Source organism: Muntiacus reevesi, chromosome 15 (genome assembly GCF_963930625.1).
Source record: "Muntiacus reevesi chromosome 15, mMunRee1.1, whole genome shotgun sequence".
NCBI classification, from domain to species: domain Eukaryota; kingdom Metazoa; phylum Chordata; class Mammalia; order Artiodactyla; family Cervidae; genus Muntiacus; species Muntiacus reevesi.
In genome coordinates, this window is record NC_089263.1 from 55,731,266 (window position 1) to 55,801,720 (window position 70,455).

The 70,455-nt window shown below is 47.0% G+C and overlaps 3 protein-coding genes across 3 annotated transcripts; all 3 read left to right on the forward strand.

The window, feature by feature from the left end:
* Positions 1–2,608: 2,608 nt before the first annotated feature.
* On the forward strand, positions 2,609–8,627 carry LOC136146990 (serpin A3-1). Its single transcript, XM_065906076.1, has 4 exons — positions 2,609–3,233; positions 5,827–6,097; positions 7,231–7,378; positions 8,436–8,627. Exons 1-4 carry the CDS (start codon positions 2,609–2,611, stop codon positions 8,625–8,627), a joined length of 1,236 nt encoding a protein of 411 aa, XP_065762148.1.
* A 20,755-nt stretch (positions 8,628–29,382) lies between these two features.
* On the forward strand, positions 29,383–35,719 carry LOC136147230 (serpin A3-7-like). Its single transcript, XM_065906531.1, has 4 exons — positions 29,383–30,007; positions 31,809–32,079; positions 34,334–34,484; positions 35,519–35,719. The coding sequence occupies exons 1-4, from the start codon at positions 29,383–29,385 to the stop codon at positions 35,717–35,719; spliced, it is 1,248 nt and encodes a 415-aa protein (XP_065762603.1).
* A 25,993-nt stretch (positions 35,720–61,712) lies between these two features.
* On the forward strand, positions 61,713–67,546 carry LOC136147222 (serpin A3-5-like). The gene is made up of 4 exons (XM_065906520.1): positions 61,713–62,328; positions 64,172–64,442; positions 66,165–66,312; positions 67,352–67,546. The coding sequence occupies exons 1-4, from the start codon at positions 61,719–61,721 to the stop codon at positions 67,544–67,546; spliced, it is 1,224 nt and encodes a 407-aa protein (XP_065762592.1). The 5' UTR covers positions 61,713–61,718.
* The last annotated feature ends 2,909 nt before the right edge of the window (positions 67,547–70,455 follow it).

Here is a 70,455-nt window from a genome sequence, read left to right on the forward strand (position 1 = left end):
TCAACTAGCTATTGGGGTGAACCAGTAACGAAGGGGTAAGGACAAAGGCTGAGACACAGCAGAACCCCAAAGACAGACGGTGCCAGAGAGCAGAGATCCCAGGCCCTTGTGCTGTAAACCCTCTCAGGGCCCTCACACCCCCTCTCTGGGAAAGTCAGTCTTGCTGTAGAGAAAGCGCATTACCTGTTAAAACATATCTGAGATTGCGTTTGGTGATTCCTACCACATACACACAGGTACACACATATACACAAAGAAAGGTGGCTTATGAATGAAACACAGCACAATGCTAGTGGGGTTGCCCCAGAATGACACAATTCCAGGGAATGTTTTCCAACGTCCTTCTCTACAATCTTTGGATTCTTACATGGTCCTCAATGAGGTTATCATAAACATGGGGGGAACTAACAAGGCCAACATTGTTTTAAAAAGTCACAATAATCAGGGATATTTTTCAATCTCCTTTTTTACATTTTCTGAATTTTCACATACTCTGCAAAGAGTTTTCTTAAACAGGAGAAAACACTCTCAAGGGAAATTTTTAAAATGTATTTTCAGTTTTAACAGACAAAAAGTTAGTGCTTTCTATAATTAGGTTGTTCAAATAGATTTAATGAAACCTGTTACCAGGAATGGTCATCTGCCCATTTCCAGTCAGAGGACAGAGTCCTGTGTTGTCCCCGCCTATGTTTCACAAGCCTGGGAGGAGGTCTTTGCAGGATAAATAGGCAACAGCACCCGGGAAACTCCAGCATCCGGGCAGGCGGCGGCTCTGGATCCACTGCCCACATCCCACTCTCTGAGGCAGGTAATCCGTGATGCTCCCACACTGGGAGCCAAGGGACTCCTTTCCCAGGGTGGTTCTGACCTCAGTCAGGGGTCTGTGGAACGAGGCAGGAGGGAGGCGGGAGGACGTGTGTCCGATGCTGGGAGGGTTCTGAGTTTTCTGAAGAAGACTCTCTGGGTCTCAGTTTTCATCCTGCAAAGGGAGAGACAAGCCACCAGGGTTTCTGGGGGCATTTCTGCTTTTGCGTCTTTGGGGTTGTGATTCGAGGCAGCTGTGTTCCATCCATCTGTGCATCCACCATCAGGTCAGAGCTTCCCCGAGGGCCCTGAGGTGCGTCTCCTTGTCTGGCATAGGGCGCTGCTCTCAGAGAGCCCAGGGGACAGAATTAGTGCACCGGGTCCCTCTGGGCAGAGGCTGCAGGGTCTCCAGGGGGGTTTTCTGGGCTCCACTGTCCAAGGTGCCCAGTCAAGTGGATAGGAACTGAGTCTGTCCAGAGCCAGACAGGAACTGAACAGAGCCAGCCCTCCAATATGGCCAAATATACAGGAGCTACTCCAGATCTAATTTTGGAGGAATGTTTAACACTTTTCTAAAGAAATGAAATGGTTGCATCAGCCCCAAGTTGGGGCAATTGCTTACCTCTGTGCCCAGGCTTGTTTGGGACCTTACCCTGGCCTCTGGACAAGACTCAGCTCAGACTCCTCCCTTCGCATTCCTCCTTCTCCTCCCCTCCCCACCACACTACCTCGGCAGCCCTCTTTCCTCTAAACTCTGAGATGAGAGGCAAAGGCTGAAGGGAAACAGCCCTCTTTGCTAAGGTCACCAATTTGACCTCATTTCTCTTGAGGCTTCTGGGCTGTATCTCTGTCCTGTCCCAAGGGATCACAGTCTGGCTTGTAGAGTCCTAGAGAGGGTGGCTACTGGAGAGGGTGACACGTCTGGAACTCCTCTTAGGAGCCCAGCACCTTCATCCCGTATGTCACCTGAGCCGTTCCACATGTTGGACGGAGGTGGGAACTGAGGATCAGAGAGGTTCAGTCACTGCTCATCACTCACAAGTGGTCCAAACGAAATCCTCGACCAGGTCCCTGAGACTCTGAGTTCACCTGCTTCTCCCCACTAGGAGGCCTTTCCAGGTTCTTGATGGAAACACCCTCCACGTGTCCACGTGGCAGGGCTGAGCAGAACGCTCTGCCCTCCTTGTTCTTTGCACCAGCCCTGCTCAGGGCAGCCAGGCTCCAGCACGGCGCCCGCTGACTGTGGCGGCCTCTCTCCTGAACCCTCTCTGTGATCAGACACCTCAAAGGGAGAGCCTCCCTGAGGTCACACCCTGTCCTCAGAGGTGGGGAGAGGTGCACTGTCCTCTGATGAGTGCAGGGCTCCTTCCTAGGTGGACAGAGAGGGGCACGGTGGGAAAGGAGCCCGGCTTCCCAGGCCCCTCTGATGGGGTCAGCTCCCGGGAGGGAGATGGGTTCTCGCTGGCCAGCACCTCACACCCATCACCAGCTTCCCCACCCTGGAGCCAGGCACCCCAGGCTTCTCCCCCTCACTCCTCCACGGCTTGCCGTGAGACCTTGGAAAAGCCCCTTCCCCTCTGTGCCCAGTCTCTCCACCGGGGAAATTGTTAACAATCACAGCACTTGGTCAAAGGGTGAGCGGGAGCCCAGAGCCTCCTCGTGTGTGTTGGGAGCCCAGGAGGGTGCCTGCCCCTGGGAGGTCAGAGAGCAGCAGGTCCGAGAGAGCAGAGACCACGGGGGACAGTGGGTGGGGGTTGGGGCATCATCTGACATGTGGAGACTTAAAGGAGCTTTGTTTTCAGACATGAGGGCAGAGAGAACTTCTTTCCTCCTGGTTCTGGGACTCCTGCTGACTGGGATGTGCATTGTCCACTGCCTCCCAGAGAATGTGATGGTGAAGGACCAACGCAGAAGGGTGGATGGCCATACATTAGCCTCCAGCAACACTGACTTCGCCTTCAGCCTCTACAAGCAGTTGGCTTTGGAGAACCCCAATAAGAATGTCATCTTCTCCCCATTGAGTGTCTCCATAGCCTTGGCCTTCCTGTCTCTGGGGGCCCGTGGCTCCACCCTGACAGAGATCCTGGAAGGTCTCAAGTTCAACCTCACGGAGATCCAGGAGAAAGAAATCCACCAGGGCTTCCAGCACCTCCTGCAGACGCTCAATAAACCCAGCAACGAACTGCAGCTGAGCGTGGGCAACGCCATGTTTGTGCAGGAGGAGCTGGAGCTGCTGGACAAGTTCATAGAAGATGCCCGGGTGCTGTATGCCTCTGGGGCCTTCTTGACCAACTTCAGGAATCCTGAAGCTGCCAAGAGTCTAATAAACGAGTATGTGAAGAATAAAACCCACGGGAAAATTGAGGAGCTGTTCAAGTACCTTTCTCCAAACACAGTGTTGGTCCTAGTGAATTACATCTACTTTAAAGGTGGGTGCACTTTTGATTCAGAAGGAAATGTACCTTTAGTTTTTGTTCTCAGCTCAGTCAACTGTGTTTTTAGGTATCATGGAGGGAGCTGTCATCGGTGAGGGGGTCTTGGGCACTAAGACCCTGTCCTGACTGTCTGCTCAGTTGCTCAGTCATTTCCGACTGTTTCCGACCCCATGGACTGCAGCACGCCAGGCTTGCCTGTTCTCATCAACTCCCAGAGGTTACTCAAACTCATGTCCATTGAGTCAGTGATGCCATCCAACCACCTCATCCTCTGTCATCCCCTTCTCCTCCTGCCTTCAATCTTTCCCAGCATCAGAGTATTTTTCAATGAATTAGTTCTTCGCATCAGGTGGCCAAAGTATTGGAGTTTCAGCTTCAGCATCAGTCCTTCCAATGAATGTTCAGGACTGATTTCCTTTAGGATTGACTGGTTGGATCTCTTTGCAGTCCAAGGGACTCCTAGGAGTCTTCTCCAACATGTCAGTTCAAAACCATCAGTTCTTCAGTGCTCAGCCTTCTTTATAGACCAACTCTCACATCCATACATGACTACTGGAAAAACCATAGCTTTGACTAGATGTACCTTTGTCAGCAATGTCTCTGCTTTTTAATATGCTGTCTCGATTGGTCATAGCTTTTTTCCCAAGGAGCAAGCACCGTTTAATTTCATGGCTGCAGTCACCACCTGCAGTGATTTTGGAGCCCAAGAAAAGAAAATCTGTCAGTGTTTCCATTATTACCCCATTTATTTGCCATGAAGTGATGGGACTGGATGCCATGATCTTAGTTTTTTGAAAGTTTAGTTTTAAGCGAGAATTTTCACCCTCCTCTTAACTTTCATCAAGTAGCTCTTTAGTTTTCTTCGCTTTCTGCCATAAGGGTGGTGTCATCTGTATATCTGAGGTTACTGATATTTCTCCCAGCCATCTTGATTCCAGCCTGTGCTTCATCCAGCTTGGCATTTCCCATGACATACTCTGCATAGAAGTTAAATAAGCAGGGTGAACAATATACAGCCTTAATGTACTCCTTTTGCAATTTGGAACCAGTCTGTTGTTCTATGTCTGGTTCTAGCTGTTGCTTCTTAACGGGTCTTGGTCTATCTGGGGGTTCTCTAAATCAGAGCTGTCATTGCCTCACACAAGGGCAAGGGAGCCATTAACCCTTTATCTGAGCCATGGGGAGTCTTTTTATTCTAAAACCTGCCTGGCTGCCTGGAGGAAGGATCTCTCCTCTAAGGTCACTCTGGAGAGGCCGGGAACCCCAGCTTCTTTAACACATGCGGGGAAGGCCACTGCTCCGCACTCTGCGGGCTGTGTCTGACCTGGGCTCCCTCCAAGGGGACTTGGTCTCAGTGGGTGGAGGTGGGGCTGGTGGACGACTTCATGCTATGATAGCCTCTGAGCAGCCTGGCCAACTCAAGGAGCTTCAGTTGTGCTCCATTATAGCTATGAGGGTAGCATTGGCAACGCCAACCCCAGAGGGAAGCCTCAGGGAAGGACAATACCCGGGACAGACTCTTTTCCAGATTCTAGCTGGTCCAGGGCCCAACCCATTGGTGGAAACCCAACACTGCAAACCTGATCTTGGAAACTCATAAAGGAAAGAGTGAAGGCAGAAAGATTTCACACATGGAACCAGCAGTGCAAGAGGGACATGGAATAAAGACACAAAGAATGATCACTGAGCCAGGGGGTGGGCAGGTGCCTAAGGGACACCAGCTGGAGGGGACATGCGTGCCCTGAACTGGGGACTCCTGGCAGAGCCCTGGGGAGCCCTCCTGGATCTGTGTTTTTCTCTGTAAATGAAGCCTAGATTCCCAGTTCTCTGGAAAGTTTTTAATAATCCAGGCCAGATCTACTATGATTGGTCCTTACTTTCTGTGCTCTCATTTCCTACCACCCTGACCTGTCCCAGGACTCTGTCCTCCCCAGGGGTACCCCCACCAGCCCAGCTTTCCCTCTCCTCCTGTCTCTAACCATGGGGACACAGACAGGGGTGGAAACAAAGCAGGCAGCAGGGGTGGATAAGTCCTACATGAAGCCCCAGGGCTCCAAACTCCCCAAGAAGTCGACCCTCCGGCACTAAGGTCTCCATCTTCCTTGGGGGACACCCAAGGCCCCTCCTTTGTTGACCCTGCCCTGCCCTCCAGGTCCACGTGTGGCTCCTGCTCCAGCCAGGCTCAGGAGGCTGTGGGGACGTGTGTCCTCCCTACAAAGCCAACGACCAACCCCTGGTCACAAACATGTCCCCATGAAGGACCAGGAGGTCACGTATCTCCCCAGGCCCAGCGTCATCCCCATCTCTCCCTTGCCCTCCACATTCCTGTTGACTTCGCCTTTAGCACAACTAACCCACTTTGTTACGTATCCTGCTTCCCAATCCTGACCTGCAGGGTCCACCCCCGTCCCCATGGACTTATCCACCTGCCCAGGGGTATGTGCACACCCAGAAGGCCCACATAGAGCTCCATGGTACGGGGTCTGCTGGCGTGGGGAGGGTCTTCCCCGCTCAGGGACCAGGGCCAAGGAGGGAGAGACTGCAGCTCTTGCACTCACAGACTCTTGACCTGTCCCCCCGCCTCCAGCCCAGTGGAAGACCCGCTTTGACCCCAAACACACTCAGCAGGCAGAGTTCCACGTGAGCAAGAACAAGACGGTGGAGGTGCCCATGATGACCCTTGGTCTGGAAACCCCTTACTTCCAGGACGAGGAGCTGGGCTGCACGCTGGTGGAGCTCACATACACCAGCAACGACAGCGCCCTCCTCATCCTCCCCGACGAGGGCAAAATGCAGGACCTGGAAGCCAAGCTGAACCCGGAGACGCTGACGAGGTGGCGAAAATCCCTGCAGCCCAGGTGACGCCCCAGGACCCGGAGCTGTGGGTTCACCTGCCTTCTCGGTCCTTCCCCCTCTTCATGGATTCCTGACCCCCCAGCAACAGGGCCTCAGGAATGGGGTGAAGGGGTGTGGGAAATGGTGGGAGAACCCACCAGGGATGACCTTGCCCTTTGCTGCCTGCCTGACTCTGGGCTTGAATCCTTCTGTAAGATGATGACCCCTGATAGGGCGGGAGCCGAAGGTTCATCTCACACTAAGAAGGGCTGAGTCATGAGGACTCGACATGACCCCCAGCACTCATGCTCTTCTCGCCATGACTCCTCCTCTTGAAGGCAGAAGGAGTGGTATTAGAATCAGGTGTGGGCGCAGGTGTGATGGCTTCTGAGGACCATATTTGCATTGTCTTTCCATTACAGTCACCCATTTATTCATTCACCCATTCAGCACTGGTTGTATAGATTAACTGAGGACTTACTATGCCTCAGGGACTAACTTAGACCCTGTGGGTAGTCAGCAAATAAAACGCTAAATTCTCTGTCCTCATGACACTCTATAATGGTGGGAGACAGACTGGAAAGAAATGTAAATTCCTCAGTACGTTGAGAGGGGAGAAATGGGGAGGCGGGGAGAGCAAAGCACAGTAAAATGATGAAGAAAACTGTATCCAGAGGTAGTTTGTGATCAGAAATAGGGTGGCCCTTAGGTGATGTTGCAGTCGGAGACCGAACCTTCTGGGTGTGTTGGGAAAAGCATTTCTGGCCAAGGGAATAAGCAGGGCAAAGCCTGAGGAGGAGCGAGCCTGGTGTGGCTGAGGATGAGTGAGGCCAGAGCGGGAGGGCAGAGGGGTGAGAGGGGATGCTGGCCGAGGGCAGGGTCCCCCGACGGTGGACTCAGGTCACGTGGGGCCTTGCAGACTCCTTAACCTCCCCCTGCCCTGGTGCCTGCTGGCCTGTTAGACTCCTGCAGATTGGAGTGGATAAGTAACAAAACAAGGGGATTTAGCCCGAGGGGTCTAGAAATTGAGAAAAAGAGTCCTTATTCCAGGGAGAAGGGGGATGGTAAGAGGGATCCTTGGAAGACCACGCTGTGAGGTGGAAATGTTGGGCATCTTTTCAAGCAGGTGTTCAAATGTATTTTCCTATTTTCCTAGACGAATACATGAACTCTACCTGCCAAAATTTTCCATCAAAAGTGACTATGTGCTGAATGACATCCTCTCCCAGCTGGGTATTAAGAAAATCTTCGCCAGCCCTGACCTGTCAGGAATCATAGAGACTGGGGACCTGGTAGTCTCCCAGGTGAGCCTGTAAAGTGTGGACAATTCATCCTCCTATCAGAGCACGAAACGTGGAGCCTAGGTAGATGGCAGCTCACCTGGAATTTGTAAAATAAATGCTTTCCCTGTGACCTAGTCTCCCTCCCTGACCTCCCCAAGCCCAGGAGAGCTGATTGCAATCACGGTGACATCAGGTCCCACCTTCCCTGAATTATAAAGTGACTCAGAAGCCCGTCATTGGGAAGGACCCAGAGTGGAAACAGCAGTGGAGCCCATGTCAGGCTCCATCTCTCACTGCCTATGGAGGGGAGTGATCACATTTCTGCATCCCCAACTTCTCATATTTAAAAGGATCATATAGTTCTTGGTTCCTGTTTGGTGCCTAGCAGAGCAGGTAAGAGGTTATAGGTACTAACAAAGTCTATGAAGAATCACAGTGAAAATGTACTAAGAGCCCGTGAGTGGAACACCCAGTGTCCTGGTTCTGTGGTTCTAGAGGCAGAGAAGTCAGAGTGAATGGTGGGATGGGGGGTGGCCAGGCACCCCCACAGTCTCCCTTGCACCCCACCTGTCAGAGGACCTGGTGAAGGAGACACAGCGGCTCTGGGGCTTTGTGGTCCAGGGACGGGAAGCCAATCCTGGGCAAGGTGGCTGAGGCCTCAGGGACAAGTCAGCTGGGGCGGAGAGGAGCAGAAAGCAGTGCTCACCCATCAGATGCTTCGACTTGGAGGGACTGTGGACAGTTGCCTGCAAGAAAAATGCCTTGACCTGGCCCTTCCCCCTGACTTGGGGGTCTTCGGAGGCAGCACAGTCTCTGGGTTAGGAGAATGAGTCCTGTTCTTTGCTTCTCTGATGTTGGGCACATAACTCACAGACCTTGCCTTCAGTTTGCATGTCTGCGTATCACAACTATGCGAACAGTGGGCTGTTTGTTGGGAGGACAAATAAATAGAACAGACAGACAGCAGAGCGACAGGCCAGCTGCAGGTGGGTGAATGTCAGCCCCCTTAGAGGTGCTAGGTGAGTGCTCACCTCCGCCCACCCCGTCTCTGGTGGGTACTGCTCTGGTGTCCCCACAGGTGGTCCACAGCGCTGCGCTGGACGTGGACGAGGAGGGCACTGAAGGAGCTGCTGCCACGGGAATCAGCATGGAAAGAACGTTCTTGAGAATCACTGTGCGTTTCGACAGGCCCTTCCTGATTGCCATAGTTCTCAAAGACACCCAGAGCATCATCTTTTTGGGGAAAGTCACCAACCCCAGTCAAGTCTAGAGTTCCCCTCTGAGTTGTGGGTCCCCTCCCTAAGGAGCAGGGTGCCCGGGTGCCTGGGTGCAGCCTGGACCCTGGGCACTGAAGATCCACCCTGCCTGTCCCCACCTGCTCACCTCTGGGGAGTGACAGTGACTCTGCTCGGGGCTCTACATGCACAGGGAGTCTGTGTCCAGGTCACAAGAAGGCTCTGAAACCTCTGACAGCAATAAAGCACCTTGCTTGGACTGGCTTCTTTCCTGTGTATCTCCACCCTGCTGCTGCCTGAGCCAACCCCCCGACCCCAACTTACCACATCTGTTCAGCCCACCGCAGACTCCGAGCCCCTCCCTCTGCCCCAGCCTCACCAGCTGGCCCAGGAGCAGGCTTTGCACCTGTGACCAAGCCTGCTGGACCACAGGTCCAGGGCTGAAATGGGTCCTGCTGCCCGATGTCCATGTTCAGGGGCTCTGATTCCAGGTCCAGGTTCACCCCTCCCTTCCCAGGGCCCACACTGTGCCCTTTTCTGGCACAGCCCCTGGACTCCTTGATCCTGCAGCTGAGCTGGGTCTTCCTCCCCCAGAACCTCCCCTCTGCCTCCCAGCAGCAAACCTGGGAGACTAACTGTTTCCAGGATCCCAGCTGAGCACCTCCATCTCCTGACCAGTTCCACCTCCTTCCCGAACAGTGAATCCCCATCAGCAGGCAGAAGAGGTGTCCTAGGAGGGAAAGAGCAGCAAATATACACCTGTGATAAGAGCAACACCCAGCCCTGCATCCTACTGATGTATGGACGGCTGTGTGATCTCCACGGAGGACAGCTCCAAGTGGTAATGATGGTGTCATCCATAACTGAAGGGTCGAATTCTCTCAGGTAGCCTGCTAAGACCTCTACCTGGAATAAGTCATTTTTAGTCCTCGTGATGATTATAGGAGATACATCCTATTACTCATCCTACTTTTCAGATAAGGAATCCGAGGAACAGAGAGCCTCTGTAATTTCCCTCAAGTTCACACAGCTACTAATTATGGCTGGCAGAATGTTATCCCAACCTCCTCCATCAGAATACTCTGAGCCACAGAGCCATTCTGCCCCATAAATGTCTCCACAGTGATGGTCCTCTAGGAACTTCAGATCTGATAGGCAGGGTGTATGAGGAAGCAAGGTCCTAGAAACTGAGAGCAGAAGGCCAAACTTAGTTCGAGAGGTCAGGAAAGGCTTCCTGGAGGAGGTGATTTCTGTGATGTCATCAGAGGAAGAATAAGAATGCCATGGAGTGAAGAGAGAGGAGAATGTCCTGAGCAGGAGTAAGAATGAGGGTGACATTTTCAAGAAACTGGAAAAACGTGGACAGATCTGGAGTAGGAATTGAAGGGCTTACACAGAGGGTGGGGCCATGATGGAGCCACTGGACCTCAAGTGGTCTGGCATTCAGTAGGGATACTCTAGGATTTCACAGAGTCCTAGGCAGCTTTAAAGGAATTTAAACAGAGCATTGATGTGAGCAGATGTGCATGGTAGAGAAGTGAATCTGGCTGCTATGTAGAGAAGTGATTCAGGATCTAGGTCAGGGATACAGGCTGGGTACTGTCAAAATAAAAAAATAGTCACAACCTAAAAGTTGAGAGTTTATGTTTTATTTGGTGGAAATTTTTAGGACTTCAAACCTGAGAGACAGCATCTCTAGTAACCCTGAGAAAACTGTTGCCAGAAGGTAGGTAGAGGAGTCAAGTTATATAGAAGTCTGCAACAAAGGGCATGTCCCCTGAATATCAAAATTTTTTTGTGAATTAAAGAAAACCAGATACCCCAAGTTGAGGAATCTAGAGCTTTTCTATATATGGGAAGATGCGGGGGTCTGGGCTCACTGCAATCACTCCTTTCTCATGCGTCTCAACTATCTGGGGCCAGTATCCTGTGTTTTTCACATCCAGAGTTCCTCAATGCTCACCATAGGGAGTGACTGCAGCCTGAATACTGCCAGAGGGAGCAGGTATTCTTCTTCCTGAGTACCCTTAGGGCTCAGGAATTCACTTTTGGGGGGCCAGAATTGCTGATGACTGGACGTGGAACAACAGACTGGTTCCAAATAGGAAAAGGAGTACGTCAAGGCTGTATATTGTCACTGTGCTTCTTTAACTTATATGCAGAGTACACCATGAGAAATGCTGGGCTGGAGGAAGCACAAGCTGGAATCAACATTGCCGGGAGAAATATCAATAACCTCAGATATGCAGATGACACCACCCTTATGGCGGAAAGTGAAGAAGAATTAAAGAGCCTCTTGATGAAAGTGAAAGGGGAGAGTGAGAAAGTTGGCTTAAAGCTCAACATTCAGAAAACTAAGATCATGGCATCAGGTTCCATCACTTCATGGCAAATAGATGGGGAAACAGTGGAAACAGTCGCTGATTTTATTTTCCTGGGCTCCAAAATCACTGCAGATGGTGATTGTAGCCATGAAATTAAAAGACGCTTACTCCTTGGAAAGAAAGTTATGACCAACCTAGACAGCATATTGAAAAGCAGAGACATTACTTTGTCAGCAAAGGTCTGTCTAGTCAAGGCTATGGTTTTTCCAGTGGCCATGTATAGATGTGAGAGTTGAACTGTAAAGAAAATTGAGCATCAAAGAATTGATGCTTTTGAACTGTGGTGTTGGAGAAGACTCTTGAGAGTCCCTTGGACTGCAAGGAGATCCAACCAGTCCATCCTGAAGGAGATCAGTCCTGGGTGTTCATTGGAAGGACTGATGCTAAAGCTGAAACTCCAATACTTTGGCCACCTCATGAGAAGAGCTGACTCATTTGAAAAGACCCTGATTCTGGGAAAGATTGAGGGCAGGAGGAGAAGGGGATGACAGAGGATGAGGTGGCTGGATGGCATCACTGACTCAACAGACATGGGTTTGGGTGAACTCCGGGAGTTGGTGATGGACAGGGAAGCCTGGCGTGCTGCAGTTCATGGGGTCGCAAAGAGTCGGACACAACTGAGCGACTGAATTGAACTGAACTGTGACATTCCTGTTTACTGATATGGCAGGAAATACTCCACTTCTTATTATTCAACAGGTTATGGCAGGAAGTGGCCAAAACGGGTCCAGGCTTGAGAAGGAGAATGGGAAGATTGGAAGCCTGTGAAGAGAGCATTATACGACTGTGGTTGGATGTGAGTAGAAGAAGGAAAAACAACCCACCATCAGTTTGGCTCCTAGGTGATGACAGAGCAACTCCCGAGGAAGGACCTCCAGCAGGAGCAGGTTGTGGGGGAGGGGACCCCTCTGCGTTTGAACCCCCGGTGTGTGATTCCCCGGAGGCAACCAAGGGGTCAGCTCAGGGGAGTTCAGGAGAGAATCAGGCTGGAGGGAAGCACGAGGATTCGTGCCCCCAGGACAAGCAGGTGAGCAGTGATGGGTGGAGGCCCCCTAAGCTGGGTACCATAGGATGTGAAGAGGAGAAATCCTGAAAGGGCAGAGCACCAAGGAGAGGGTGCATTGGAGAAAAGCTGTCACTCCAGGACCAGGGGAGAGGTACTCAGGGGACGAGAGGGGCCTTAGGGGAAAGGGAAGGATGAGTGGCCCATGGGATGCAGTGATCTAAAGCCACAGGAGGCAGGGAGAAAGCAGGGCCAGCCTAGTGAGAGGAGCCCTGCCCTGGCTGGAGGGGGAAAGACGTAGAGGTGGAGGGGGGCAGAAGACCTGTCTAGAGTTTAGTCTCTAGCTTGGCAAGAGCTAGGCTGGAGTTGGCTTATGTGCTTTAAAGATGCTGGAGCCTTGGGCCCATTTGTATGATCTCAGGAAAGATTCAGGAGGTGGGGTGACCAGCACCAGGGCTGCAGCATGGCTCAGTCCTAAGGCGAAGATAACAGAGGTGATTTGTTGCTGTTGTTCAGTTGCTGAGGTGTGTCCAAATCTACAACCCCATGGATTGCAGCATGCCAGGCTCCTCTGTCCTCCACTGCCTCCCGGAGTTTACTCAGATTCATGTCCATTGAGTCTGTGAGGCTATCTAACCATCTCATCTTCAGTCATGCCCTTCTCCTTTTGCCTTCAATCTTTTCCAGAATCAGGGTTTTTTCCAGTGAATTATCTCTTCACATCAGGTGGCCAAAGTATCTGGGCTGTCCCTTATTACCTGTGTGATCCTGGGGGGCGAGGCCCGTCACCACCCTGAGCTTCTGTTTCCTTGCTTGTAAAATGGAGGTGAATACTGTTACCTTAGCATAAGAGTATAACGCTGTATAAATAGGATTGCTCTTCCTAGTCTCTTTAACCTCTCCAGAAATTGGTTAATTTTAGAGAAAAAAATGTACCCTGTGGTACCAACTGCTCTGAGGTAGGTGTGGATCTGAAGGTGAGGGTCTGCCTGGCTTTGAGATCTGAGGCAAATACCTAACATTTGTGCCTCAGTTTTCCAGTCTCTCAAGTGGACATGATACTATCTACCTTGCTGAGATGCAAAGAAATGTCAACAAAAGCTAATTATGCACAATGCCTGGCATGATGATAGGATTTCATATTTAGATTTCATGTGTGCATGTGTATAAAACACTTACATATAACACATGATGACAACCCATAGATGTGTATATGAATAATGCCATGATGCCTCAGGATAACAACTATTTTTCTTTTAAAATATCAGTCTCTTCATCTATAAAATGGGACCATCAGTCTTAGCCCCATCAGCTTCATCCAGGTGAGCAGGTCAAAGGAGATAATGTGTGTGAATACCCCTGAAGACCCAGAGAGTACTGTACAAATATGAGGAAGACTGAATGCATTTGCTGAAATAGGAGCGTAACTAAGAGGGAGGCATGTAAATTTACTGGCTCTTTTGGAAAAAATAAAAGACTTCCTTGTGATGGCATTCTTCTTACATTAACCCATGCCTCTGGGGACCTGCCAGAGGGAAGGAGTTCATGTTCCTTAATTTAGTACTTGCCTCCAGGTTTCCTCCATAGTCTTCTTGCAGTCCTCACAGTCCTCTTGCAGAAGAATCACTTGCTGGGGGAAGAAAGGAGGGGTTCTGAAATGCAGAGTCCCTGACTTACTTTTGCCCTAAATCAGGATCTCTTGGGGTGAGTGCAGGGCACCTGAGTGTTAAGCAAAGTCCCCAGGAATTTGTCATGAGCAGTGAAGCTAGAAAACCCTTCTTTGAAAGCAACTCAACAAGTAGCTCAGACGGTAAAGAATCTGCCTGCAATGCAGGAGACCCGGATTCAATCCCTGGGTAGGGAAGATCCCCTGGAGAAGGGATTGGCAACTTATTCCAGTAATGTTGCCTGGAGAATTCCATCAACAGAGGAGCTTGGTGGGATATAGTCCATAGTGTCACAAAGAGTCGGGCATATGGAATGACTAACACTTTTACTTTCAACAAGTAGCATTAAAACAGGAGAGACAATGAGTTCTCCATCCCTGGAGGTATTCATCAGAAGCATCCAGTCTTCAGAGGGCAGATGCTGACTGAGTGCCTCCTCTGTCTAAGTCAGCAGGAGAGGCTACCCAGATGCTGAGCAGAGTGGGTCTGGGGAGTGACTGAAGTTGTGATTCCCAGATGGAGATTCCACACTGGATATACCGTCTCACCTCCAAGGAGCATGTGATTCTCAAGACTGCGGTAGTGTCACCCTGAGCTCTTCCACCCAGACCTCAAGCTTCCCCTGAGCCTGTTTTTCTACACATTCGTGGATGGTTTCAGGGCCTCAGCAGTTCCTGGCTGGCCCACGGGCTCCGGCCACTGATCTTCTACTGCCCATGATCAGAAGGAGCTGGGGCTCCTGCTCAGGGAGACTGAGTGATAGATCCTGGAAGCCCTCCTGCATCCTGGGCTCGCCACCACGATGAGGTTGAACCAGACACTCCAGGAGGCAGGCGCTGCTGAGTGCTGGACCCCAAGAAAGAACATGCTCAAGGCCAAAGAGATGATTACTGGGGAGAAGGGAATGTTCTATCTAGAGGCATCCACAGTCAACCATCTGTAGAGGCTGAAGGCAAAGCTTATGTTGCTCTTGGAGATTCTGTGGCTGTCCAGGGCTGTCCTGGGGGTTGAGATTGGTATGATCAGAATTTTCTTGGTTACCCAGGGCCAGACAGTGAACCACAGCCAAGAGCACAGTGACCAGTGGCCACCACTGAGGACCCTTCATGCTTAGGGGTCCTTGGTCTGGAAGCGGAAGCAGGAAAGGACACAGCAGTAATGGTCATCAGTGGTATTCCTGGAACGTCTGCCCTGTGCCAGGCACTGTGCAAATGCCGCATGAACCCCACCTCTTTTCATTTTTACCAGTCATTGGTGGTGAGCACTATTTTCATACCACCATTTAATAGAGAAAAAAGGGGAGTCTCAGAAAGGTGAGGAAGCTGCCCGAGGCCCAGCAGCTGGTAGGTGGTAGAGTAAGGACTGAGACCAGAGTCCAGCAGGGGCCTATTCCTGACCAGATGAGAGGATCATGGAGCAGACAGCCAGTCTAAAAAGAAGGCCAGGGACCTTGTGTACCTGCTGGAGTGCCCTGACCTCCCTGTGCATGGAAGCTCTCTTTCGCCACCCCAGGGTGGGGATCTGGCTTCCTCCACACCGGTCCCTGGAATCCAGAGGCATCATAGGTCTCAAGTCAGCTGGGTCTCCTCCAGCTATATCCCCTGACCTGGGAGGGGCCTTCTGCCTCTCCAGATGGCGCACAAGCCCCCTTCCCACCCCGCTGCCTGCTGGGCTCACATACAGAGCATCAGTCTCATCAGATACCTTCAGAGCTTCTCCTCCAGCTGACCCCTCCTCAGATCCTCTAATCCCAGAGCTTGACCTTGGGTGATTGACTTAGCCCACCTGAGCCCCGTTTCTCATCCCTGGTCTTGCACTTGCAGGGAGCTGCTGAGGGGGTGCAGGTGCGGGAAGAGCCTCCGTGCAGGGGGTTCCTGGGGACCTGGGCTCAGCTCCAGGCTCCGCTGCTGCACAGGGGCCCCGCCCCCTTCCTCAGGTCACCCGACCTCTCTGGGCTGCTTGGTCCTTTCTGTAGGGTGACATCAGAATCCCTCATCCCACGGCTATAGGAAATCACAGAGATCATGCACCGGGGTCCCTGCCCAGGACCCGGCTCAGGGCAGGCCCCCAGGAGGCAGCAGGCTTTATTCCCCTGGTGGACCTGAGGCCATGTCCCGCCTAGTGATTCTGACTCAGCAGGTCTCAGGGGGAACCAGAATCTATGTCAGTTAGGGCCTTAGCTGACCGTTCGGTCCATGGAACCAGCCTTTGTCACCCTCTGGTGATACCTTCTGGTGTGTCAGCCTCTATCACAAATCAGATTTGTTTATTTCTTTCTGGAGACCCCTGATGGCCCCCAGATCTCTGAGAAAAAAATCCACACTCCTCACCACAACCTCGAGGCCCCACATGATCTGCTCTTGCCAACCTTCTGCCCTCTCCTCTGACCATCCTTCCCCTCCCTCCCTTTACTCAAACCACCCTGGCTTTCCTGCTGTTCTAGAATGTAAGTGGCTTCCTGCCTCAGGACATTTGCACTTGCTGTTAGCTGCTAGAACTTCCTTTCCCCAGTGCATTGCATGGCACACTCCCTCACTCCACTCATTCTCTGCTCACAGGTCACCTTCTCAGAGAGGTCCCACCTCTATCCTCATTGCCTCTGTCCTCACCACTCTCTACCCTGCTTTGTTTTCTTCAGTCTATCTGACACCATATGCCATACGGCTTTCTCACTAGAGGGTAAGCTGTCTGAGGGCAGAGGCCTGCCTGTGTCCTTCACGGTTTCATTCCTAGTGCTCTGCATGGAGTGGACATTCAAACACGATCTGTTCAAAGAGCTAGTGGTCTATGGGCATCCTTTGGAAAACCCCATTCTAGGGTCTCAGCCCTTCTCCTGGAGCACAAGGACTTCCCTGCTCCTTTGAGACCCCTCCCCAACCCCTAACCATCTTGGCTCCCCTGTCACAGTCCTGTCTGACCCCTCTGGAATTGGATTAATTATTGACAGAATTGATCATGATCATACCTCTCCACTGTGCCTCTGGTTTCCCAGGTGTCCTTGGCCAATCCTTAACTTTTCTAAACTTGAGTTCTCTTGTCTTTAAAAAGAAGAAACAGCTAAAGCTAGCCTCTAGGAAAGCCTTTTCTGTCAATGTTTGTTCCCTATCAGATTTTTATGGGCAGAAATGACACCGGTCTCTATATTCCCATTTGTCTGATAATCTGCTTTGTTGAATATCGTAGCCAGATTGAAAATTTTATTATTTTATTCTCTTTTCTGCCTCCTGAGAAATCTGTATGCAAGTCAAGAAGCAACAGTTAGAACAGGACACGGATCAATAGACTGATTCCAAATTGGGAAAGGAGTACATACAAGGCTGTGTATTGTCACCCTGCTTACTTTATTTATATGCAGAATATACCATATGAAATGCCAGGCTGGATGAAGCACAGCTGGAATCAAGGTTCCCGGAGAAGTATCAATAACCTCAGATATGCAGAAGACACCACCCTTATGGCAGAAAGCGAAGAAGAACTGAAGAGTCTCTTGATGAAAGTGAAAGAGGAGAGTGAAAAAGTTGGCTTAAAACTCAACATTCAAAAAACTAAGATCATGGCATCTGGTCCCATCACTTCATGGCAAATAGATGGGGAAACAATGGAAACAGTGACAAACTTTATTATCTAGGGCTCCAAGATCACTACAGATGGTGACTACAGACATGAAATTAAAAAGCGCTTACTCCTTGGAAGAAAAGCTATGACAAACCTAGATAGCATATTAAAAAGCGGAGACATTACTTTGCTGACAAAGGTCTGTCTAGTCAAAGCGATGGTTTTTCCAGTGTGGTTTCTCCAGTATGGATGTGAGAGTTGTACTCTAAAGAAAGCTGAGTGCTGAAGAATTGATGCTTTTGAACTATGGTGTTGGAAAAGACTCTTGAGAGTCCCTTAGACAGAAAGGAGATCCAACCAGTCCATCCATCCTAAAGGAAATCAGTCCTGAATATTCACTGGAAAGACTGATGCTGAAGCTGAAACTCCAATACTTTGGCCACCTCATGCAAAGAAAAGACCATGATGCTGGGAAAGATTGAAGGCAGGAGGAGAAGTAGATGCCAGAGGATGAAATGGTTTGATGGCATTATGGACTCGATGAACATGAGTTTGAGCAAGCTCTGGGAGTTGGTGATGGACAGGGCAGCCTGGTGTGTTGTAGACCATAGGGTCTCAAAGAGTTGGACATGACTGAGCAACTGAACTGAATACTCTTTTCTTATATAAAATTCATTCATTCATTCACTAAACATAGACCAAAAATCTACCATGTGTGGGGACTTGAGCTACCTGCTAGGAATGGAGAATCAATGAAATGTAATTGCTTCCTGGGGGAGCTCAGGGCCATTAGGGACTGACAGGCAGAATTCACACTAAACAGTGTGTCTTAAGTAGTCCCTTGGACTGCGAAGATCCAACCAGTCCATCCTAAAGGATAGCAGTCCTGGGGTGTTCATTGGAAGGACTGATGTTGAAGCTGAAACTCCAATACTTTGGCCACCTGATGTAAAGACCTTACTCATTGGAAAAGACCCTGACACTGGGAAAGATTGAGGGCAGGAGGAGACGGGGACGACAGAGGATGAGTTGGCTGGATGGCATCACTGACTCAACAGACATGGTTTTGGGTGGACTCTGGGAGTTGGTGATGGACAGGGAGGCCTGACATGCTGCAGTTCATGGAGTCTCAAAGAGTCAGACATGTCTAAGCAACTGAACTGAAGTGAGTATGTCAGCATTCCTAGGGGCCCCGAGCCACAGAGCTCTCTGAGTCTGGAAAGATGCTTGTCCATTCCCCTATTGACCCACTCCTTCAACAAATACTTGGCAATCAGGACATGAGGGACTGGCAGCCTAGATCCAGCCTGGAAAGAGCTCACCAGCTTCCACCTGTGATGGAAATGTGGAGCCCTGATTACAGCTCCATGAGCAATGGCACGAGGCCTAGACAGGAGAGCATGCATAAAGCAAGCAGCAAGGGAGTTTCTGGAAGGCTTCCTGGAGGAAGTGGCCTCTGAGCTGAGATGGGGAGATGGATCAGGAGCACACCAGAGAGGGATATCGTCAGAGAGAAGAGCATGGTCAAAGTCATGGAGGTAGGATGAGCTGGGACCACACAGCTTTGTTGCCCACATGTGCAGCTCTTGGAGCATGAGCGAACATGTGTTCTTGTGAGGACATGACCCGTGGCCAACTCACCAAGCTGAGTGGGGGCCAGGACTCCAGCCCCAGCTGCAGTTCCACACTCGCCTGAAGTTGAAATCTTTGCCTGAATCTTAGAGGAGCTGGGAATAAACAGCAGATCAGCCAGGCCCTTGGCACAGAAGCTTGTCCCTGTGGGGGGATAGTGACAGGCTAGTCTCCTGAGATGATACGGACTGTTCCGAGGCTCCTTTGGCCCATCACCCACCCTCACAACCACCATCAGTGAGAACAACCCTAAGAGAGGAGTGTGTGGGTATCCACCCATGAAGGAGAAAGAGTTGTGGGCGTGGGAGGTGCTGGGCCTGGGGTTGAGGTCCTGGACTGAGGCTCAGGTGTTTGCAGCCTGACTCTCTGAGTCTCAGTTTCCTCCTTTGCCCCCTGGCTACTCAAGCTTGCCTCTGAGAAACGGAGTTGCTGCTGCTACTAAGTCACTTCAGTTGTGTCCGACTCTGAGTGTCCCCATCCCTGGGATTCTCCAGGCAAGAACACTGGAACGGGTTGCCATTTCCTTCTCCAGTGCATGAAAGTGAAAAGTGAAAGTGAAGTCGCTTAGTCATGTCCGACTCTTCGAGACCCCGTGGACTGCAGCCTACCAGGCTCCTCCGTCCATGGGATTTTCCAGGCAAAAGTACTGGAGTGGGGTGCCATTGCCTTCTCCAAGAAATGTAGTATTTCCTTCCATATCAGTAAACAAGGATGTCACAGTCATCAGCGACTGCAGCGCTCCAATATGAGCCCTAAGGGCACTCAGGAAGAAGAACTCCTGCAGGATATGGCAGCCATCAGATGCAGATGCAGCCACTCCCTATGGTGAGCCACAAGGGAGCTGAGGATGTGCAAATTCAGGATATTAGCCTCATATAGCTGAGATACGTATGGGAAAGTGAACCCAGACTCGTGTCTCTTCCCATACATAGAAAAGTGCTAGATTCCTTAACTTGGGACATCTGGTTTTCTTTAATGTACAAAACTACCAAAATATTTTTGATGTTCAGAATACTTGCCTTTTGCTGCAAACTTCCATATAACCTGACGCCCCCTTCAAGTTGATATAATGAAGCTGAAACCAGAGATGTTGATAGACATTCGTTATACCAGGGAAGGCTGAGCTCATTGGAGCCAAGCTCCAGCCTCTCCTGGGTCATTCTCTCCTCTGGGACACCTCCTGCTGTGACACTGTGCCTGTCACAGGAGCGCAGCCCAGGTCAATGATCTCGCCTCCAAGAAGCTTGAGTTATGACTCTTTCAGATGTCACAATAGTTTATTTGTTTTGCCTGGAGTGGTTTTCCGTGGTAAATACAAATCAATAGAACTTTCAACTTTAATACAGCACAAACAGAAAAGTTAATATGTACTCAACAGAAAGCATGTTTGCAAAACTTTTGCAACTCAAAAGCCTGGTCCTTTCTGAGCTGGGTTGATGGCAGGGATGGCACACAGGTTGCCTCCAGACTGAGTGCAGAGTCAGTGTGAACATGGGTTAATGCATTTGCACCAGACTTCATTTTCTCCCAGCTTTATTCTGACTTTTCATCTACTGTCTGGACATAAACACCCACAGTCTCACTTTTCCTTGACTTCTCAGGAACCTTCAATTTTTTCTCCTGATGTTCACTAAAGGGAGGACACAGCAGGGGCTGTGATGGGGTGTATGGCTTCATTCCTTCCCTCTTTCATCCTTCTTCTGTTCAATATTGAGCACCCACTTCATGCTGAGGATGCATTAAATACTGAGAAACAAAGCACAATCTCTCCCTCAAGGATTTTTTTGCTTCAAGTTTTTATTATGGAGAAATTCAGATACATATAAAAGTAGAGAGGATGATGTAATGAATCTCACATACATGTCAGCGGCTTCAGTCATTATCAACCTGGGCCAATGTAATTTTTCCTGCCTCCCAAACCTTTTCCTCTTTTGGGTTGTCTGAAGAAAATTGTATACACTTTGTTATTTTGTTGTTGTTCAGTTGTTCAGACATGTTCAATTCTTTGAGACCCCTTGAACTGCAGCATGCCAGACCTCCTTGTCCATTACCAACTCCTCGAGTTTACTCAAACTCATGTCCATCAAGTCGGTGATGTCATCCAACCATCTCATCCTCTGTTGTCCCCTTCTCCTACTGCCCTCAATCTTTCCCAGCATCACGGTCTTTTCCAATGAGTCAGTTCTTCTCACGAGGTGGCCAAAGTATTGGAGTTTCAGCTTCAGCATCAGTCCTTCCAATGAATATTCAGGACTGATTTCCTTTAGGATGAACTGGTTTGATCTCCTTGCAGTCCAATGGACTCTCAAGAGCCTTCTCCAACACCATAGTTCAGAAGCATCAATTCTTCAGTGTTCAGCTTTCTTTATAGTCCAGCTATCACATCAATACATGACTACTGGAAAAACCATAGCTTTGACTAGACAAACCTTTGTTGCCAAGGTAATGTCTCTGTTTTTTAATATGCTGTCCAGGTTGGTCATAACTTTTCTTCCAAGAAGCAAGTGTCTTTTAATTTCATGGCTGCAGTCACTATCTGCAGTCATTTTGGAGCCCAAGAAAAGAAAGTCTGTCACTGTTTCCATTGTTTCCCCATCTACTTGCAATGAAGTGATAGAACCAGATGACATGATCTTAGTTTTTTGAATGTTGAGTTTTAAGCCAATTTTTTGCTTCTCTGGTGGCTCAGAGGGTAAAGTGTCTACCTGCAATGCAGGAGACCTGGGTTCGCTTCCTGAGTCAGGAAGATCCCCTGGAGAAGGAAATGGCAACCCACTCCAGTACCCTTACTGGAAAATCCCATGGATGGAGAAGCCTGGTGGGCTACAGTCCATTGGATCGCAAAGAGTTGGACACGACTGAGCAACTTCACTCAGTCACTCACTCACTTTGACTCTCTTCTTTTACTTTCATCAAGAGGCTCTTTAGTTCTTCTTCACTTTCTGCCCTAAGGGTGGTGTCATTTGCATATCTGAGGTTATTGATATTTCTCCTGACAATCTTGACTCCAGCTTGTGCTTCATCCAGCCTGGCATTTCTCATGATGCACTCTGCATATAAGTTAAATAAGCAGGGTGACAATATACAGTCTTGATGTACTCCTTTCCCAATTTGGAACCAGTCTGTTGTTCCATGTCCAGTTCTAACTGTTGCTTCTTGACCTGCATACAGATTTCTCAGGAGGCAGGTAAGTTGTTCTGGTATTCCCATCTACTGAAGAATTTTCCGGAGTTTATTGTGATCCACACAAAGGCTTTGGCATAATCAATAAAGCAGAAGGGGATGTTTTTCTGGAACTCTCTTGCTTTTTCGATGATCCCACGGATGTTGGCAGTTTGATCTCTGGTTCCTCTGCCTTTTCTAAATCCAACTTGAACACCTGTAATTTCATTGGAGAATTATGAGCATTACTTTACTAGCATGTGAGATGAGTGCAACTGTGTGGTAGTTTGAGCATTTTTTGGCATTGCCTTTCTTTGGGATTGGAATGAAAGTTGACCTTTCCCAGTCCTGTGGCCATTGCTGAGTTTTCCAAATTTGCTGGCATATTGAGTGAAGCACTTTCACAGCATCATCTTTCAGGATTGGAAATAGCTCAACTGGAATTCCATCACCTCCACTAGCTTTGTTCGTAGTGATGCTTCCTAAGGTCCACTTGACTTCACATTCCAGGATGTCTGGCTCTAGGTGAGTGATCACACCATCCTGGTTATCTGGGTCGTGAAGATCTCTTTTGTATAGTTCTTCTGTGTATTGTTGCCACCTCTTCTTAATATCATTTGCTTCTGTTAGGTCCATACCATTTCTGTCCTTTATTGAGCCCATCTTTGCATGAAATGTTCCCTTGGTATCTCTAATTTTCTTGAAGAGATCTCTAGTCTTTCCCATTCTGTTGTTTTCCTCTATTTCTTTGCATTGGTCACTGAGGAAGGCTTTCTTATCTCTCCTTGCCATTCTTTGGAACTCTGCATTCGAATGGGTGTATCTTTCCTTTTCTCCTTTGTCTTTTGCGTCATTTCTATTCTCAGCTATTTGCAAGCCCTCCTTGGACAACCATTTTGCCTTTTTGTATTTCTTTTTCTTGGGGTTGGTCTTGTTGCCCTTCACTATCTCCCAGAATTTGCTCAAAGTCAGTGGTGCCATCCAATCATCTCATCCTCTGTTACCCCTTTATCCTCCTACTCTCAATCTTTCCCAGCATCAGAGCCTTTTCCAAAGAACTGACTCTTTGCATCAGGTGGCCAAAGTATTAGAGCTTTAGCATCAGTCCTTCCAATGAATATTCAGGGTTTATTTCCTTTAGGATTGACTGCTTTTATCTTCTTGCAGTCCAAGGGTTTCTCAAAAGTCTTATCCAGCACCAGAGTTCAAAAGCATCAATTTTTTTGGCCCTCAGCCTTCTTTATGGTCCAACTCACATCCATACATGCCTATTGGAAAAAAACATAGTTTTGCCTATATTGACCTTTGTCAGCAGAGAGATGTTTCTGCTTTTTAATACACTGTCTAGGTTTGTCATAGCTTCCCTTCCAAGAAGCAAGCATGTTTTAAGTTCATGGCTGCAGTCACCAAGTGTTTGACCAGAAATCAAAAAGGGTCACTTTTCCTCCACTACAGCAGTTGAGATGGTCATAAAGGTACAGTCAGGAATTGCCAAGGTCATATCATGAGATGAAAAATGTTTTAGTTCTCTTTGCAAAATATATTCTACCAAGTATTCCTGATATCATAATTTAGATTTTGGATGAAATGCTTTTTTGTTTACTCCTTTTTCTTCTCCTTATATTTCCTACTGTGACTAAAATTGTATTAATTTCTTTTGTGCCATTTTTTCAAATTTGTTTCCCTTAATATTCATCTTCATTTTCCCAAAGGTCTAAATGAGGTGTAGGTTTCAAATGTCCTTGGAAATTAGATACTAACTCTTTTCTTCCCATCAAAATGTACTTATTTTTTTCCTGCCAGGATGGGATATTATTCTCCCTGCTGCCTTAAATCCAATGTTTATTTCCCAGCCTAATAAGATGAAGCTATTAAAAATGCTTTTTTCCCCCACACACACTTTCTCTCTTCCTCTCTTTATAAAACATTTGAGAGTTCTTTATTTCCCTTTTTTTGGTGATAAGGTGAAAAATAGGTCATCAAAATATATCCATGTTCAAATTCCTTAAAACTTATGAATGTTACTTTTATGCTGAAAAAAAAAAGGTCAGAGGATGGTAAGATTATTGATTAACACTTTTGATTAACTGAAGGATATTGAAATGGAAGATGGGGAGTTAATTCTGAGTTATTCATGTGAACTCTAAGTGCCAAGAGTCCTGATAAGAGATTGTTAGAAAAGGAAAATTGTTAAGATGGAAGGAGAGGTTGGAGTGGTATACCACAAGAGAGCAAGATTATCTTTTAACACAACAATAAGTCCCTAATTTCCTTTTTAACTCCTTTTGTGGGGTTCAGAAATATGCTTGGGGCCCCTTGGACTTAGAGGATGGAAAATTGAAAAAGGATTAAAGAATGAGTCAGTAAACAGGCTCCAGTGGTCCTGTAGTCTTAGTGGCTACGGAGAGATTATCTGGAGGGGTTCACTTCAAAGACGAGGAGCCAATGGATTCTGGACCACTACCAATTATCCTCTCATCAGGCTCTAGACAAGACTGCGACATGACCATCCTACATGAACAGTGGTTGTTGAACTGCAAAAATATCCTGTACCAATATTTGGGAGCAGCAGACCAATTGGTCCAGGACATTTTTGGAATCCAGGAACCACCATTCATGTAGGATGGTCATGTCACAGTCCTCTCCACAGCCTAATGAGAGCATCAAGAAAAATGACGGCTCCCCTGGGGCCAGAGGACTAGAGAACACTCAGGTAAAATGTGGTGGGAAGATTAGATGTCATGATGCATGTCCATTCTCATTTTCTCTTGAGAAATAAACCTCCCATTTTCAGCTGTGACATGGGTTATCCAATGTAGAATATTGACCTCACAGCACAGCCTCCTTGCAGTTAGATATAGCCCTAGGATCAAGCTATGGCCAATGGAACAGAAGTGGAAGTAAGGCAGGTGATATTTAGATAATTTCTCTCAAAGAGTAGGATGCCTTTCCTTTTATCCCTTGGTTTAGTCACTAAGCTGTGTCCAACTCTTATGACCCCATGGACTGTAGTCTGCCACGCTCCTTTGTCCATGGGATCCTCCAGGCAAGAATACTGGAATAGGTTGCCATTTCCCTCTCCAGAGGATCTTCCTGACCTAGGAATCAAACCCAGGTCTCCTGAATAGCAGGCAGATTCTTAACCAGCTGAGCTATAATGGAAGCCCTAAAGTGTTAGTGGAAGTCATTCAGTCATGTCTGACTCTTTGCAACTCCATGGGGTATACAGTCCATGAAATTCTCCAGGCCAGAATACTGGAGTGGGTAGCCTTTCCCTTCTCCAGATTTTCCTAACCCAGGGATTGAACCCAGGTCTCCCAAATGCAGGCAGATTCTTTACCAGCTGAACTACAAGAGAACCCCCAAAATACTGGAATGGGTGACCTATCCTTTCTCCGGAGGATCATTCCAATCCAGGAATCGAACCGGGGCCTTTTGCATTGCATGCAGATTCTTTACCAACTGAGCTATGAGAGAAGCCCTATCTCTTGCCCTCCCGTGAAACAGAAGGTAGATGTGGCAATGAGCCATCTGGGACCTGGCAAAGATCATGAGGAATAGAAGCACCCTAAATCCCTTACAACATGGAATTACCTTGTCAACCCGCTATTTACATCTGGACTTACAAGAGAAAAATAGACTGCAGCTTTGTTTTCATGTCTATTTTCTTTGTGATTTTCTGTAACTTAAAAATATACAGTCAATTCTGGAAATATTTGGAGACTGAAAGGACATAGATCATGATTTCAGGAAAGATAAGACCAAACTCTTCTTGATCATCTCAGTGCCTTTCAGTCACTGAACATCTTTTAAGTTCTGTAAGGATTCGGAGGCCCGTTGGACATCATGGAGTTCAAACCTTCAATCCTAAAGGAAATTAACCCTGAATATTCACTGGAGGGACTGGTGTTGAAACTCAGTCCCTCCAGTCCCTCTCACTTGATGAGAAGAGCAGATTCATTGGAAAAGACCCTGGTGCTGGGAAAGACTGTGGGCAGGAGGAGAAGGGGACAACAGAGGGAGAGATGGTTGGATGGCATCACCAACCTGATGGACATGAATTTGAGAAAACTCTGGGAGATAGTGAAGGACAGGGAATTCTGGCGTGCTGCAGTCCATGGTGTCACAAAGAGTTGGATGCAACTTAGCATCTGAACAACAAACGATGCCACACTATGCACAACAACAACAAAAACGTTATTTCATTAGAGAGCACATTCAGTATTATCTGACTAAATCTTCACAGAGATGTCCTCCCACCCCTTTCCAGTCAGGGAAGTGTTGTTATCTGCATTTTAGAGTTGAAGAGTTTAAGGTTGATCGATTTCCAGTAAATTGCCTGGGTTCAAACAGCTGGCAAATAGTACTTTCAGAATTGAGGTTTACTTCATGTAAAAGCCATAACCGCACCATGAAGCCAGCGGTTTGCAAACTGTGCTTGATGGAACTCCTAGCGGTACCCAGGGGCCTGTCAAGGGTTGTCATGGCTCAAGGGTGGCGACTATGAGGGATGAACGGGTAGGTTTGTACCCTGAGCCCGGAAAGTAGCTGAGATTGGCTCAATGAGGCATCTAAGACATCAACATCAGGGGTGGAGGACAACTGGCTCTTACATTGAACCAGTAGTGATGGGCAGAAGGGTGAAGGTCAAGGCTGAGACCACTGGCCCCAGACACTTGAACTCTTGACATTCTCTGGGGTCCTCAGGCTCACATCAGCCCTGTGGGAGTGAGAAACGAGTGCCTCAACTTGCAAATCAAGCTGCATACAAGTAGCTTATAGCATATTAACAACCATGTGTGAGGGCCTTCCCTGGTGGTCAGGGGGCTAAGACTCAGCGCCCCCGATGCAGAAGGCCTGGGTTTGATCGCTGGTCAGGGAACTAGATCCCACATGCCAAAATTAAAGATCCTGCCTGCCTCAACTAAGACACAGCTCGGCCAAATGAAAAACAAAACAAAGAAAAACAAGTGTGAGTTTGTGTTTGGAGATTCCTATCACATAAAGACACGTGCACATATACACACTTCAAAGAAAATTGACCAATAAAGACACACAACACAATGTTAACTTGGGATTTTCCTGGGGGATAGAGTTCTAGGGGATATTTTCCAAGCTCTTCTTTACATTTTCAGGGTTTCTACGTGATCCTCAATGAGGATATCAGAAACAGGAATAAAACACTAATAAGAGTCAATAACTCTTTAAAAAGAACAATAATTTGGAGAAGTTTTCAATGGCCCATTTGATGTTTTCTGAGTTGTCACATGTTCCTCAATCAGTATTTTATAAACAGAAGAAAACTCTAACACCGGATAGGCTTTTTGTGTATGCTTACTTTGTGATTAGCTATTTCGGAAACTAGGTTGTTTGAATAGATCTAATGAAACCTGTTACCAGGAATGGTCATCTGCCCATTTCCAGTCAGAGGACAGAATACTGTGCTGTCCCCGCCTACATTGCACAAGGCTGGGAGGAGGGCTTTGCAGGATAAATAGGCAGAAGCACCCGGGAAACTCCATCATCCGGGCAGGCGGCGGCTCTGGATCCACTGCCCACATCCCGCTTTCCCAGGCAGGTAATCCTTGATGCTCCCACACTGGGAGCCAAGGGACCTCTTTCCCAGGGTGGTTCTGGCCTCAGTCAGGGGTCGGTAGAACCTGAGGCAAGAGGGAGGCAAGAGGACATGTGTCCAATGCTAGGAGGGTTCTGAGCCCTCTGAAGGCCCGTCCTCTCTCTGGGTCTCAGTGTTCATCCCGCAAAGGGAGGGATGTGCCAACAGGGCTTCTGGGGGCATTTCTGCTTCTGACTCTTTGGGGTTGTGATTCGAGCCAGCTGTGCACCCCATCCAGCTGTGCATCCGCTGTCAGGTCAGAGCTTTCCCGAGGGCACTAAGGTGGGTCCCCTTGCCTGGCACAGGGCACTGCTCTCAGAGAGCTCTGGGGACAGAATTAGTGCAGTGGATCCCTCTGGGCAGAGGGGTCCCTGGGGGGGTTTCCTGGGCTCCACTGTGCCTTTAGGGCCCTCGGCCAAGCAGAAGGGAGGTGAGTCTGCTTAGAAATAGAGCCTTAACCTGGCCAAATAAAAAAGCACCCTTTCTTCAGGATAATTTCGAAAGAAAATATTTAACTCTTTTCGAAAGAAACCATTGCATCAGCCCTGAGCAAACTACATAGCTGGGGCAGTTGATCGCCTCTGTTCTCAGGCTTGTCCAAAGGCGTTTCCCCTGGGCTCTGGTTGAGATGCAGCTCAGACTCCTCCCCTCCTTGGTCTCCCCACATCCCCCCTCACCACCCCAGCAGTGCTCTGTCCTCTGAATCCTGAGATGAGGGGGCAGAGCCTGAAGGGAATCAGCCCTCTTTGCTGAGGTCACCAGTTTGACCTCAGTCTCTCCTGGAGATTTCCCAGGCAGTAGCTCTGTCCTCTGTCCCCAGGAATCACAAGTCTGGCTTGTTGAGTCCTAGAAAGTGTCACTCATGGAGGGGGTGACATGTCTGGAACTCCTCTTAGGAGCCCAGCACCTTCATCCCGTATGTCACCTGAGCCATTCCACATGTTGGACGGAGGTGGGAACTGAGGATCAGAGAGGTTCAGTCACTTCTCGTCACCACACAGCACTCACAAGTGGTCCAAACGAAATCCTCGACCAGGTCCCTGAGACTCTGAGCTCACCTGCTTCTCCCCACTAGGAGGCCTTTCCAGGTTCTTGATGGAAACACCTCCATGTGTCCACGTGGCAGGGCTGAGCAGAACACTCTACCTTCCTTGTTCTTTGCACCAGCCCTGCTCAGGGCAGCCAGGCTCCAGCACGGCGCCCGCTGCCTGTGGCGGCCTCTCTCCTGAACCCTCTCTGTGACCAGGCACCTCGACACGAGAGCCTCCCTGAGGTCACACCCTGTCCTCAGAGGTGGGGAGAGGTGCACTGTCCTCTGATGAGTGCAAGGCTCCTTCCTGGGGGGACAGAGAGGGGCACGGTGGGAAAGGAACCCGGCTTCCCAGGCCCCTCTGATGGTGTCTGCTCCCGGGAGGGGGATGGGTTCTGGCTGGCCAGCACCTCGCACCCATCACCAGCTTCCCCACCCTGGAGCCAGGCACCCCAGGTTCCTCCCCCTCACTCCTCCATGGCTTGCTGTGAGACCTTGGAAAAGCCCCTTCCCCTCTGTGCCCAGTCTCTCCACCGGGGAAATTGGTAACAATCACAGCCCTTGGTCAAAGGGTGAGAGGGAGCCCAGAGCCTCCTCATGGGTGTTGGGAGCCCAGAAGGGTGCCTGCCCCTGGGAGGTCAGAGAGCAGCAGGTCCGAGAGAGCAGAGACCACGGGGGACAGTGGGTGGGGGTTGAGGCATCATCTAACACGCAGAGACTTAAAGGAACTTTGCCTTTCAGACATGAGGGCAGAGAGAATGTCCCCACTCCTGGCTCTCGGGCTCCTGGTGGCTGGACTCTGCTCCAGTGTCCACTGCCTCCCAGAGAATGTGACCCCTGAAGAACCGCACAAAGGGGCATCTGTGGATGACCACTCATTAGCCTCCAGCAACACTGACTTCGCCTTCAGCCTCTATAAGCAGTTGGCTTTGGAGAACCCCAATAAGAATGTCATCTTCTCCCCTCTGAGTATCTCCATAGCCTTGGCCTTCCTATCCCTGGGGGCTCGTGGCTCCACTGTGACGGAGATCCTGGAAGGTCTCAAGTTCAACCTCACAGAGACAGAAATCCACCAGGGCTTCCAGCACCTCCTGCAGACGCTCAATAAACCCAGCAACCAGCTGCAGCTGAGCGTGGGCAACGCCATGTTCATGCCAGAGGAGCTGGAGCTGCTGGACAAGTTCAGGAAAGATGCTGAGGCTTTTTACACCTCTGAGGTTTTATCCGTCAACTTCAAGGATTCCGAAGCTGCCGTAAAGCTTATCAATGAATATGTGAAGAATAAAACTCATGGAAAAATTGAGAAGCTCTTCAATGATCATGACGAGCTCACAGATTTAATCTTGTTGAATTATATCTTCTTTAAAGGTGGGTGCCTAGTCTGGGGTTCAGAGGAACAGACACTTATTTTATGAGGCTTTAGTACTCTTGCCTGGAAAATCCCATGGACGGAGGAGCCTGGTAGGCTGCAGTCCATGGGGTCGCGAAGAGTCGGACATGACTGAGCGACTTCCCTTTCACTTTTCACTTTTATGCATTGGAGAAGGAAGTGGCAACCCACTCCGGTGTTCTTGCCTGGGGAATCCCAGGGATGGGGTCGCACAGAGTCGGACACGACTGAAGCGACTTAGCAGTAGCAGCAGCAGCAGCAGCCCTCAGCTTAAGGGGCTCCGGCACTAAGGCCCTGCCCCAACCACTGGATTTGACTGTCTAGGGGTTTCCCAAACTCAATGGTCATTACAGGATGTTAGTGCGGGGGAGCCGCTAACCCTTTGTCTGACGCAGAGGGAGAGTTTTGCTTTGACTTACTCTTACCCAGCTGCTAGAGGAGGGATCTTCCCATTCCCATCACTCGTGCGTGTGTCCTTCCTGATGAGGTGGTGTTGGAGCCCGCGGAACCCTCAGCTGTGCCCACCATGGGCTGGTTCTGACCTGCTGGGGGACTTGGTGTCTGGAGGCTCCCGGTGAGGCTGGTGGTCTTCACGGTGAGACAGACTCTGAGGAGCCTGCGCATCCCCAGGGTCTTCATTTGTGCTCTTCTACCAGCTGAGGGTGGAACAGGCCAGGCCACCATCCGGGAGCAGCCTCTGCATAAGGGAGCCCCCTAGACAGGCTCCTCTCCCAGCTTCGAGCTGGTCTGACGCCCGGTCCCAGTGTCAGGAGGTCAGCAGGGCAAACCCCAGCTGGATATTCACAAGGGGCAGAGTAAAAAAGCAGATGGATTTTGCACAGGGAGCAAGAAGGGCAAATAGGGACCCAGAGGTGGATTATCAAGTCAGGATGTGGTCAGCTGTGTAAGAGACACACCAACCCTTGGAGACAAGTTAGTCCAGAGCTGCAGACTCCTGGCAGAGTCCAGAGCAGCCCTCTTGGACCACCGTGGTTGTCTGTAAATGAAAGCTTAGAACTGAATTATTCTTAACAACACATCCAGGCCTGTCGTGCTATGTTTGTTTTTTGAGTTTTCTGTGCTTCCCTTTCCTATTCCACCTTTGGACTTTCTCCTTACAAGTCTCTTCCCCAGGGGCACCCCAGGTAGCCTCCCTTTCTGTCTACCCCTGCCTCTAACCTTGAGGGCCCAGGCAGGGCTGGAAACAAAGCAGGAGGTGGGGATAGTTACACATTCCATGAAGCCCCAGAGCCCTAAACTCCTCTAGAATCCCAGCCTCAGCGAGGATCCATCCTCCTGGGTGGAGGCCCGAGTCCTCTCCTCTACCGACCCCGCCCTGCCCTCCGGGTCCCCGTGTGGTTCCTGTTCCAGCTGGGCTCACAAGGCTGCAGGGATGTGTGTCCGCCCTGAAAAGTCAACGACTAACCCCTGGTCACTAACCTACTCCCCTGAAGGACCAGGAGGTCCCATTGTCCCCAGACTCAGATACCCCTGTCTCTCCTTTGCCTTCCATGTTCCTGTTGTTTTCCTGTGGAGCACAACTAACCAGGTGTATTTCATGCCCCCCTTCTCAATCCTGACCGGTGGGGTTCACCGCCATCCCCAAGGGCTTACCCATCTTCCCAGGAGTATGTGCACCCCTGGCAGGCCCAGCCCTAGAGGCAAGTGGCAGGGGGCACAGCTGGTACGGGGAGGGTCTTCCCCACTGAGGGCCCAGGGCAGAAGAGGGAGAGGACACAGCCCTGTACTCAGAGTCCTCATCTATTTCTTCTCCTCCAGCCCTGTGGAAGACGCCATTTGATCCTCACCGTACATACGACTCAGAGTTCCACGTGAGTGAGGACACGAGGGTGAAGGTGCCCATGATGACCCTTGGTCTGGAAACCCCTTACTTCCGGGACGAGGAGCTGGGCTGCACGCTGGTGGAGCTCACGTACACCAGCAACGACAGCGCCCTCCTCATCCTCCCCGACGAGGGCAAAATGCAGGACCTGGAAGCCAAGCTGAACCCGGAGACGCTGACGAGGTGGCGAAAATCCCTGCAGCCCAGGTGACTCCCCAGGACCCGGAGCTGTGGGCCCACCTGCCTTCTCGGCCCTTCCCCCTCTTCCTGGACTCCTGACCCCCAGCTACAGGGCCTCAGGAATGTCCGGGGGCGGGACAGTGGTGGGAGAACCCGTACTGAGATGACTTTGCCTTTTGCTACCTTAGGGACTTTAAGCCAAAATTTTTCCTTCCATGGGATGATGACATCAGAGGAGGGGAGGGCAAGAGGACCGAGGGTCCCTCTTACATCAACATGTGTTGAGTCAGGAGGATTCTCAACACATCACCCACCGCTCGTGCGGTTCTTTCTTTGGCTCCACCTTCCGACGGTGGAGAGGAAGAGATAGAATCGGGATCAGATGAGGGCTCAGGTGAGACAGGCTCTGAGGACAAGCTGTCTTTCCATCATACTCACTCATTTATTCACTCATCCACTTAGCACTTGTTGAATTAATTAATGAAGGTCATGCAATGTCTAAGGGAATAATTTAGATCCTGAGTCGGCAAATAAAGCACTAAATTCCCCACCTTCACCGCACTTAATTTGTAATTGGGGGAGACAGATAAGAAATAAATAAATAAATAATTTTTGTATTTGGAGAGATGGGAAATGGTGAGGTGAGGGAAAATAAAGGAAAAAGAGAAAGAAAATTGGACCCAGGGGTAGTTTGTGATTATAATTAGGATAGCCCTTAGGTGATGTTTGAGTGAGGGACTGAGTCATGTGGATGCTGCAGGGAAAAGCATCGATGACCAAAGGAACAGCCAGTGCAAAGCCTCTGAGGCAGGAGTGAGCCTGGCATGGTTGAGGATTAGTGAGGCCAGAGCAGGAGAGCAGAGGGAGTGAGAGGGAAGCTGGGTGAGGTCGGGGTCCTCAGGGAGGACTAAGGTCACTAGGGCCTTGCAGACCCCTTGACTCCCCCACCATCTAAGGGAAATGGAAATTCATCACAAGGTTTTGAGTCAAAGAGTAAAAGATCTGAGTGATGTTTTAGAAGAATCACCCAAGGTGCCGAGTGGACAGCAGACAGCAGAGGACAAGCAAGGAGGCAGGGAGGCCAGCCAGGAGCCCAGTAGGGTCACCCAGGGAAGGGCGTTGGGGGCTGGACCAGGAGGAGCCGGGAAGTGTGGGGAGGGGTTGAGTTCTGGGTAAACTGAGGGTAGATACATAGGCCAGGAGGTGGGCTTCAGGAGACCGATCTCAGGGGGACAGGAGAGGGAGAGGCAGTGCTGGGCCAGGGTCTGAAGGGGGCAGGTAGGGAGGGGCTGTGGGCAGCTGTGCGGGGGCACGCCACAGTTTAAGGGGAGTCTCAACCTCCTCACATTTGGCATCTAAGACCAGACACCCTGACAAGAGTCTTTAAGGAAATACAGACTGAGAGAGAGGGAGGGAAGCCTCGGGGTGGGAGACAGCATCTCTTGCTCCAAGAACCTGCTGGCGGCTTGGCTCAGAAGCTGAAGCTGTCCTGTCCTCAACTGGGAAGGCCAGATGGAGACTCTGAATTGGATGATTCAAGTCCCCAAGTCCCTTGACTGCAGCCCCCAGCCCCCATGTCCCCTCCAAGCCCCTGTTCAGCTCCTTCCTTCCCTGCTGCCCACACTCAGGCCTCCCTTGTGCTGTGGAGCAGCCCCTCTGGCTTCCCACATTCCTGCAAGTCTATCCACCTCCTCCTAGGCTCCTCTTCACCAGTCAGCTCCATCCCCTCCCCTGGGACTCAGGCTCTGTGCCACCTCCTGCAGGAAGCCTTCCTGGTGCCTATGGAGCAGCCTCCCTGGCACAATCTCCCAGCAGCTGTGAAATCCCTGTTGGAGGAGGGTATTTTCCTTGCCCTGCAGCCTTAAGGTGGGACATTTGTGGGCAACACCACAGCCCAGCCCTAGGGACATTGAGTGAGTGATAGTTGCTCAGTCATGCCTGACTCTTTGCAACCCCACGGACTGTAGCCTGCCAGGCTCCTCTGTTCATGGAATTCTCCAGGCAAGATTACTGGAGTGGGTTGCCATTTCCTTCTCCAGAGGATCCTCCTGACCCAGGGATCCTGCATTAGATCCCTGGGACATTAGACTCCTGCAGTCAGAAATGCATAATTAGGAATTAAGGAGAGTTAACCTGAGGGGTCTAGACACTGAGGAAGGAAGTTCATCTTTCCAGTGTTAAGGAGGTGGTTGGAGATGAAACCACAGATCAAACTGTGAGGTGGAAGAAAAGCAGACACTGTGTCAAGCGTGAGTTCAAGTTTATCTTTCTCATTTCCTAGATATATACATAACCTCAACCTACCAAGGTTTTCCATCTCCAGCGACTATAAGCTGAAAGACATCCTTTCCCATCTGGGTATGAAGAAAATCTTCACCAGCAATGCGAACTTCTCAGGAATCACAAATGAACACAAGCTGGCAGTTTCCCAGGTAAGTCTAAACTTTGGACAATTCATCCTTCTTATAGGAGCTTGAACGGGGACAGACAGGCAGATGTTTGGCTAATTCTGAATTTGCAAATTCATTGAATTTCCTATAAATCAATCACCTTCCCCAGGACTGGCTTGCAATCATACTGGGAGTTGTCCCCACCTTCCCTGAAATATAATGGGACCAGGAGTCCATCACTGGGAAAGAATTCCCCTTTAGTGGAATCAGTGGACCCCGTGCCAAGCTCTACTTTTCACGCCTAAAGAGGCAAATATTTAAAGTCCTGTGGCCCTCAGTTTTTCCATTTATAAAATATGGTGATAGTTCTTACCCAGCATGAAGAAACTGGCTGAGCAGGTAAGAGGTACTAACAATGTTTCAGGGCCAGCGTGATGAATATATACTAAGAGCAAGAGAGAAGGACACCAGGGGTCCTGGTACTGCCATCCTAGAAGCAGAGGTTAGAGTGAATGGGGGTGTCTGGATAGCCCCGCAGTCTCCTCTGCACCCCACCTGCCAGAGGGCTTGGTAAAGGAGATACAGGGCCATGGGGCCTCGTGGTCCAGGGCTGGGAAGCCAATCCTAGGCAAGATAGCTGAGGGCTCAGGGACACGTCAGCTGGGGCCACAGTGGTGCAGAAAGCAGTGCCACCCATGTGCAACTTCAGCATGGAAGGACTGTGGGCAGCTCCCTGCAAGAAAAACGCCTCGATCTGGCCCCTTCCCCTACACTAGGGGGTTCTTGGGGGACAGCAGAGTCTGTGGACTCAGACAGAGAGGGATCCAGATCCAGGAGCCCCTGCTGTTTGCCTCTCTGACCCTGGCCGCAGGACTCTCAGCTTCACTTTCCACATCTATGCATCACAGCAACAAACCAGCTGACAGTCGGATGGGAGGACAGACAGATTGAACAGGTTGACAGCGCAGTGACAGACCAGAAGCAGGTGGATGCACGCCGGTCTCCAGAGGCACTCGGGCCCCTGCTCATACCCTGCCTCCCCCGACTCCAGTGGGTAACGTTTGGTGTCCCCACAGGTGGTCCACAAGGCCGTGCTCGACGTGGGCGAGGAGGGCACAGAAGGAGCTGCTGTCACAGCTGTCCTAGTGTTGGGTTCATCCTTGATACTTGACGCGTTAACTATCAGTTTCGACAGGCCGTTTCTGATTTCCATATTGCACAAAGACACTCAGAGCATCATCTTTTTGGGCAAAGTCACCAACCCCAAGGAAGCCTAGAGCTCCCCTCCTCCCTAAGGAGCTGGGTGCCCAGGTCCCTGGGAGCAGCCTGGCCCCTGTGCACCGAGGCACGCCCCGCCCCCTGCAACTGCCTGGCCCCATCTGCTCATCCTTGAAAGGTGACAGCAACAATGCTAGGGGCTCCGTGTGCCCAGGGGCTGTATGCCTGGTGACAAGGAGGCTCTGAGCCGCAGAACAACAATAAAGCACCTTCCTTGGACTGGATGCTTTCCTGTGCGTCTCCACCCTGCTGCTGGGCCCCAAGGCCAAGCCCTTTGACCTGCCACATATGTTCAGCCCACCCCACCTCTGGGCCCCTCTGCTTCAGCCTCACCAGCCAGCCCAGAAGCAGGCATTGAGCCTGTGACCAAGCCCACTGGACCTCAGGACTAGAACTGGGTGGGGCCCTTGATGCTGATGACCACTTCCGGGGGCTCTGGGTCCAGGTCAAGGTTCACTCCTCCCTCCCCAGGACCTGGGATGTCCCCTCATGCCTACATGCAGGGGCTCTGACCCTGACCTCTGCTGGCACAGGCCCTGGACCCCTCCTTCCTGCGGCTGAGCTGGGCCTCCTCCCCCAGGATCACCCCTCTGTCCCCCAGCTCCCCAACCTGGGAGACCAGTGACTTCCAGGTTCCCAGCTGAGCTCCTCCACCGCCCGGCCAGTCCCACCTCCTCCCCTGACAGAGGATCCCCATCAGCCTCCACTATGGTGGTCCTAGGAGTGAAAGAGCAGTGAACACACAACGTGTAATAAGAGCAACACACAGCCTTTCATCCCCCTGATGTACTGGGGCTGTGAGATCTCTAGGAAGAGCACACGGTAATGACGACATCACCCACAACTGGCGTCTCTTGGAAGAGATCTCTCCTCCAAGCAAGCTGCTAAGACCTCTACCTGGGATAACCCATTTAGTCCTTGTGTCACATGAGATACTCGCTGTTACTCATCCCAATGGGGAAACTGAGGGACAGAGAGGCTCGGTAATTCCCCCAAGGCCACACAGCTAGAAATTACTGCCAGCAAGATGTTATCCCAACCAGATGGATGTCAGAGGAACACTCTAAACCACAAAGCCCCTCAAGCCATAATGATTTTTGCAGCAATGGCCCTCATGGGACTTAGAATATAATGGGGAAGATGGGTGATGAACAAAGGAATTGGAGGCTGAGAGGGGAGGACCAGACTCAGTGGGAAGTCAAGGAAGGCTTCCTGGAGGAGGGGATTGCAGTGCTGCCAACAAAGGAAAGGTAGAAGGTTGTGGGTAAACAGAGAGCAGAGTGTTCCCAGCAAGAGAAAAAGTGAGGGGAGCATTTTCAAGAAAGGGAAAGAAATTGGCACAACTGGAGCAGACAGTGAGGAGCTGCAGAGAGCATGGGGCCGTGATGGAGCCACTGGAGAACCAGGGACCTGGGGCTCAGCGAGGGATCTGGGAAAGTCCATAGGGCCTTAGGCAGCTTTAAAGGGATTTAAACAGAGGGTCGATATGAGACTTGCATGGTTTCCAGGAGGCAGGTTAAGGATCTGCTCAGGGGAAGTTCAGGAGAGAATCAGACAGGCGGGAAGCATCAAGATTCATACTCCCAGGATGGGCCGGTGAGCACGGATGGAAGGAGGTCACCTAAGCTGAGTACCAAGGGGTGTAAAGAGGAGGACACCCAAAAGGGCAAGGCACCAGGGAGAGGAACAGAGGAGCAGGGAGCCGGGGAGGAAAGCCATCACCCTAGGACCACGGGAGAGGCAGACGGGAGACGAGGAAGGGGACTTAGGGGTAAGGGGAGAATGAGTGGTTCCTGAGATGCAGTGATCTAAAGCCACAGGGGGGCAGGGCAAGGACAAGGTGAGCAGAATGAGGGAAGCCCCGCCCTGGCTGGAAGGTGAGAGAAGGCGAGCCAAGAGGGGGTGCTGTCAACTTTTCTAGAGGTTAGCCTTCAGCCTGGCAAGAGCTGGGCTGGAGTTGGCTTGTGTGTTATAAAGATGCTGCTAGTTCCTTGGGTCTATTTGTGTGAACTTAGGAGAGATTCAGGAGGTGGGATGACCAGCAGCAAGGCTGCAGCGTGGCACAGTCCTAAGGGAAAGTTAATAGATGTGACTTGACCGCACCCCTAACCCGGGGCTACACAGGAAGAACCCAGGGGGCTGGCGCCCAGAATCCCTGGAGAGAGCAGAGTGCCTGGGATGGAGGAGGTGGGAGGGGATCCTGACAGTGGAGCAAGAGAGTGAAGGTCAAGACGTCCCCCGTGAGGGACAGGTGGGTTTCCTGACATGATGCTGTGGGTTCTCCTTAGTTCCAAGGCCTCTGCTGATTTCCAGAGTAGGAGCCAACGTCCTTGCTGAGTGGTATTTGCCCTGCGGGTGGGGTAGGGGGAAGCCTGAGATGGGACAGAGGGGACCATGGTATCATGTAGATCTGCCAGGCTCTGCAAGGGGTTCCCTGACGTCTGATTCCAGGAATTCCTGATTCTCGCCCTTCTGAGTTGTGGGCTCTCCGTCTCCCTCCTTGGCAGTCTCCTTGTGGAGTTTGAGATGCCATCTGCAGGGCTGAGGATGGAGGTGGAGAGCTGAAAACACGGCCCAGAGAGACATGTAGTCATGGGTCTGAGACTTAACGTGTGAGGACACAGTCTAGGGCAGAAAGAGTTGAGGGTGGGAGGCCTGGGGTCACCGGAATGGACACAAACACTCTGTTGCGTGTCGGTTAGACGGAGAAAGCCCACTCTGCCCCCTGGCACAGGGGTGGGCCTCCTTGGCCCTCAGTTTTCTCATTGACAGTGGGATAAACGGTAGAGTGTGTGAGAGTGTGCGTGTGTACATGCATGAACACGTGTGAGAAGACAGGAGGTCACTGAAATGGTTCTCCCCAAGTCGGATGTCTCCAGAGGCAATACAAACGTCCCAAGAGTCTTTCTCTTGAGAATTAACTCCTCTCCTGCCTGAATGCTGATGCACCTGGCATTGCCCTGGAGAAGACTGTGAGCTGCCCCAGCTCGGGGCTGTGACCCTCCTGTCCTGGGTCCAGGTGTGCAAGGAGCTGGTACCACAGCCCGGGGTGCATCTGCATCCAGGTCTGGGTGTTTCTAGAGGGAGGTGAGCAACTTTTTTTTTTTTTTTTAATGCAGCAGAAAAGTTAGTATGTGCTCAACAGAGAGATGTTTGCAAAACTTTTGCAGCTTGAAAGCCTTGGACTTCCTGAGCTGGCCTGGTGGCAGGGCTGGCACACAGGTGGCCTCCAGACTGAGTGCAGAAGCAGGGTGAGCGTGGGTTAATGGGTGTCAGCCAGACTTCATTTGCTCCCAGTTTTGTTTACTATCAGTTCAGTTCAGTCGCTCAGTCATGTCTGGTGCTTTGAGACCCCATGGACTGCAGCATGTCAGGTTTCCCTGTCCATCACCAACTCCCGGACTTTGCTCAAACTCACATCCATCAAGTCAGTGATGCCATCCGACCAGCTCATCCTCTGTCGTCCCCTTCTCCTCCGGCCTTCAATCTTTCCCAGCACCAGGGTCTTTTCCAAGGAGTCAGTTCTTTGCATCACTTGGCTAAAGTATTGCAGTTTCAGCTTCAGCATCAGTGCTTCCAATGACCATTCAGGACTGATTTCCTTTAGGATTGACTGGTTTGATCTCCTTGCAGTTCAAGGGACTCTTAAGAGTCTTGTTTACTATGACTTATTTTTATTCTGCTCATCTATTGCCTGGACACAAACACACACAGTCTCAGTTTTCCTTGACTTGTCAGGATCTTCAATTCTTTCCCTTGATGGTCACTTGATGTTGTAAAGGGAAGGAACACAAGGGTTATGATGATATGCACGGTATCCACTCCTTCCCTCCTTCCTTCATTCACTGTTGAGCACCCATTTCACGCTGAGGATGCATTAAGTACTGGGAAACAAAGCAGTGTCTCCCTCAAGGACTTTTTGATTTTCATGGAAAAATTCAGGCATTGCAAAAATAGAGAGGATGACATAAACTCACATACATATCAGCAGCTTCAGTCATTAACATGGGGCTAATATAATTATTCCCTGCCTCCTAACCCTTTCCTCTTTGGGATTTGTTTTGTAGCAAATCTTGCATATCTTGTTATTTTAATCATAAGAATTTAAAAAATACTTAAAATGGCATATCATGCTTAAAAATAAGCATAAGTCCTTAATATTATCAAATATCAAGTTATCACTCCCCTGATGAGTGCCTAAACTTAAAAAACAAATTCTTTTAAAATTAGGATCCAAGCAATGTCTACCCAAGGCATTTAATTACTCTAAGTCTCTCTGTACTGAAGTGAAATTTGCATAACATAAAATTAACCATTTTAAAGTATAAAATTTATTGATGATTATCACATTCACAATGCTGTGCAACTATCATTTCTTTTTAGTTTCTAACTATTTGAATCACCCCCAAAGGAAACCCCATAAATTTTAAGCTCTCACTCCCATTACACCCTTTTCCCAGGGCCTGGTAACTACTAATATGATTTTGACATCTCAGGATTTAACATCTGGATATTTTATATGAAGGAATAATACAATATGTGATATTTGGTGACCAGCTTCTTTCACATATCATAATGTTTTCATCCACATTGCATGTGTATCAGTATTTCATTCCTTTCTGTGGCTGAATAGTGTTACACTGTCTGAGTATGCAGTACTGTGTTTATCCATTTGTCACTTTGCTGATCGTTTTGCTGTTTTAGGTTTCTGGTGTATTATAAATATGCTGCTCTAGACATTCATGTGCACATTGCTGTGTGGACACGTGTTTTCATTTCCCCTGGGTGTGTACGTAGGCATGGAATTGACGGCTCATGTGCTCATTCTACATTTAGCTCTTTGAAGAACCAGCAAACCCATTTCTAGAGCAACTGCACCATTTTACTTTTTCACCAGCAATGTACGATGGGTTCATTTCTCCATATCCTTGACATGTGTTGTTTAGTAGCTATTATTATTATTAATACATCCCTCTTATATTTGAGGTAGTATCTATTGTGGTTTTGATTTGCATTTCTGTAAAGGTGAGTGATAGTGCTAGTGGTGAAGAACTCGCTGGCCAATACAGGAGACCTAAAAGCAGTGAGCTTGATCCCTGGGTCGGGGAGATCCGCTGGAGGAGGGCTTGGTAACCCACTCCAGTATTCTTGCCTGGAGAATTCCATGGACACAGGAGCCTGGTAGGCTATAGTTTAGCTATAGTTTTAGTCACAAAAAGGGATTAGTGATATGACTGGGGTAGATCTTCTAACTTTCTATTTGTTTTATATTTGATCCACCTGTATTTTGTTTTGCTTTTCCTCTTGCCATATTGTTAGAGTCTTTGAGGAGTTTTCATGTTTTTGTTTTGCTCAACTGTTGGATTAAAACCTGTACTTCTTAGTTTGTGTATTTTTTCAGTGTATTGAGAATGTACAGTAAATCTTTAACTCATCAATATGTATCTGATAATACTATATCACTTCAAGTAAAATATAAAACCTTATCTCAGTATTCTTGTTTTTTCTCCCTTTTGTCCCATGTGCTCTTGTTCCCTTTTCTATAATTTACATGTGTTAAATTCCATAATGCATTGCAACTTTTATTTGCTACACATAGTTAATTGCCCATTAAAGAGATTCACAATCACACACACAAAAAAACCACCTTTTATTGTTTTTGGCACTCTTTATTCCTCTGTACAAATTTTTATTTGCCTATTTACATTCTGTCCCAAGAACTTGCTTTAACACTTTTTGTAATGCAGGTATACTGGTAATGAATTGTCTTATATTTTGTTTGTCAAAAAAAATCAATACTTTGCCTTCAATTAAAAAATTATTTTTGCTGGTTATACAAATATCATCTTATAAAACAACAATCATTTCTTGTTATTATCTCTCAATAATAAATTGTCTCTCAATAAATCTGCCAATTTTGACATTCAATTCTGATTGGGCTCAGTAAGGCTGTTTTCATTCTGGGTGTCTCCTATGCTTACTTGCAGACTATGACTGAAGCCATCGAATGCTTCCTCAGTCACATGTCTGGTGGTTAATGCTGGCTGTGAGCAAAGATCTCAGCTGAACTGCGGTCAGGATACCCACATGGGTTGCTTCCGTGTGGCTTGGCCCTCCTCACAGTGCTGTTCTAAACTCAGAAATCACAGGCACCGCTTGCCCTCCACCATAACGTTGACGGTCATAAAGGCCCAGCCAGGAACTGCCAAGATCACGTACGTGGGTGGGAAATATTGCTTTGGTTCTCCTTGCAAAATATTTCCTCTCGAGTATTCCCTATATTATCATTTAGATTCATGTTTTGTTTTCTTTTTACTCCTTTTTCTCCTTATGTTTCCTACTGTGACTAAAATAATATTAACTTCTTTTTTGCCATATATATATATAGTCAATTTAATTGTTTAGTATGTCCTTCTTTTCTCTATGGGCTTTCCTTTATGGTCTAAATTGGGTGTTGGGTACAAATGTTCTTGGAAATTACATACTAAATCTTTTATCCAATCAAAGTGTACTTTTTCAAAAATTAATTTATTTATTTTAATGGGAGGTTAATTACTTTACAATATTGTGGTGGTTTTGCCATACATTGACATGAATCAGACATAGGTGTACAAGCATCCCCCCATCCTGAACCACACCCTCACCTCCCTCCTCATCCCATCCCTCCGGGTTGTCCCAAGCTTTGAGTGCCCTGCTTCATGCATCAAACTTGGACTGGTGATCTATGTCACATATGATAATACACATGTTTCAATGCTATTCTCTTAAATCATCCAACCCTCGCCTTCTCCCACAGGGTCCAAAAGTCTGTTCTTTATATCTGTGTCTCTTTTGCTGTCTCACATATAGGGTCATCATTACCATCTTTCTTTCTTTTTTTTTTTTTTTAACCATCTTTCTAAATTCCATATGTATGTGTTAATATGGTGGATTTGTATTTTTATTTCTGACTTACTTCTCTCCATATTATAGGCTCCAGTTTCATCCACCTCATTAGAACTGATTAAAATGCATTCTTTTTAATAGCTGAGTAATATTACATTGTGTATATGTACCACAGCTTTCTTATCCATTCATCTCCTGATAGACATCTAGGTTGCTTCCATGTCCTAGCTATTGTAAACAGTGCTGCAATGAACATTGTGTTACATGTGTCGCTTTCAATTCTGGTTTCCTCAGTATCTATGCCGAGCAGTGGGATTGCTGGGTCATATGGCAATTCTATTTCCAGTTTTTTCAGGAATCTCCACACTGTTCTCCATAGTGGCTGTACTAGTTTGCAATCCCACCAACAGTGTAAGAGGGTTCCCTTTTCTCCACACCCACTCTAACCTCTCTACCCTTTATTGTTTGTAGACTTTTTGATAGCAGCCATTCTGACTGGCATGAGATAGTACCTCATTGTGGTTTTGATTTGCATTTCTCTGATAATGAGTGATGTTGAGCATCTTTTCATGTGTTTGTTAGCCATCTGTATGTCTTCTTTGCAGAAATGTCTGTTTAGCTCTTTGGCCCATTTATTGATTGGGTCATTTAATTTCTGGTATTGTGCTGTATGAGCTGCTTGTATATTTTTGAGATTAATTCTTTGTCAGTTGCTTCATTTGCTATTATTTTCTCCCATTCTGAAGGCTGTCTTTTCACCTTGCTTATAGTTTCTTTCATTTTGCAAAGTTTTTAAGTTTCATTAGGTCCCATTTGTTTCTTTTTGCTTTTATTTCCATTACTCTGGGAGGTGGGTCATAGAGGATCCTGCTGTGATTTATGTCAGATAGGGTTTTGCCTATGTTTTCCTCTAGTTTTATAGTTTCTGGTCTTACATTTAGATCTTTAATCCATTTTGAGTTAATTTTTGTGTATGGTGTTAGAAAGTGTTCTAGTTTCATTCTTTTACAGGTGGTTGACCAGTTTTCCCAGCATCACTTGTTAAAGAGACTGTCTTTTCTCCACTGTAAATCTTGCCTCATTTGTCAAAAATAAGGTGTCCATAGGTGCATGGATTTTTCTCTGAGCTTTCTATTTTGTTCCATTGATCTATATTTCTATTTTTGTGCCAGTACCATACTGTCTAGATGACTGTAGCTTTGTAGTATAGTTTGAAGTCAGGAAGGTTGATTCCTCCAGTTCCATTCTTTTTTCTCAAGATTGCTTTGGCTATACAAGGCTTTTTGTATTTCCATACAAATTGTGAAATTATTTGTTTTAGTTCTGTGAAAAATACCACTAGTAGCTTGATAGGGATTGCACTGAGTCTATAGATTGCTTTGGGTTGCATACTCATTTTCACTATATTGATTTCTTCTGATCCATGAACATAGTATATTTCTTCATCTATTTGTGTCATCATTGATTTCTTTTATCAGTATTTTACAGTTTTCTATATACAAGTCTTTTGTTTCTTTAGATAGATTTCCTAAGTATTTTATTCTTTTCATCACAATGGTGAATGGAATTGTTTCCTTAATTTCTCTTTCTGTTTTCTCATTGTTAGTTTATAGGAATGCAAGGGATTTCTGTGTGTTAATTTTAGATCCTGCAACTTTACTATATTCATTGATTAGCTCTAGTAATTTTTTGGTAGTGTCTTTAGGGTTTTCTATGTAGAGGATCATGTCATCTGCAAACAAAATTTTACTTCTTCTTTTCCAATCTGGATTCCTTTTATTTCTTTTTCTTCTCTGATTGCTGTGGCTAAAACTTCCAAAATTATGTTGAATAGTAGTGGTAAGAGTGGGCACCCTTGTCTTGTTCTTGACTTTAGGGCAAATGCTTTCAATTTTTCACCTTTGAGGGTAATGTTTGCTGTGGTTTTAATGTATATGGCTTTTATTATGTTGAGGTATGCTACTTCTATGCCTGCTTTCTGGAGGGTTTTTATCATAAATGGATGTTGAATTTCAAAGGCTTTCTCTGCATCTATTGGGATAATCATATAGTTTTTATCTTTCAGTTTGTTAATGTGGTGTATCACATTGGTTGATTTGTGAATATTGAAGAATCTTTGCATCCCTGGGATAAAGCCCACTTGGTCATGACATATGATCTTTAAAAAGTCTTGTTGGATTCTGTTTGCTAGAACTTTGTTGAGAATTTTTGCAGCTATGTTCATCAGTGATATTGGCCTGTAGATTTCTTTTTTGGTGGCATCTTTGTCTGGTTTTGGTATTAAGGTGATGGTGGCTTCATAGAATGAGTTTGGCAGTTTACCTTCCTCTGCAATTTTCTGGGACAGTTTGAGTAGGTTAGGTATTAGCTCTTCTCTAAATTTTTGGTAGAATTCACCTGTGAAGCCATCTGGTCCTGGGTTTTTATTTGTTGGAAGATTTTTGATTACAGTTTCGATTTCTGTGCTTGTGATGAGTCTGTTAAGATTGTCTCTTTCTTCCTGGTTCAGTTTTGGAAGGTTATACTTTTCTAAGAATTCGTCCATTTCTTCCAAGTTGTCCATTTTATTGTCATATAGTTGCTGATAGTAGTCTCTTATGATCCTTTGTATTTCTGTGTTGTCTGTTGTGATTTCTCCATTTCCATTTCTAATTTTGTTGATTTGATTCTTCTCCCTTTTTTTCTTGGTGAGTTTGGCTAATGGCCTGTCTATTTTATTTATCTTCTCAAAGAACCAGCTTTTATTTTTGTTGATTTTTGCTATAATCTCTTTTGCTTCCTTTCATTTATTTCTGCCCTAATTTTTATGATTTCTTTCCTTCTACTAACCCTGGGATTGTTTATTTCTTCTTTTTTTTAGTTTTAGGTGTAAAGTTGGGTTATTTATGATTTTTCTCTTGTTTCTTGAAGTAAGCTTGTATTGCTATGAACCTTTGCCTTTGCACTGCTTTTACTGAATCCCATAGTTTGGGTTGTTGTGTTTCCATTTTTATTTGTTTCTATGCATATTCTGATTTCTTTTTTGATTTCTTCTCCAATTTGTTGGTTATTCAGAAGTATTCATCTAATCTTACCTCATTGTGATCAGAAAAGATGCTTGAAATGATTTCAATTTTTTTTTAATTTACCAAGGCTAGATTTATGGTGCAGGATGTGATCTATCCTGGAGAATGTTCTGTGGGCACTTGAGAAAAGGGTGAAATTCATAAATTCAAATGAATTTATCAAATTCATTTGATATCTAGGGATATCAATTAGGTCTAACTGGTTCATTTTATCATTTAAAGTTTGTGCTTCCTTGCTAATTTTCTGTTTGGTTGATCTATCCATAAGTGTGAGTGGGGTATTAAAGTTTCCCACTATTATTGTGTTACTGACAATTTCCCCTTTCATACTTGTTAGTATTTGCCTTATGAATTGCAGTGCTCCTATGTTGGAAGCATATGTATTTATAATTGTTACATCTTCTTGGATTGTGATCCACACAGTCAAAAGCTTTGGCATAGTCAATAAAGCAGAAATAGATGTTTTTCTGGAACTCTCTTGCTTTTTCGATGATCCAGCAGATGTTGGGAATTTGATCTCTGGTTCCTCTGCCTTTTCTAAAACCAGCTTGTACATCTGGAAGTTCACGGTTCACATATTGCTGAAGAATGGCTTGGAGAATTTTAAGCATTACTTTACTAGCGTGTGAGATGAGTGCAATTGTGCAGTAGTTTGAGTACTCTTTGGCATTGCCTTTCTTTGGGATTGGAAAGAAAACTGATCTTTTCCAGTCCTGTGGCCACTGCTGAGTTTTCCAAATTTGCTGGCATATTGAGTGCAGCACTTTCACAGCAACATCTTTCAGGATTTGAAATAGCTCAACTGGAATTCCATCACCTCCACTAGCTTTGTTTGTAGTGATGCTTCCTAAAGTCCACTTGACTTCACATTCCAGGATGTCTGGCTCTAGGTGAGTGATCACACCATTGTGATTATCTGGGTCGTGAAGATCATTTTTGTACAGTTCTTCTGTGTATTCTTGCCACCTCTTCTTAATATCTTCTGCTTCTGTTAGGTCCCTACCATTTCTGTCCTTTATTGAGCCCATCTTGGCATGAAATGTCCCCTTGGTAGCTCTAATTTTCTTGAAGACATCTCTAGTCTTCCCCATTCTATTGTTTTTCTCTATTTCTTTGCATTGATCACTGAGGAAGGCTTTCTTATCTCTCCTTGCTATTCTTTGGAACTCTGCATTCAAATGGGTATATCTTTCCTTTTCTTCTTTGCTTTCTGCTTCCCGTCTTTTCACAGCTATTTGTAAGGCCTCCTCAGACAGCCATTTTGCTTTTTTGCATTTCTTTTTCTTGGGGATGGTCTTGATTCCTGTCTCCTGTACAATGTCACGAACCTCCCTTCATAGTTCATCAGGCACTCTGTCTATCAGATCTAGTCCCTTAAATCTATTTCTCACTTCCACTGTATAGTCATAAGGGATTTGTTTTAGGTCATACCAGAATGGCCTATAAGAATGTGACTATAAATGGCCTATAAAACTGAATAGTCCAATAAACTTTGGGAAAACTAGAAAATTCTGAAAGAACTGGGCACACCAGACCACCTGACCTGCCTCTTGAGAAACCTGTATGCAGGTCAGGAAGCAACAGTTAGAACTGGACATGGAACAACAGACTGGTTCCAAATAGGAAAAGGAGTACGTCAAGGCTGCGTATTGTCACCCTGCTTATTTAACTTATATGCAGAGTACATCATGAGAAACGCTGGGCTGGAAGAAGCATAAGCTGCAATCAAGATTGTCAGGAGAAATATCAATAACCTCAGATATGCAGATGACACCACCCTTAAGGCAGAAAGTGAAGAACAACTAAAGAGCCTCTTGATGAAAGTGAAAGAGGAGAGTGAAAAAGTTGGCTTATAGCCCAACATTCAGAAAACTACGATCATGGCATCCAGTCCCATCACTTCATGGCAGATAGATGGGGAAACAGTGGAAACAGTCGCTGACTATTTTTCTGGGCTCCAAAATCACTGCAGATGGTGACTGCAACCATGAAATTAAAAGACGCTTACTCCTTGGATGGAAAATTATGACCAACCTAGACAGTATTTTAAAAAGCAGAGACATTACTTTGCCAACTAAGGTCTGTCTAGTCAAGGATATGGTTTTTCCAGTGGTCATGTATGGATGTGAGAGTTGGACTGTAAAGAAAGCTGAGCACTGAAGAATTGATGCTTTTGAACTATGGTGTTGGAGAAGACTCTTGAGGGTCCCCTGGACTGCAGGGAGATCCAACCCGTCCATCCTAAAGGAGATCAGTCCTAGGTGTTCACTGGAAGGACTGATGTTGAAGCTGAAACTCCAAAACTTTGGCCACCTGATGTGAAGAGCTGACTCATTGGAAAAGACCCTGATGCTGGCAAAGATCGAGGGCAGGGGAAGGGGATAACAGAGGATGAGATGATTGGATGACATCATCGATTCAATGCACATGGGTTTGGGTGGACTCTGGGAGTTGGTGATGGACAGTGAGGCCTGGCATATTGTGGTTCATGGGGTCACAAACGGTTGGACATGACTGAACGACTGAACTGAACTGAACTTCTTGGATTGATCTTTCGATCATTATGTAGTGTCCTTCTTTGTCTCTTTTCATGGCCTTTATTTCAAAATCTATTTTATCTGATATGAGTATTGCTACTCCTGCTTTCTTTTGGTTTCCATTTGCATGAAATATCTTTTTCCGGTCCTTCACTTTCAGTCTGTATGTGTCCCTTGGTTTGAGGTGGGTCTCTTGTAGACAGCATGTATAGGGGTCTTGTTTTTGTATCCATGCAGCCAGTCTTTGTGTTTTGGTTAGGACATTCAATCTATTTACATTTAAGGTAATTACTGATAAGTATGATCCCATTGCCATTTACTTTGTTGTTTTGGGTTCAAGTTTATAAACGTTTTCTGAGTTTCCTGTCTAGAGAAGATCCTTTAGCATTTGTTGAAGAGCTGGTTTGGTGGTGCTGAATTCGCTCAGCTTTTGCTTGTCTGTAAAGCTTTTGCTTTCTCTTTCATATTTGAACAAGATCCTTGCTGCGTATAGTAATCTGGGTTGTAGGTTTTTCTCTTTCATCGCTATAATTATGTCCTGCCATTCCCTTCTGGCCTGAAGAGTTTCTATTGCAAGATCAGCTGTTATCCTTATGGGAATCCCCTGTGTGTTATTTGTTGCTTTTCCCTTGTTGCTTTTAATATTTGCTCTTTGTGTTTGATCTTCATTAATTTGATTAATATGTGTCTTGGGGTGTTTCATCTTGGGTTTATCCTGTTTGGGACTCTCTGGGTTTCTTGGACTTGGGTGGCTATTTTCTTACCCATTTTAGGGAAGTTTTCAACTATTATCTCCTGAAGTATTTTCTCATGCCCTTTCTTTTTGTCTTCTTCTGGGGCTCCTATGATTCAAATGTTGGGGCATTTAACATTATCTCAGATGTCTCTGAGGCTGTCCTCACTTCTTTTAATTTTTTTTCTCTCTCTGCTTCATTTATTGCCACCATTCTATCTTCCACCTCACTTACCCTCTCTTCTGACTCAGCTATTCTACTGTTGCTTCCCTCCAGAGTTCTTTTGATCTCAGTTATTGAATTATTCATTACTGATGACTCTTTTTTATTTCTTTTAGGTCCTTGTTAAACATTCCTTGCATCTTCTCAATCCTTGTCTCTAGTCTATTTATCTGTAACTCCATTTTGTTTTCAAGATTTTGGGTCATCTTTACTATCATTATTCTGAATTCTTTTCCAAGAAGACTCCCTATCTCCTCCTCTTTTGTTTGGTTTGGTGGGCATTTATCATGTTCCTTTACCTGCTGAATATTTCCTTGCCTTTTTATTTTGTTTAGATTGCTGTGTTTGAGGTGGCTTTTCTGTAGGCTGGAAGTTTGTGGTTCCTCTTTATTGTGTTCTGCTAACTCACTGTTGGTGGAGTTGGACTAGTGGCTTGTCAAGGTTTCCGGGTTAGGGGAGCGTGCATCTATGTTCTGGTGGGTGGAGCTGGATCTCTTCTCTCTGGAGTGCAATGAAGAGCCCAGCAGTGAGTTTTGAGTTAACTATGGGTTTGGCATGGCTTTGGGCACCCTGTCTTTTAGTGCTCAGGGCTGTGTTTCTGCTTTGCTGTAGAATTAGCTTGGTATGTCTTGCCCTGGAATTTATTGGCTCTTGGGTGGAGCTTGGTTTCAGTGTAGGTATGGAGGCTTTTGGATGAGCTCTTGTTTATTAATGTTCCCTGGAATCAGGAGCTCTCTGGTGTTATCAAGTTTTGGAGTTAAGCCTCCTGCCTCTGGATTTCAATCTTATTCTTACAGTAGCCTTAAGACTTCTCCATCCATACAGCACGAATGATAAAACATCTAGGTTATTGGTGAAACAATTCTCCACAGTGAGGGACACCGAGAGAGGTTCACAGAGTTACATGGAGAACAGAAGAGGGAGGAGGAGATAGAGGTGACCAGGAAGTTAATAGTAGGTTATAGGGCTTCCCCGGTGGCTCAGAGGTTAAAGCATCTGCCTGCAATGCAGGAGGCCTGGGTTCAATCCATGAGCCAGGAAGATCCCCTGGAAAAGGAAATCGCAACCCACTCCATTATTCTTGCCTGGAGAATTCCATGGAGGGAGGAGCCTGGTAGGCTACAGTCCGTGGGGTCGCAAAGAGTCAGACACAACTGAGTGACTTCACTTCACTTCAGTAGGTTATAAAAATGAAAATTAGAGTAATAAAGAACTTAAAAATTAAAAAGTCATAATAGTAAAAATATATCTAGGAATTTCTCTGGAGCTTTTGTGGGCAGTGTGGAGTCAGTTCAGTTTCAGATAGTTCCTTGTTCCAGCTTGTCCTTCTTCTCGAGGTGTGTAGGCCCCTTCCAATGGTTAGTGAATGTTAGCTAGGGTGTTTTCATCTGTTGCTCTGTCACTTCCAGAGCAGTTCCCTTCTCTTTATTTTGTTAGGTAGTTAGAATAGGGATAAGGAGTCCAAAATGGTGGTGGCTAAAAGAACTGGAAGGGAAAAGTCCGTGAAAATAGAACAAAGGAAGGTGCGAGGACCGGAGTGAGAACCTCAGATAAAACAAACAACACTCTTGCCTAAGCCCAGTTTGCATAGGACAGGCCCAGGGGGAACAAAAAAACATATAAAAAGAGGAGTCAAAGCCCTATTCTCTCTCTCTCTCCCCTCTCTCTCTCCCGCGCAATGGGGCACTCTTCTCTTTGCATCGTTGGATCAACGTGCCCTCACGCCTCAAAGATGGATTTTCCCGCTATTATCTAAATAAATAGAGCTGTAACACTGAGCTGTAACACTGATTTATTTAAAAGCTATAACACGGTCTGTCCTCCGAGAGCTGTGACCCACCAAGGGGCTTCAATGTCCGTCACTCCAAATTTTTGTTGTGACGAGACAAAGAACCGAGTGACAGTTTATTTTGGCTTCCTCTCTTTGCAAGTCCCTTCAGTGCCTAATTTTTGCCCTGACACAAGGGGACGAAGGTGGTCACTTTATTTAGGCTTACTTTTTCAGTTGTGTTGTGGGGAGGGATGAACACTGCAAACAAATAGAGCTGGCATGTGTTGGGAATGCCTGTAGTGTATGGACCACACATGAGTGTGCCCCAGCTCACAGCGGCATGTGTTTTTCTGGGTCTACACTACCCAGGCTCCAGGTTACTCTGAAGGGGCACTGTCCAAAGCAGGCCTGCATTTCATGCACTTTCCGGGTCTAAGCTGCTGAGGTTCGGTTTCTTGGGTACTCCACAAGGGCACAGATTCAGCTGAGCATGCGTTTTGTGCCCTTCCCAGGTCCGAGCAGCTCAGCGAACCCCGTGCTTGGTGAGTGCACTGTCCTAGGTGGGCCAGGCATTTTAATCACCTCCCCGGTCCCAGACACTCTGCCCGCTCCCCCCACCCACCCCCCAGGGGAACACTGTCTCAGATGTGCCCTGTGTCTGCTCTGGAGAGCTGATCTCAGGTTATGGCCCTCCTGGTGGATGTCAACAGTCCAGGATTCCAGGAAGACACAGTTAGCAATGGGGAACCTGCTCACAGTTTGGTGGAAGGTGCCATCTCTGGGGCCAAGATTGCCCCTCGCCTTCCAACTCTGGCTGTGGCTCGCCTGCCTCTCTGCCTCCAGTGGTGCGGGAGGGGCCTGTATGCAAGTGGCTAGCTTTCCTTTGGTGTTCCCTCAATCCTTTGTTCTGTGAGAGGGCCAGGTTGCACATTAGGTTAGAGCCTTTTGCTGGAAAGTTCTCTCTCTCTTTTTTTTTTCCTCTCTGGCTATCCCACAGTTTAGGTTGCTATCTCACCTAAGCTCCCTCAGATTGTCCTCAAGGCATTCAGGCCCAGTCCTTATCCTAGGCATGCAGCCCACACCTCCCTGTCCAGCCCCCACTTGCTGGTGGCAGAGGCAAGCATCTGGGCTACTTCTCTGCTTGCAGTTGTGGTTAGGAGCATATTCTATGTTTTTTTTTTTTTTTTTCCCTCCCGGTTATATTGCCCTCTGAGATTCAAACTCCCCACAGACCTGCTGGTGAAAGGGTTTCCTGCTGTGTGGAAACTTCTCCTCCTTCATGATTCCCTCTCCAGGATGGGTCTCCGTCATCCCTAACTCTTTTACTCTCTTTATGTCTTTTAAAAATTGTCCTACCTCCTTTGGAAGAGAATGGGCTGCCTTTCTGGGTGCCTGGTGTTCTCTGCCAGCATTCAGAAGTTGTTTTGTGGAAGTCGCTCAGCAGTCAAACGATCTTTAGATGAATTTGTGGGAGAGAGAGTGGTCTCCCTGTCCTATTCCTCTGCCATCTTGGGACCGCCCTCCAAAGTGTACTTTTTTTCCCCCCACCAAGATAGAATATTATCTTCCCTCTGCTTTACATCTAGGGTTTGTTTCCAGCCTAATAAGATGAAACCATCAAATATTGTTGTTGTTCAGTCTCTAAGTAATGTCCGACTCTTTGTGACCCCATGGACTGGAGATCGCCAGGCTTCCCTGTCCTTCACCATCTCCCCAAGTTTGCTCAAACTCATGTCCATTGAGTCAGTGATGCCATCCAATCATCTCATCCTCTGCCTCTCACTTCTCCTCCTGTCCTCAATCTTTCCCAGCATCAGGGTCTTTTCAAGTGAGTTGGCTCTTTGTATCAGCTGGCCAAAGTATTTGGAGCTTCAACTTCAGCATCTTTCCTTCCAATGAATATTAAGGCTTGATTTCCTTTAGGATTGACTGTTTTGATCTCCTTGCAGTCCAAGGAACTCTCAAGAGTCTTCTTTAGCACCACAATTCAAAAGTATCAATTCTTTAGCATTCAGCTTCTTTTTTTTTTTTTTTTTTCTTTATGGTCCAACTTTCTTTTTTTTTTTTTTTTTTTTTTAATATTATTTTATTAGTTGGAGGCCAATCACTTTACAACATTTCAGTGGGTTTTGTCATACATTGGCATGAATCAGCCATATAGTTACACGTATTCCCCATCCCGATCCCCCCTCCCAGCTCCCTCCCCACCCGACTCCTCAGGGTCCTCCCAGTGCACCAGGCCCGAGCACCTGACTCATGTATCCCACCTGGGCTGGTGGTCCGTTTCACCATAGATAGTATACATGCTGTTCTTTCAAAACATCCCACCCTCACGTTCTCCCCCAGAGTTCAAAAGTCTGTTCTGTACTTCTGTGTCTCTTTTTCTGTTTTGCATATAGGGTTATCGCCACCATCTTTCTAAATTCCGTATATATGTGTTAGTATACTGTAATGTTCTTTATCTTTCTGGCTTACTTCACTCTGTATAATGGGCTCCAGTTTCATCCATCTCATTAGAACTGATTCAAATGAATTCTTTTTAACGGCTGAGTAATATTCCATGGTGTATATGTACCACAGCTTCCTTATCCATTCATCTGTTGATGGGCATCTGGGTTGCTTCCATGTCCTGGCTATTATAAACAGTGCTGCGATGAACATTGGGGTGCACGTGTCTCTTTCAGATCTGGATTCCTCAGTGTGTATGCCTAGAAGTGGTATTGCTGGGTCATATGGCAGTTCTATTTCCAGTTTTTTAAGAAATCTCCACACTGTTTTCCATAGTGGCTGTACTAGTTTGCATTCCCACCAACAGTGTAAGAGGGTTCCCTTTTCTCCACACCCTCTCCAGCATTTATTGCTTGTAGACTTTTGGATAGCAGCCATCCTGACTGGCGTGTAATGGTACCTCATTGTGGTTTTGATTTGCATTTCTCTGATGATGAGTGATGTTGAGCATCTTTTCATGTGTTTGTTAGCCATCTGTATGTCTTCTTTGGAGAAATGTCTGTTTAGTTCTTTGGCCCATTTTTTGATTGGGTCGTTTATTTTTCTGGAATTGAGCTTCAGGAGTTGCTTGTATATTTTTGAGATTAATCCTTTGTCTGTTTCCTCATTTGTTATTATTTTCTCCCAATCTGAGGGCTGTCTTTTCACCTTACTTATAGTTTCCTTTGTTGTGCAAAAGCTTTTAATTTTCATTAGGTCCCATTTGTTTATTTTTGCTTTTATTTCCAATATTCTGGGAGGTGGGTCATAGAAGATCTTGCTGTGATTTATGTCGGAGAGTGTTTTGCCTGTGTTCTCCTCTAGGAGTTTTATAGTTTCTGGTCTTACATTTAGATCTTTAATCCATTTTGAGTTTATTTTTGTGTATGGTGTTAGAAAGTGTTCTAGTTTCATTCTTTTACAAGTGGTTGACCAGTTTTCCCAGCACCACTTGTTAAAGAGATTGTCTTTTTTCCATTGTATATCCTTGCCTCCTTTGTCAAAGATGAGGTGACCATAGGTTCGTGGATTTATCTCTGGGCTTTCTATTCTGTTCCATTGATCTATATTTCTGTCTTTGTGCCAGTACCATACTGTCTTGATGACTGTGGCTTTGTAGTAGAGTCTGAAGTCAGGCAGGTTGATTCCTCCAGTTCCATTCTTCTTTCTCAAGATTACTTTGGCTATTCGAGGTTTTTTGTATTTCCATACAAATTGTGAAATTATTTGTTCTAGTTCTGTGAAAAATACCGTTGGTAACTTGATAGGGATTGCATTGAATCTATAGATTGCTTTGGGTAGAATAGCCATTTTGACAATATTGATTCTTCCAATCCATGAACACGGTATGTTTCTCCATCTGTTTGTGTCCTCTTTGATTTCTTTCATCAGTGTTTTATAGTTTTCTATGTATAGGTCTTTTGTTTCTTTAGGTAGATATACTCCTAAGTATTTTATTCTTTTTGTTGCAATGGTGAATGGTATTGTTTCCTTAATTTCTCTTTCTGTTTTTTCATTGTTAGTGTATAGGAATGCAAGGGATTTCTGTGTGTTAATTTTATATCCTGCAACTTTACTATATTCATTGATTAGCTCTAGTAATTTTCTGGAAGAGTCTTTAGGGTTTTCTATGTAGAGGATCATGTCATCTGCAAACAGCGAGAGTTTCACTTCTTCTTTTCCTATCTGGATTCCTTTTATGTCTTTTTCTGCTCTGATTGCTGTGGCCAAAACTTCCAACACTATGTTGAATAGTAGTGGTGAGAGTGGGCATCCTTGTCTTGTTCCTGATTTCAGAGGAAATGCTTTCAATTTATCACCATTGAGGGTGATGCTTGCTGTGGGTTTGTCATATATAGCTTTTATTATGTTGAGGTATGTTCCTTCTATTCCTGCTTTCTGGAGAGTTTTAATCATAAATGAGTGTTGAATTTTGTCAAAGGCTTTCTCTGCATCTATTGAGATAATCATATGGTTTTTATCTTTCAATTTGTTAATGTGGTGTATTACATTGATTGATTTGCGGATATTAAAGAATCCTTGCATTCCTGGGATAAAGCCCACTTGGTCATGGTGTATGATTTTTTTAATATGTTGTTGGATTCTGTTTGCTAGAATTTTGTTAAGGATTTTTGCATCTATGTTCATCAGTGATATTGGCCTGTAGTTTTCTTTTTTTGTGGCATCTTTGTCTGGTTTTGGAATTAGGGTGATGGTGGCCTCATAGAATGAGTTTGGAAGTTTACCTTCTTCTGCAATTTTCTGGAAGAGTTTGAGTAAGATAGGTGTTAGGTCTTCTCTAAATTTTTGGTAGAATTCAGCTGTGAAGCCATCTGGTCCTGGGCTTTTGTTTGCTGGAAGATTTCTGATTACAGTTTCGATTTCCTTGCTTGTGATGACTCTGTTAAGATCTTCTATTTCTTCCTGGTTCAGTTTTGGAAAGTTATACTTTTCTAAGAATTTGTCCATTTCATCCAAGTTGTCCATTTTATTGGCATAGAGCTGCTGGTAGTAGTCTCTTATGATCCTTTGTATTTCAGTGTTGTCTGTTGTGATCTCACCCTTTTCATTTCTTATTTTGTTAATTTGGTTCTTCTCCCTTTGTTTCTTAATGAGTCTTGCTAATGGTTTGTCAATTTTGTTTATTTTTTCAAAAAACCAGCTTTTAGCTTTGTTGATTTTTGCTATGGTCTCTTTAGTTTCTTTCGCATTTATTTCTGCCCTAATTTTTAAGATTTCTTTCCTTCTGCTAACCCTGGGGTTCTTCATTTCTTCCTTCTCTAATTGCTTTAGGTGTAGAGTTAGGTTATTTATTTGGCTTTTTTCTTGTTTCTTGATGTGTGCCTGTAATGCTATGAACCTTCCCCTTAGCACTGCTTTTACAGTGTCCCATAGGTTTTGGGTTGTTGTGTTTTCATTTTCATTTATTTCTGTACATACTTTGATTTCTTTTTTGATTTCTTCTATGATTTGTTGGTTATTCAGAAGCGTGTTATTTAGCCTCCATATGTTAGAATTTTTAACAATTTTTTTCCTGTAATTGAGATCTAATCTTACTGCACTGTGGTCAGAAAAGATGACTGGAATGATTTCAATTTTTTTGAATTTTCCAAGACCAGATTTATGGCCCAGGATGTGATCTATTCTGGAGAAGGTTCCGTGTGCACTTGAGAAAAAGGTGAAGTTGATTGTTTTGGGGTGAAATGTCCTATAGATATCAATTAGGTCTAGCTGGTCCATTGTATCATTTAAGGTTTGTGTTTCCTTGTTGATTTTCTGTTTAGTTGATCTATCCATGGTTGTGAGTGGGGTATTAAAGTCTCCCACTATTATTGTTACTATTAATTTCCTCTTTCATACTCGTTAGTGTTTGCCGTACATATTGCGGTGCTCCTATGTTGGGTGCATATATATTTATAATTGTTATATCTTCTTCTTGGATTGATCCTTTGATCATTATGTAGTGTCCTTCTTTGTCTCTTTTCACATCCTTTATTTGGAAGTCTATTTTATCTGATATGAGTATTGCGACTCCTGCTTTCTTTTGGTCTCCGTTTGCGTGAAATATTTTTTTCCAGCCCTTCACTTTCAGTCTGTATGTGTCCCTTGTTTTGAGGTGGGTCTCTTGTAGACAGCATATATAGGGGTCTTGTTTTTGTATCCATTCAGCCAATCTTTGTCTTTTGGTTGGGGCATTCAACCCATTTACATTTAAGGTAATTATTGATAGGTGTGGTCCCGTTGTCATTTACTTTGTTGTTTTGGGTTCACGTTTATACAACCTTTCTGCATTTCCTGTCTAGCATTCAGCTTCTTTATGGTCCAACTCTCACATCTGTACATGACTACTGGAAAAACCATGACATTGGCTATACACACCTTTGTGAACAAAGTGATGTCTCTGTTTTTAATATGCTGTCTAGTTTCGGCATAGCTTTACTTCCAAGGACCAAGTATCTTTTAATTTCATGGATGCAGTCACTGTTCACAGTGATTTGGAGCCCAAGAAAATAATATGTTGTTGTTTCCACTATTTCTCCTTCTATTTGCCATGAAGTGATTGAAGAAGGAACTCATAGGGCCTGGACTCCATCTGAGGCCTGTCCATGCTGATCGCGCTCGACCACTTCTCCAGTGGACTCTGAACTCTGTGCTTAGCGCCTGTGGGAAAGACAATGGAAGGATAAGAACCCCTCTGGGCAGGGGATTCTTGAAGATCACATCCAGGTTACTCATTGCCTAAGAGAAAACAGACACTAATCACCCCTGCCTCTGGACAGTATCTATCTGAATATAACCTCGGGCTTATTGATTACTAACTGTTTGAACACATAACACGTGAATGATGGAGTTATTGTGATTGTATTTACCCTTCCTTTGTAAGCCTCAAGGGATTTGGGGTGGTGGGTTTGGACACGTACACATGGGGTATAAAAGGTTTTCACAAATGCTGGTTGGGGTCCTTGGCTAAGAGGAGACTCTGCCTTGGGTTTGCCGATGTAATAAACTGCACTTCACTATCTGCATTGTCCTTCTGAGTGAGTTTGTTTCCCGGAGAGCGTGGCTATAACATGATGAGACTGGATGCTACGATCTTAGATTTTTGAATGTTGAGTTTCAAGCCAGTTTCCCCTCTTGACTCCCATTAAATGGAATGGGAGTCAATGTGGCAATGAGACCTCTGGGACCTGGCAAAAAACAAGAAGAATACAAGCAGACTGGGTCCCTGACAAATTGGAATCACCATTTCAACCCACCACTGCTTAAATCAGGACAAGAGAAGAATAAACTGTAGTCTTGTTTTAGCTACTATTTTCTCTGGGGTTCCCTACAACTTCAAAATATACAGTTAATTCTGGAAATTACTGGAGATTCAAAGGACACAGATCATGAATTCAGGACGGATGAGGCCAAACTCTTTACGATCTCAGTGTCTTACTGTCAAAGAATATCTAAGAAATTCAGTAAGCACGCAGTACTATGAAAAAGAAACAAAATTCTGTCCTACTGGAGTTTACACCTAGTGTTATTTGATTAACTCTTCATAGACATGCCGCCCCCACCTCTTTCCAGTAAGGGACGTGTTCTTATCTGCATTTTAGAGATAAAGAGATTAAAGTCCGTGATTTTCAATAAATATTGTGGGACCACACGGCTGGTAAGCAATACTATCTGTATTGATGCTTATCGCATTCTAAAGCCATATCCTCACCTCTAAGCCATCACTGTGGTGCTTCATCTACAGTCATGTCCAACTCTGCAACCTCTTTGGACCTTAGCTTGCTGTGCTCCTTCATTCATGAGATTTTCAAGGCAAGAATGCCAGAGTGGGTTGAAATTTCCTACTCCAGGGATCCTTCCTGACCCAGGGGTTGAACCCGGGTGTCCTGTATTATTAGCAGATTCTTTTCCTGCTGAGCCATCGGGGAAGTCCAACATCATTAAGTCAGTTGTTTGCAAACTATGCTTGATAGAACCCCAGCGGCCCCCAAAAGTCTAGCAGGGATTGTCATGGCTGGAGGGACATGACTATGATGGATGAAGGGACAGGTTTTTCCCATGAGCACAGAAAATACCTGAAATTATCTCATTGAGACAGCTAAGCAGACCTCAAGGGCAAGAAGGGAGGACAATCAGCTCTTAGGGTGAACCAATAGTGAAGGACAGCAGGGCGATGTCCAAGTCACAGCAGGTCCCCCAAACAGATGGTGCTGGAGACCAGAGGCCCCAGACACTTGTACTCCTGACACTCTTCGGGGACCTCAGCCTCACATCGCTTCTGTGGGAATGATGGAGGAGTGCTTCAACTTACAAATCAAGCTGTAAACAAAGAGTGTATTGCACACTCACACACACACTTCAAAGAAAAGTGACTAATAAAGAAACACAACACAATGTTAACTCGGGATTTCCCTGGCCAATAGAGTTCTGGGAAATATTTTACAAGCCCTTCTCTACATTTTCGGGGTTTCTCCATGATCCTTAAAGAGGATATCAGACCGGGAATAAAACACTAATAAGACAGAGTCAATAACTCTTTAAAAAGAAAAATAATTTGAAGCAGTTTTCAATGATTCATTTGATGTTTTCTGAGCTGTCACATCTTCCTCAGTGAGTATTTCATAAACAAAAGAGAACCCCAACATGGGAAAGATTTTTTTGTGGGTTTATTTACTGGCTATTTTTTAAGGGGAAAAACATCTATTTCTGTAACTAGATTGTTTGCATAGTGTAATGAATCCTGTTACCAGAAACATTCATCTGCCCATTTCCAGTCTGAGGTCTTGTTCCCTCCTACATTTCGCAAGCCAGAGAAGAGGTCTTTGCAGGATAAATAGACAAACACAGTCATGAAACACCTGCATTCAGGCAGACGGTGACTTCAGATCCATTCCCCACATCCCGCTCTCACAGGCAGGTAATCCGGGATGCTCTCACACTGGGAGCCAAGGGACCACTTTCCCAGGGTGGTTCTGGCCTCAATCAGGGGTCGGTAGAACCTGAGGCAGGAGGGAGGCGGGAGGATGTGTGTCCGATGCTGGGAGGGTTCTGAGCCCTCTGAAGGTCAGTCCTTTCTCTGGGTCTCAGTGTTCATCCCGCAAAGGGAGGGACGTGACACCGGGGCTTCTGGGGGCATTTCTGCTTTTGCGTCTTTAGGGTTGTGATTCGAGCCAGCTGTACCCTATCCAGCAGTGCATCCACCATCAGGTCAGAGCTTCCCCGGGGCCCCTGAGGTGCGTCTCCTTGCCTGGCACAGGGCGCTGCTCTCAGAGAGCCCTGGGGACGGAATTAGTGCACCGGGTCCCTCTGGGCAGAGGGGTCTCCGGGGGCGTTTCCTGCACTTCACTGTCCCTCCAGGACCCCTGGCCAAGCTAACTGTCAGCTGCGTCTGTTCGGCATTGGAAAGATAGGCTTCCCAGAGGTAGAGGCAACCCTCCAACCAGAACAGATGAAAAAGCACTATTCCTCCAGGAATAAGTTTCAGGAGTAAACCGTTAACTTGTTTGGGAAAAAACCATTGCATTACTCCTGAGTAAACTGTTTAGGCAATTGATCGCCTCTCTCCCCAGGCTTGGGTGAGGCCTTTTCCCTGTCTCTGGACAAGACTCAGCTCAGCTTTCTGCCCTACATGCCTCCTCCTCTCCCCTCCAGTCTCCCGCCCTTCTCTGCCTCTTGTCTCTCTTCCCTTCCCCCTTCCCACACCAGTAGCCCTCTCTCTTCTGAGATGAGGGACAGAGGCTGCAGGGAAACAGCCCTCTTTGCTGAGGTCTCCAGCTTTGACCTCAGTTTCTCTTGAGGCTGCTGGGCTGTATCTCTGTCCTGTCCCAAGGGATCACAGTCTGGCTTGCAGAGTCCTAGAGAGGGTGGCTACTGGAGAGGGTGACACGTCTGGAACTCCTCTTAGGAGCCCAGCACCTTCATCCCGTATGTCACCTGAGCCGTTCCACATGTTGGACGGAGGTGGGAACTGAGGATCAGAGAGGTTCAGTCACTGCTCGTCACCACACAGCACTCACAAGTGGTCCAAACGAAATCCTCGACCAAGTCTCTGAGCTCTGAGCTCACCTGCTTCTCCCCACTAGGAGGACTTTCCAGGCTCTTGATGGAAACACCCTCCACATGTCCACGTGGCAGGGCTGAGCAGAACGCTCTGCCCTCCTTGTTCTTTGCACCAGCCCTGCTCAGGGCAGCCAGGCTCCAGCATGGCACCTGCTGCCTGTGGCGGCCTCTCTCCTGAACCCTCTCTGTGACCAGGCACCTCGACACGAGAGCCTCCCTGAGGTCACACCCTGGTTCTCAGAGGTGGGGAGAGGTGCACTGTCCTCTGATGAGTGTAGGGCTCCTTCCTGGGGGGACAGAGAGGGGCATGGTGGGAAAGGAGACTGGCTTCCCAGGCCCCTCTGACGGTGTCTGCTCCCGGGAGGGAAATGGGTTCTCGCTGGCCAGCACCTCACACCCATCACCAGCTTCCCCACCCTGGAGCCAGGCACCCCAGGCTCCTCTCTCTCACTCCTCCATGGCTTGCCGTGAGACCTTGGAAAAGCCCCTTCCCCTCTGTGCCCAGTCTCTCCACCGGGGAAATTGGTACCAATCACAGCACTTGGTCAAAGGGCGAGGGGGAGCCCAGAGCCTCCTCATGAGTGTTGGGAGCCCAGGAGGGTGCCTGCCCCTGGGAGGTCAGAGAGCAGCAGGTCCGAGAGAGCAGAGACCACGGGGGACAGTGGGTGGGGGCTGGGATGTCATCTAATCCACGGAGACTTAAGGAGCTTTGCTTTTCAGACACGAGGGCAGACAGAATGTCTCCCTTTCTGGCTCTGGGGCTCCTGGTGGCTGGGATCTGCAGTGTCCACTGTCACCCGGAGAATGTGATGGTGAAGGAACAACGCAGAAGGGTGGATGATCACACATTAGCCTCCAGCAACACCGACTTCGCCTTCAGCCTCTACAAGCAGTTGGCTTTGGAGAACCCCAATAAGAACGTCATCTTCTCCCCTCTGAGCATCTCCATAGCCTTGGCCTTCCTGTCCCTGGGGGCCCGTGGCCCCACCCTGACAGAGATCCTGGAAGGACTCAAGTTCAACCTCACGGAGATCCAGGAGAAAGAGATCCACCAGGGCTTCCAGCACCTCCTGCAGACACTCAATCCAGCCAGCAATGAGCTGCAGCTGAGCACGGGCAACGCCATGTTTGTGCAGGAGGAGTTGGAGCTGCTGGACAAGTTCATAGAAGATGCCCGGGCACTGTACTCCTCCGAGGCCTTCTCGACCAACTTCAAAGATCCTGAAGCTGCCAAGAGGCTAATAAATGAGTATGTGAAGAATAAAACCCAGGGGAAAATTGAGGAGTTGTTCAAGTTCCTTTCCCCAAGAACAGTGTTGGTCCTGGTGAATTACATCTACTTTAAAGGTGGGTGCCCTGTTGATTCAGAAGGAAATGGAGCTTTAGTTTTATGTTTTCAGGGCTATTTCTATTTCAGCTCAGCCAACTCTGTTGCTGGGCATTATAGAGGGAGCTGTCATCAGTGAGGACAGCTTGGGCACTAAGACCCTGTCCCCGTCATAGTCTGTCTATTTGGGGGTTTTCTAAATCACAGCTGCCATTGCAGCTCACAAGGACAGGGGTGCCATCAACCCTTTGTCTGAGCCACAGTGAAGCAAGAGTCGTTCAGTCGAGTCTTTGTGACCCGTGGACTGTAGTCTGTCAGGCTCCTCTGTCCATGGGAATTCTCTAGGTCAGAATACTGGAGTGGATAGCTGTTCCCTTCTCCAGGGGATCTTCCCAACCCAGGGATCGAACCCAGGTCTCACGCATTGCAGGCAGATTCTTTACCATCTGATCAACAGGGAGTCTTTTTATTCTCAAACTTGCCTGGCTGTCTGGAGGAAGGATCTCTCCTCTAAGGTCACTCTGGAGTGGCTGAGAAACCCAGCTTCTTTTCACACGTGCGGGGAAGGCCACTGCTTCTCACTCTGTGGGCTGTGTCTAACCTGGGCTCCCTCTAAGGGAACTTGGTCTCAGTGGGTGGAGGTGGGGCTGGTGGACGACTTCATGCTATGATAGCCTCTGAGCAGCCTGGCCAACTCAAGGAGCTTCAGTTGTGCTCCATTATAGGTATGTGGGTAGCATTGGCAACGCCAACCCCAGAGGGAAGCCTCAGGGAAGGACAACGTCCAGGACAGACTCTTTTCCAGATTCTAGCTGGTCCAGGGCCCAGCCCCATTGGTAGAAACCCAACGCTGCAAACCCAATCCTGGAAACTCATAAGAGCAGAGTGAAGGCAGAAAGATTTCACACACAGGGCCAGCAGTGCAAAAGGGACACGGAAATAAGACACAAAGAATGATCACTGAGTGAGGGGGTGGTCAGGCGCCTAAGGGACACCAGCTGGAGGGGACATGTTTGCCCTGAACTGGGGACTCCTGGCAGAGCCCTGGGGAGCCCTCCTGGATCTGTGTTTTTCTCTGTAAGTGAAGGCATAGATTCCCAGTTCTCTGGAAAATTGTTAATAATCCAGGCCAGATCCACTATGATTGGTCCTTACTTTCTGTGCTCTCCTTTCCGACCACCCTGACCTGTCCCCGGACTCTGTCCTCCCCAGGGGTACCCCCACCAGCCCAGCTTTCCCTCTCCTCCTGTCTCTAACCATGGGTACACTGGCAGGGGTGGAAACAAAGCAGGCAGCAGGGGTGGATAAATCCTCCATGAAGCCCCAGGGCTCCAATCTCCCCAAGAAGCTGCCCCGCCGGCACTAAGGTCTCCATCTTCCTTGGGGGACACCCGCCCCTTCCTCTGTTGATCCCGCCCTGCCTTCCGGGTCCACGTGTGGGTCCAGCTCCAGCCGGGCTCACGAGGCTGTGGGGACGTGTGTCCTCCCTACAAAGCCAACGACCAACCCCTGGTCACAAACATGTCCCCAAGAAGGGCCAGGAGGTCATGTATCTCCCCAGGCCCAGCCTCATCCCCATCTCTCCCTTGCCCTCCACATTCCTGTTGACTTCGCCTTTAGCACAACTAACCCGCTTTGTTACGTATCCCGCTTCCCAATCCTGACCTGCAGGGTCCACCCCCACCCCCTTGGACTTACCCACCTGCCCAGGGGTATGTGCACACCCAGCAGGCCCACACAGAGGTCCATGGTACTGGGACTGCTGACGTGGGGAGGGTCTTCCCCGCTCAGGGACCAGGGCCAAGGAGGGAGAGACTGCAGCTCTTGCACTCACAGACTCTTGACCTGTCCCCCCGCCTCCAGCCCAGTGGAAGACCCGCTTTGACCCCAGACACACTCAGCAGGCAGAGTTCCATGTGAGCAAGAACAAGACAGTGGAGGTGCCCATGATGACCCTTGACCTTGAAACCCCTTACTTCCGGGACGAGGAGCTGGGCTGCACCCTGGTGGAGCTCACGTACACCAGCAATGACAGCGCCCTCCTCATCCTGCCCGACGAGGGCAAAATGCAGGACCTGGAAGCCAAGCTGAACCCGGAGACGCTGACGAGGTGGCGAGAATCCCTGCAGCCCAGGTGACGCCCCAGGACCCGGAGCTGTGGGTTCACCTGCCTTCTCGGTCCTTCCCCCTCTTCCTGAATTCCTGACTCCCAGCAACTGGGCCTCAGGAATGTGCAGGCCCAGGGGCAGAGGTGGGAGAGTCCATCCCTGATGACCCTGCTCTTTGCTACCTGCCTGGCTCAGTGCTTGAATCCTTCTGTAAGACGATGACATCTGAGGGGGTGGGAGCTGAAAGTGCGCCTCACACTAAGAAGGGCTGAGTCATGAGGACTCAGCATGACCCCTGACACTCATGTTCTCCCCACGACTCCTCCTTCTGAAGGTGGAAGTGTTGCAGAAACCAATGTTGCAGAAACTAAGCACCACATTCAGAGAGTTGGAGAACTCAGGTTTATTACTCTGGTCGGCCCGGAGGAGTTAACACTCTAAGCACTGAGCCCTGAACAAAAGGGTTACAGAGTTTTTATAGACAGACTGGAGAAGGTAATGGCAACCCACTCCAGTGCTCTTGCCTGGAAAATTCCATGGACAGAGGAGCCTTATAGGCTACAGTCCATGGGTTTGCAAAGAGTTGGACACGACTGATCACTTCACTTCACTTCACTTCAGCAGACTACAGTGGATAACACTAGTGGTTAATAGGCTGGTTTAATCTAATGGTTTCACGGCCATGGAAAGAGCAGTCAAGATGGGGAGGAGGATGCCTGGCCTTTACATGGACAGGCATGATTAGGCAGGTTTGCAGGGGCTGGGCAATTGCAAAGAGCTGAACGAGGAAAAGTGAGATTAACTCCAGTTCCTAGTAATGAAAGTCCCCACTCTCTGAGACTGCATGACCTACATGATCCAGGCTTTGCAAGAAGCAAGCTGAGTTACAGAGGCAGAATGAGTAGGAGGTCATGAAAATTTTTAATTTTTCCTCTTCAGAAGGCTCAGATAGAATCAGGTGAGGGCTCAGGTGTGATGGCTTCTGAGGACCATATTTGCACTGTCTTTCCATTATAGTCACTCATTTATTCATTCATCCAGTCAGCACTGGTCCAAAAGGTTAATTGAGGACATACTATACCTCAGGGACTTAGACTCTGTAGTAGGTCAGCAAATAAAACACTAAATTCTCTGCCTTCATGGCATTCCATAATTGTGGGAGACAGACTGGAAAGACATGTAAATTCCTCAGTACATTGAGAGGGGAGAAATGGGGAGGTGGGGAGAGTAAAGCGCAGTAAAATGATGAAGAAAACTGTATCCAGAGGTAGTTTGTGATCAGAAATAGGGTTGTCCTTAGGTGATGTTGCAGTCAGAGACCGAGCCTTCTGGGTGTGTTGGGAAAAGCATTTCTGGCCAAGGGAATAAGCAGGGCAAAGCCTGAGGAGAAGCGAGCCTGGTGTGGCTGAGGATGAGTGAGGCCACAGCAGGAGGGCAGAGGGGTGAGAGGGGATGCTGGCCGAGGGCAGGGTCCCCCGACGGTGGACTCAGGTCACGTGGGGCCTTGCAGACTCCTTAACCTCCCCCTGCCCTGGTGCCTGCTGGCCTATTAGACTCCTGTATATTGGAGTGGAAAATTAACAAAATAAGGGGATTTAGCCCGAGGAGTCTAGAAACTGAGAAAAAGAGTCCTTATTCCAGGGAGAAGGGGGATGGATAAGAGGGATCCTTGGAAGACCATGCTGAGAGGTGGAAATGTTGGGCATCTTTTCCAGCAAGTGTTCAAATTTGTTTTTTTCACTTTCTAGTCGAATACATGAACTCTACCTGCCAAAATTTTCCATCAAAAGTGACTATGAGTTGAAGGACACCCTCTCCCAGCTGGGTATTAAGAAAATATTCACCGGCGCTGACCTGTCAGGAATCACAGGGACTGGGGACCTGGCAGTCTCCCAGGTGAGTCTGTAAAGTGTGGACGATTCATCCTCCTATCAGAGCACGAAACGTGGAGGCCGGGCAGAAGGCAGCTCACCTGGAATTTGTAAAATAAATGTGTTCCCTGTGACCTAGTCTCCCTCCCTGGGACTCCCCAAGCCCAGGAGAGCTGGTTGCAATCACGGTGACATCAGGTCCCACCTTCCCTGAATTATAAAGTGACACAGAAGCCCGTCATTGGGAAGGACCCGGAGTGGAAACAGCAGTGGAGCCCATGTCAGGCTCCATCTCTCACTGCCTATAGAGGGGAATGATCACATTTCTGCATCCCCCATAATTTCATCTTTAAAAGGAGCATATAGTTCTTGGTTCCTGTTTGGTGCCTAGCAGAGCAGGTAAGAGGTTATAGGTACTAACAAAGTCTATGAAGAATCACAGTGAAAATGTACTAAGAGCCCGTGAGTGGAACACCCAGTGTCCTGGTTCTGTGGTTCTAGAGGCAGAGAAGTCAGAGTGAATGGTGGGATGGGGAGTGGCCGGGCAACCCCACAGTCTCCCTTGCACCACACCTGTCAGAGGACCTGGTAAAGAAGACACAGGGGCTCTGGGGCTTTGTGGTCCAGGGACGGGAAGCCAATCCTGGGCAAGGTGGCTGAGGCCTCAGGGACAAGTCAGCTGGGGCGGAGAGGAGCAGAAAGCACTGCTCGCCCATCAGTTGTTTCGACTTAAAGGGACTGTGGACAGTTGCCTGTAAGAAAAATGCCTTGACCTGGCCCTTCCCCCTGCACTAGGGGGTCTTCAGAGGCAGCACAGTCTCTGGGATAGGAGAATGAGTCCTGTTCTTTGCTTCTCTGATGTTGGGCACATCACTCACAGACCTTGCCTTCAGTTTGCATGTCTGCGTGTCACAACTATGCCAAGAGTGGGCAGTTTGTTGGGAGGACAGCAGAGTGACAGACCAGCGGCAGGGGGGTGAATGTCAGCCCTCTTAGAGGCGCTAGGTGACTGCTCACCTCCGCCCACTCCATCTCTGGTGGGTAATGTTCTGGTGTCCCCACAGGTGGTCCACAGTGCTGTGCTGGACGTGGACGAGGAGGGCACTGAAGGAGCTGCTGCCACGGGAATCAGCATAGAAAAACTGTCCTTTCGGAAAACCATTGTGCGTTTTGACAGGCCCTTCCTGATTGCCATAGTTCTCAAAGACACCCAGAGCATCATCTTTCTGGGGAAAGTCACCAACCCCAGTCAAGCCTAGAGCTCTGCTCTGAGCTCTGGGTACCCTCCCTAAGGAGTGAGGTGCCCAAGTCCCTGGGTGCAGCCTGGGCCCTGGGCACTGAGGATCCACCCTTCCTGTCCCCACCTGCTCACCTCTGGGGAGGTGACAGTGAGTCTTCTGGGGGTCTACATGCACAGGAAGTCTGTGTCCTCTGGGTCATCTCCTGCTGTGAGGCTACACCCATCATGGGAACTTGGCTTATGACATTTCAGATGTCGTGATTGCTACTTCATTATGGCTAGAGTGGTTTTAAATGATAAATCTATTTAATAATGCAAATTAATAGAACTCTCCACTTTAATGCAGCATGAACAGAAAAGTTAACATGTGCTCAGCAGATAGAATGTTTTCAAAATATTCACTGTGGAGCATCCACTTCACACTGAGGATGCATTATGAATTGGGTAACAAAGCACAGTCTCTCCCTCAAAGACTTTTTTCTTTTCATGGCAAAATTCAGACATTATAAAAACAGAGAGGATGATATAACCTCACGTACATATCAGCAGCTTCAGTCATTATCAACATGGAACCAATATAATTATTCCCTACCTCCTAGCCCCTTCCCTCTTTTGAGTTTGTTTTGTAGCAAATCTTACACATTTTGTTATTTAAACTATAAGAATTTTAAAAACTTACTTAAAATGGCACATCACACTTAAAAATAAACATAATTCTTTAATATTATCCAATACCAAGTTATTACTCCCTTTTGTGGTGACTAAACTTAAAATTTTGTTTTCTGAATTAGGATGTATTGTAGAGACAATGTCTACACATGGCATTTAATTACTTTACCTCTAAGTCTCTCTCTCTGTATTGAAGGGAAATTCATATAACAAAAGTAGCCACTTTAACATGTAAAATTCAGCGGTGATTAGCACATTTACATGCTGTACAACTATCACTTCTTTTTAGTTTCTGATTGTTTTAATCACCCCCAAAGGAAACCCCATATCCCATTAAGCTCTCACTGCCCATTACAACTTTTCCCCAGGACCTGGTAACTCCTAATAGAAATTTTTGTATCTCTGGATTTAACATCTCAGTATTTTATGTAAAGGGAATGATACAATATGCGACCTTTGGTGACTGGCTTCTTTCCCTTAGCATGATACTTTCAAGATTCATCCACACTGCCTGTGTTTTGGTACTTCATTCTTTTTCATCTGGTGGCTCAGATGGTAAATAATCTGCCTGCAGTGTGGGAGACCTGGGTTTGGTCCCTGGGTTGGGACGGTCTCCTGGAGGGCATGGCAACCCACTGCAGTATTCTTGTCTGGAGAATCCCAGAGACAGAGGGAGACTGGTGGGTTTCAGTCCATGGGGTTGCAAAGAGTCAGACACAATGAAGCAATTTAGCAGACATGCATGCAACATCATTCCACATTTACCTTTTTGAAGAACCTCCAAACCTATTTCCAGAGCAACTGTACCATTTTACTTCTTCACAAGCAATGTACAAGGAGTCCAATTTCTCCTTATTCTTGAAACATATGCTGTTGATTTTCTATTAGTATTATGAATACAGCCTTCTTAGATTTGAGTTAATGTCTTACTGTGGTTTTGATTTCCTGGAGGATGAAGGATGGTGAGCATGTGTTCAATGCTTAGTAGTCACTTGTGTATCTTCTTTGAAAAAATGTCTATTAAAGTCCTTTTTCCACTTTTTCATTGGATTTTTTGTCTTTTATTGAGCTGTAAATATTCCTTAAATATTCTAGAGACAATTTCCTCATCAAATGTATGATTTGCAAATATTTTCTCTCATTTCGTAGGTTTTCTTTTCACTCTCTTGATATTTGACTTGTGATGCACAAAATATTTTAAGTTTGATGAAGTCCAAATTTACCTATTTTTGTTGTTACTCCTCAAGCTTTGGTGTCAGATCTAAGTATCTGTTGCAAAACCAAGATCACAAAAATTTACTCCCATGATGTTTTCTAAGAGTGTTATATGTTTATCACTTACACTTAAGTCTTTGATCCATTTTGATTTGTTTTATATATGGTGTGAACCATCACCCTGACCCACTCTATTTTCAAAGAAATGTATTACACTGCATTTTAATTGACACTTTAATATCTGTGCCCATTACAGTATTTAAAGCTTCTTGAAAGCTGGTATCCTGGTATTTGTACACCTCTGAATTCTCAGCAGGACTACAGGGATTACACATAGTGTGGACTCAAATATTTGGTAAATAAATGAGAGAATGAATGAGTGAGGAAATCACTATAATATTAGTCACAGACAGGTATTATTGATGTGACTGGCATAAATCTTCTAAGTATCTACTTGTTTTATGTTTGATCCATCTGTATTTGGTTTTTTTATTTTTTTCTTGCTGTATTTTTGTATTATTTGAGGAGATTTCATGTTTTCGTTTTACTCAACTGTTGGATTAAAACCTATGCTTCTTAGTTTGTATACTTTTTCAATGTATTGAGAATGTACAATAAATCTTTAACTCATCAATATGTATCTTCTGATAATACTATATCACTTCAAGTAAAGTATTAAGCCTTATCTCAGTATTCTTTTTTTTTCTCCTTTTGTCCCATGTGCTCTTGTTCTCTTTTCTATAATTTACCTGTGTTAAATTCCGTAATACATTGCGACTTTAATTTGCTGCACACAGTTAATTGCGCATCAGAGAGCTTCACAATAAGGAAAAAAACCACTTTTTATAATTTTTGGAACTCTTATTCCTCTATACAAATTTTTATTTGTCTATTTACTTTCTGTCCCATGAACTTGCTTTAACACTTTTTGTAATGCAGGTCTACTGGTAACGAATTGTCTAAGATTTTGTTTGTCAAAAAAAAATCAATTCTTCACCTTCAATCAAAAAATATTTTTGCAGGATATACAAATGTGGTCTTATA

Bases quoted from the DNA above. Each gene is read 5' to 3' on its own strand.
- LOC136146990 (XM_065906076.1), top strand. From the start codon at position 2,609: ATGAGGGCAGAGAGAACTTCTTTCCTCCTGGTTCTGGGACTCCTGCTG. The intron at 3,234-5,826 runs GTGGGTGCACTT...CCCCGCCTCCAG, and splicing joins GAATTACATCTACTTTAAAG to CCCAGTGGAAGACCCGCTTT. The intron at 6,098-7,230 runs GTGACGCCCCAG...CTATTTTCCTAG, and splicing joins CGAAAATCCCTGCAGCCCAG to ACGAATACATGAACTCTACC.
- LOC136147230 (XM_065906531.1), top strand. From the start codon at position 29,383: ATGAGGGCAGAGAGAATGTCCCCACTCCTGGCTCTCGGGCTCCTGGTG. The intron at 32,080-34,333 runs GTGACTCCCCAG...CTCATTTCCTAG, and splicing joins CGAAAATCCCTGCAGCCCAG to ATATATACATAACCTCAACC. The intron at 34,485-35,518 runs GTAAGTCTAAAC...GTGTCCCCACAG, and splicing joins ACAAGCTGGCAGTTTCCCAG to GTGGTCCACAAGGCCGTGCT.
- LOC136147222 (XM_065906520.1), top strand. From the start codon at position 61,719: ATGTCTCCCTTTCTGGCTCTGGGGCTCCTGGTGGCTGGGATCTGCAGT. The intron at 64,443-66,164 runs GTGACGCCCCAG...TTCACTTTCTAG, and splicing joins CGAGAATCCCTGCAGCCCAG to TCGAATACATGAACTCTACC. The intron at 66,313-67,351 runs GTGAGTCTGTAA...GTGTCCCCACAG, and splicing joins GGGACCTGGCAGTCTCCCAG to GTGGTCCACAGTGCTGTGCT.